The 53367-nt window shown below is 37.2% G+C and overlaps 4 protein-coding genes across 4 annotated transcripts; 3 read left to right on the top strand and 1 right to left on the bottom strand.

Moving 5' to 3' along the window:
• Nucleotides 1–22383: 22383 nt before the first annotated feature.
• On the top strand, nucleotides 22384–24216 carry LOC140888562 (uncharacterized). The gene has a single exon (XM_073296254.1). It carries the CDS (start codon nucleotides 22384–22386, stop codon nucleotides 24214–24216), a length of 1833 nt encoding a protein of 610 aa, XP_073152355.1.
• Nucleotides 24217–24878: 662 nt separating this feature from the next.
• On the top strand, nucleotides 24879–27466 carry LOC140888561 (uncharacterized). Its single transcript, XM_073296253.1, has 3 exons — nucleotides 24879–26689; nucleotides 26828–27029; nucleotides 27191–27466. The coding sequence occupies exons 1-3, from the start codon at nucleotides 24879–24881 to the stop codon at nucleotides 27464–27466; spliced, it is 2289 nt and encodes a 762-aa protein (XP_073152354.1).
• A 9872-nt stretch (nucleotides 27467–37338) lies between these two features.
• LOC140887702 (phosphoribosylamine--glycine ligase) lies at nucleotides 37339–41202 on the top strand. Its single transcript, XM_073295135.1, has 4 exons — nucleotides 37339–37835; nucleotides 38606–38979; nucleotides 39518–40048; nucleotides 40470–41202. The coding sequence occupies exons 1-4, from the start codon at nucleotides 37541–37543 to the stop codon at nucleotides 40884–40886; spliced, it is 1617 nt and encodes a 538-aa protein (XP_073151236.1). The 5' UTR covers nucleotides 37339–37540; the 3' UTR covers nucleotides 40887–41202.
• Nucleotides 41203–41293: 91 nt separating this feature from the next.
• Nucleotides 41294–43822, bottom strand: LOC140887703 (uncharacterized). Its single transcript, XM_073295136.1, has 7 exons — nucleotides 43365–43822; nucleotides 43113–43193; nucleotides 42966–43003; nucleotides 42802–42881; nucleotides 42243–42326; nucleotides 41753–41861; nucleotides 41294–41631 (listed from the first exon to the last, which is right to left on the bottom strand). The coding sequence occupies exons 1-7, from the start codon at nucleotides 43623–43625 to the stop codon at nucleotides 41487–41489; spliced, it is 798 nt and encodes a 265-aa protein (XP_073151237.1). The 5' UTR covers nucleotides 43626–43822; the 3' UTR covers nucleotides 41294–41486.
• Between the last annotated feature and the right edge of the window lie 9545 nt (nucleotides 43823–53367).

Below are 53367 nucleotides of genomic sequence, written 5' to 3'. Positions count from 1 at the left end.
TTGAAAAATTATCAATGCTTCCTACTGGATTGCATTATACACATATAAGGCCAATCGAATCAAATATGATGGTTAATAATTCTTCAATATTAACCAATTGGCATGATCGATTGGGACATCCTGGTTCAATAATGATGCGAAGAATTATTAAAAATATGAATGGTCATCCATTGAAAGACCAAAAGATCTTTCAGAATAATAAGTTTCAATGTAAAGCATGTTCTGTTGAAAAACTTATTATAAGACCATCGCCAGCTAAAATCCAAACAGAATCATCCATATTTCTTGAACGTATTCAGGGTGATATTTGTGGGCCAATTCATTCACCATGTGGACCATTTCAATATTTTATGGTATTGATCGATGCCTCTAGCAGATGGTCACATGTATGCTTATTGTCAACTCGGAATGTGGCATTTGAAAGATTAATGACTCAAATAATAAAATTGCGGAATCAATTTTCCGATTATACAATCAAGAAAATAAGACTTGATGATGCTGGAGAATTTACTTCCCAAACTTTCAATGACTATTGTATGTCAATGGGAATTACTATTGAACATCTTGTTGCTCATGTTCATACACAGAATGGATTAGCTGAATCATTGATTAAACGTCTACAAATGATTGCTAGACCAATGATTATGAGAACAAAACTCCCTATTTCTATATGGGGACATGCAATTTTACATGTTGCGGCATTAATTCGCATCAGACCAAGTGCATATCATAAATTCTCCCCATTGCAGCTTGCATTTGGTAAAGAACCAAATATTTCTCATCTGAGAATTTTTGGATGTATGATGTATGTGCCTATTGCACCACTTCAACGATCAAAAATGGGTTCTCAAAGAAAAATCGGTATTTATATCGGTTATGATAGTCCATCAATCATTCGATATCTTGAGCCTCAGAGAAGCGATATGTTTACAACACGTTTTGCTGACATTTTAATGAAGAAATCTTCCCAATGTTAGGGGGAGAAAAGAAACAAATCAAAAAAGAAATCACATGGTATGTACCATCATTGTTACATTTGGATCCAAGGACCAAACAATGTGAGAAAGATGTACAACAAATTGTGCACTTGCAAAAAATTGCAAATCAAATGCCAGATGCATTTGCAGACACAAAAGGGGTAACAAAATCATATATACATGTTGTAAATGCCCCTGCTCGAATTAAAATTCCAAAGAAACAAATTGAAGACACTCATGATGTCATAAAACGCTTGAAGCGTGAAAGGCCAGTTGATTTCAAGGATAAAAATCCTCGGAAAAGAAAAGGCATAGAGAAGCACGATGATCATAAAATAAAAAATGATGTTCCAGAAGAAACACCTGATGATGAAAATGTTCTGTTAGAACCACAAACTGACGAGAATCGTGAAATCTCTATCAATTATATTAATACTGGAAAAATATGGAATCGAAAAGACATAGAAGATATTGATGAGATATTTTCTTATAATGTGGCTTGTGACATCATAAATGAAAATGAGGATCATGAACCAAAATCTTTTGGTGAATGTAAAACTTGTCATGACTGGGCCAAATGGAAAGATGTCATCCAGGTTGAATTGGATTCGCTGAATAAACGTAATGTTTTTGGACCTATAGTCCTCACACCTGAAGGTGTAAAACCTGTTGGATACAAATGAGTTTTTATTCGAAAGCAAAATGAGAAAAATGAAATAGTCAGATATAAAGCTAGACTTGTTGCACAAGGTTTTTCTCAAAGGCCTGGAATTGATTATGAAGAAACGTATTCTCCTGTTATGGATGCAATTACGTTTCGATATTTGATTAGTTTGACAGTGTCTAAAAATTTGGAAATGTGTCTTATGGATGTTGTTACAGCTTACTTATATGGATCACTTGATAGTGATATATACATAAAAATCCCTGAAGGATTTAAGATGCCTGAAGCACAAAGTTCAAAACCCAGAGAATTTTATTCTATAAAATTGCAAAGATCATTATATGGGTTAAAGCAATCCGGCCGAATGTGGTATAATCGGCTAAGTGAGCACTTGATAAAAAAAGGGATATGTAAATGATCCAATATGCTCTTGTGTTTTCATCAAGAAAACAACATCCGGATGTGTAATTATTGTTGTATATGTTGATGATTTAAACATCATTGGAACGAATAAAGAAATTCAAGAAGTTATGATGTACTTGAAGGAAGAATTCGACATGAAGGATCTTGGAAAAACCAAGTATTGTCTGGGTTTGCAAATCGAACAAAAAGAATGTGGAATTTTTGTTCACCAGGCAAATTATACAGAAAAGATCCTTAAACGTTTTAATATGGATAAATCAAATCCATTAAGTACTCCAATGGTTGTAAGATCATTAAACATAGAAAAGGATCTATTCCGTCCATGTGAAGATGATGAAGTTATTCTTGGTCCAGAAGTACCATATCTATGTGCCATTGGTGCCCTTATGTATCTTGCAAATTGCACTAGACCTGATATATCTTTTGCTGTAAATTTATTGACAAGATTCAGTTCATATCCAACAAAGAGGCATTGGAACGAAATTAAACATATATTCCGTTATCTACGAGGAATGACAGATTTGAGACTTTTGTACTCAAAAAACACCAATCAAAGTATCATTGGTTATGCTGATGCTGGATATTTATCTGATCTACATTAGACACGTTCCCAAACCGGATATGTATTTACTCGTGGAGGCACAGCAATTTCTTGGCGTTCACAGAAACAAACACTCGTAACAACTTCATCAAATCACGCCGAGATTATTGCATTACATGAAGCAAGTCGTAAAGGTGTATGGTTAAAGTCAATGACCAAACATATTCAAATATCGTGTGGATTGACAGTAGACAAGAAGCCTGTGACACTATATAAGATAATGCTGCATGTATTGCTCAAATGAAAGAAGGATACATCAAAAGTGACAGAACCAAACATATCCCCCCAAAATTCTTTGCCTACACTCAAAAGCTTGAGAAGAATAAAGATATTGATATCTGTTACATTCAATCAAGTGAGAACTCATCAGATCTCTTCACAAAGGCACTTCCCACGACGATATTCAGAAAACATATATACAACGTTGGGATGCGCAATCTATGGAATATGTGAAGAATCACTCATGTTAACATGAGGGGGAATTTACGTGGCTGCACTCTTTTTTTCTTACTATGGTTTTTATCCCACTGAGTTTTTCCTAGTAAGATTTTTAACGAGGCAGTATAAAATACGTAATGAAGACAGTCATCATATCACGATCATCATCACAAGGGGGAGTGTTAAAAAATATATTATTATTATTATGTTGAATATTAAATATTGAATGTTGAATGTTGAATATTGAGTTGTAAAATATGAAAAATTAGTGTGTGATGATGTAGATGATGATGTATTAATTTTTGGACTAATCTCAAATGTGGATCTATAAATAGGTCTTCATTTATGATGAAAAATACAATTGAATTGAGAGAAAAATATTATAAAGTGTAGAGTTTGATATATTTTGAGTTTTGGAGTATTTACTTTTTACCGTAAATTTTTACTTTTTCACAACAAAAACAACAATTATTAGTTTTTTTTTGGTGTAGAAATGGTGTTATTTTGTTTTATATATATATATTCCTATATATTATGTAAGAACCCCTTAGTGTTGTCTCTTGGTGTGCCCATTAAAATAATACATAAATTGAAACAAAAAAAAAACACACACACAACCGCTTTCTTCCACTATCTAATTTTTTCCTTCAATTATGTTTTTTTTCTTCTTTTTTCATCTAACTATTTTTTTATTTTCTCACCAGTTTTTGTATTTAATATATAGTATAATAATTTTATTTGTCAGTTTTATTTGAAATATAAATTTATTATTCTATTCCTATATATTATGTAAGAATCCCTTAGTGTGGTCTCTTGGTGTGCCCATTAAAATAATACATAAATTGAAACAAAAAAAACACACACAACCGCTTTCTTCCACTATCTAATTTTTTCCTTCAATTATGATTTTTTTCTTCTTTTTTCATCTAACTATTGTTTTATTTTCTCACCAATTTTTGTATTTAATATATAGTATAATAATTTTATTTGTCAATTTTATTTGAAATATAAATTTATTATAAAAATAAATTATTAGCACGCAATGCGTGCAACAAAATGGCTAGTATATAGAATGTGATTATCGGCCAAAGAAAATATTTTTCTGTGTGCTTTAATTTATACATTTTGTAAATATATAAATACTCATTATTTGCAATATTTTTTTCAATATATATGCTGCAGTTATGTTTTGGTAGGTTAAAATTATTACAGTTAACCACAAGGATCATTCCTACTAAACATAAAAAATAAAAATAAATAAAGAAACTCTTTATATAAATTAAAATTAATTCATAATTTTGTGTTTCTAAAAATCAGATATATTTGTGACGTGTTTTAATCCTGATATTTAAACCTCGTTATTTTTTTAAACAAAAAGATAATTAATTTCTTTATTTTAGAGGAATTTCTTTTTTTTTTTGTAAAGATAATTAATTTCATATAAAGGATTATGCGTCTTTTTATAAATTGAAATGAATTTGTAATTGGCCTACTGAAAAAAGTGCAAATTAGCTTCTAAGGAAAAAAAAAAGTGTAGGTGTATGAGGGGTCATTTGCATTCATTTTTTCTATACTTTGTGTATTTGAGACTCACCTCCTTATCAAGTGTAAAAATTGTAAGTTTGTAACATGCAAAGAAGTGATATTAAAAAACAAAAAGTGTATGAAGGTGAATGCAAATTACCCGATATATGAGACTAGTAGCGAGGTAAAATGTCGAGACCTAATAATATCAAATTCAAGTCTCATTTACGAGACTAATTTAATTATACTAGATTTGAAAATATATATATATATATATCTATATTTTATTTTATTTTATTTTATACTATAAAATCATGAATAGTGAGCAAAGTTTTTGCATTGTGTATTTACTACATTGAGATATATGAAGGTAGTATTTGCAACTGCTAAAAATAAATAATTATTAATTATATATACATGCTAAAATTTAGGAATAAATGTAAAAATATTCTAAGATTAAAATAAAAAATTGTGATTTCATATTTTATTTATATATGATAAAGTTGTGACATTTTTTTTGAAAAATTAAAATTTATTTGGTGACATACAAAAAAGTTAATATTTGAGTTATTTAACTTAAATTAATATTTTATCATATAAAGCAAGATACTATGAGGACAATCATGTCTAACAATAACATAGTAAGTAAGATGGAGTGTTATTAACAATTTTTGGTGTGTAAATAACATTCATATAAATATTTTTTAGAAATAAAATAAAAACTAATATAATATTTTTTGAACTCATTAAACATAACATTTTAATTGGTTTTCCAAATACATTGCATTTATAAAGTTAACATCATATACTATTAGAATATAAGTGCAATCAAGGAATACATTATTTCCATATAGTTTTTTATTATTAAAAATACAATGTGTTCATTCGTCTCTTATTTAATTATAAAATTTCAACTTCAATGAATTGGTTAGACTTATTTCCTATGATATCAAATTGGAGTTTTTTAAAATTTTCTAATAGAAAAATAAAATTTAGTTTCAACATAATTATAAACAAATTTGAAACAATGATACGTAAATATTGAATAGATATTTGATAATAAAAATGCATTATGTATATAATTTTTTGTCGAAACATAATTTTTAGGAAAAATATAAAAACAATGAACATAAAAATGATTAGATATTGGAAAATAAAAATATATATTAACTAAAATTATTAAAAGATAATATATATTTATTTTATTATATTTATATAACAATAAAAGTGTGAATAGAATTAAAAAAAAATTACTGTGAATTTTCTATTTTGCCCCTAAATTGCATATTTCTTCGATTAATTTTATGAAGATTTTCTGCATAATGCTTTGAAAATCTAAAAAATATTTTCATTAAAATTAATAAAATTAAATCATGTATATTAAATATATAATATTATATTATATTATATTGTATATATATATATATATATATCTATAAAAGTGTGAATAGAAAGAAAACAAGTGCATTACAGAAAGTAATTTTTTGTCGATAAATAATTGCTTGAACATTTGATGAACAATGGGTGTAAAAAATTAAAGAAAAATATAATATAAAATTAATGGATAATTTAGAATTTAAACAAAATTAAATATTATAAAGTAAATTCATCAATATAAATAAGTCAAATGTAATTATTGAAAAATAAAGGAAAAATTACAATTTTGATCTGTTAATTTTGACATTGTGATTTTGGATCTATATTTTCATATGAGATAATTGCATACACTAATACACTATTGATAAGAACAAAAAGTATTGTCGTTTTGCACTTCATATCTCAATGTTTTTGTGCTTATTTGGCAATTGAGCATCCTAGTTTTGTGGTTATTCATGAGAATTTTTTTCTCTTTGTCGTGTAGTTAGTAAAGCTCAAAAAGATGGTGAAAACGACGAAAATGTCAACAATTGGATGCCACGTGAGCAAAGCCCGTGAAAAGTGACGGAAGAATCGTTGGAAGAAGAAAAATCTTGAATGGAAACAGAGCATCTCGCGCTCCAGCGTGCCTGAAGAGATAGCCCAAAGTCAGAATGTTTCGCGCTCGAGCGGGCGTGAGAAAAATTATACACCTGTGTCCAAAATACATTATTAGAAGATACATTCTTTCCATTGACGCCAACTCCACAATATTACATCACATGTGAGCTTCAGCCTAAATTAGGAGTCTCTTTCCAAAATAATCAGTTCATGTTGAGTGTTGTTGGAGCGACAAGCTTACATTGTCAATATCACATCATGACGTCAAGCTTGAGGGTGTACAAAATCAAGACTCATACGTAGAGTCGTATGATACTTATTATGGGCGGCAAACGCTCTTTGATGTTTACTTCTGGAAATTCGGGCGATAGACTATAAATTTAGTGCTAGCTGGGAGGCAACCCAGTGTTTTTCTTATACTTTATCTTTTTATTTCTAATTATTTTCTATTTTTATCATGTGTTTTTATTTCTTTGCTTGGTTTTTAGGTTTTCGAATCTCAGCGTTGATTTGGACGTCATAGTTGGAGCAAATTCAAGTGTGAATTGATCTACAATATATCGCTCTCTCCACCATTTCAGGGAAGTGCTTTGCGTTTACGCTTTCTTGATTTAAATTTTATTTCGCATTGCACTGAGGACAATGTAAATTTTAAAGTGTGGGAGGGGTTGTCTTTTGACAGGGTGTCTTTTAAAAAAATAAAAAAGAAAAAAATGAAATACACTTAGAACTTTCAAATTCCTCTAGCAGAAATTTTTTTGTATTCATTGTGAAAATTTGCATATGATTGCATGAAGCCCTGAGTTGTAAACTGAACTTTTTTTGAAAAGATAAAAAAATAAATTTTTGAATTGAGTCTAGGATTGAAAGGGACTTTGAAACAAATTGCATGCACTTAGGTCAATGCATATGAATCAATTGTGAATTAAGGAGAGGTATACACTACATATGAGAGATGTGAGCTTGTCTGACATTATATAAGAGAGATGAAACAATCTAAAACTTGCCTAATTACCCTTCAAGGCAAAAATACGGATGATGGTGGTTTAGGAATAATTTAAGCGATCTTTGGACCGTTTGAGCCTTTCGAGCCAACCGAATACATCATTTTTATCCATAGAGTCCCTTTTGTGCCTAATTTTAAAATCAAGTGGAGTGTGTCAAAGGCATATAACTAGCCCCCACTTGTGCTTTTTCGAAATCCCATATCAACTACCCTAATTTAGTCAACTCATATATAATTCCTACCTAATTTTGAGAGAAGTAATTTTCTTGCGCTTATAAGTTGTTTAAAAACTCCAAAGATTAAAGATAAAATAAATATTCTAATGAAGACGAAGTTTGAGAAAAGAAGAAAAAAAAGAGGAATATGTTTGAATTTGTAATGGTTGAAAAAAGAAATGAAAACAAAGAAAGAAAAGTTAATCGATAAGAAAGATGAGGATTTCAGGGATGTTTGAATGTAAAAGGAATGATGAAATTCAATAAAGGAGGAGATTTATAGTTGGGAGTGCGCTTGGTTGAATAATTATTTACTTCTCTCATTTTGAGTCCCTTATCTTTTATTGAAGTCATGAGCCATAACATAACGTTATAAACTTATAAAGACCTTTTGACCAAGCCAAAATCGTCCAATATTTAGTGGATAAGGGTATGAATGACAAGCCTATGGAACGTTTCACGGGAGTTTGAGTGACAGAGAGATGAGAGATAAACTTGAGCGAAACCTTGAACTGAAACACAATTGAGAATTATGATTTTTGACCAACACACAACACACCTTTCATTGTCTTGATCAATCCTAGTTAAAGTTTTGGGTCTTGAAATTGCACTGAAGGTAAATATCTTGATTTTCGAAGCATTTTTCTATCATTCGAGTTTGATGAGTTTTGGTTGGTAAATTTGGGGTGGATTGTGTCATGTGTAGATTGAGATTTGAATAAATTTTTCTATATTTTGCTCGAGGATGATCAAAAGCTAAAGTGTGGGAGGTTTGATAAGCACAAAAAGTATTGTCGTTTTGCACTTCATATCTCGTTGTTTTTGTGCTTATTTGGCAATTGAGCATCCTAGTTTTGTGGTTATTCACGAGAATTCTTTTTTTGTCGTGTAGTGTTAGTAAAGCTCAAAAAGATGGTAAAAACGACAAAAATGTCAACAATTGTATGCCACGTGAGCAAAGCCCGTGAAAAGTGACGAAAAATCATTGGAAGAAGGAAAATCTTGAATGGAAACAGAGCATCTCGCGCTCTAGCGCGCCTGAAGAGATCGCCCAAAGTCAAAACGTTTCGTGAGAAAAATTATACACGGACCTGTGTTCAGACCCATGTTCAGACCACCTTCCGGATGTGGCATAGGGTCTGGACACTCCGCAGGGAATTCCATACGCACGCGCAGTATTTTGGATTTTTTTTGGAAACCTTGGATTGCATGCGTTTTTATTTCTTTTTGGACTCAAATTAGAGAATTGTTTGAAGGCTTTTGAGGAGATATAAAAGGGAATCACAACCCAACTTAAAAGGGATTCATATTATAACCAAAGATGACGGCTAGGGCTTGAGAGCGGAGAAGAACAACTTCAAGGAGGAATTGCGCCAACCACGCTGAGATTTTTTTATTCCTACCAAGATCTTTATTTTCATGATTTCAAACATTGATTTATTTATTTGTTTTGTTTTTATGGAATAATTTTCTTTTAGATTAAGACCACGATAGGGCCAAACGATATTTGTTTGATATTGTGGTTATTTTAAGTTATTATTTTCCTTTATTTCAATTATTGATTGATGTTGGTTTAATATTTTTTATGAATAGATTGATTATTTAATCACATGTTTGCCGATTAATCACGAATCTAAATAGGATTGATTAAAAATAGCTTCAAAGACATCAATCAACATATGGTTAAACCGACTAAAAATAGTATTCGTGTAGTAGCCCGTAACCAAAATCAGTGATTAAGGAATTAATCATAATGACTTGGGAAGGGTTTGAAAGCTCAGGACAAGATCGAAAGCTCCGAAGGTGAGATCGAAAGCTCCGATCAAATTACGTCAGGCATGACGTGTGGAAGGATCGGAAGCTCCGATCACCCCTATCCTAAGTCAACCAGTGATAGTTTGACACGTGGAAGATAAGGATCTTCGAAAGCTCCGATGACAGGATCGGACGTTCCGATCGTGGTCTATAAATAGAAGGCCGAGGCTTCACTTTCAATTGTCAATTCCGAGAATCCCTCTCTATTCCAAGCATATTTGAGTAGTTCTAGTGTTCATAGGCTCGACCCGGGGGTTGGCGAGGCGTTCGATAGTCGTAGCGGAGTTGTGCCCAAGTTCTGGAGGCATCGACATCAAAGGGCTAACGACGGACGAAGGTATAACTTTTGCTTCCTATAAATATTTAGGAGTATACAATAGCTTAGTTAAGGCTTTTAGAGCACTATAATGATAGTAATATCACTTGGCAGTATAGAGTAGACTATAGGCGTGGACTAGAGTTGGTAGAGCTTGCACTGATTTGAGGTACGAAAGTACTGTTCGATATATCCTGACTGAGTATGCATGTATTATGTGACTGCATGGTTTATATGTCATTGATTTATGCTGCATTCATTTGCATACTGAGCTATCTCCTTCGAGATGTCTGTTAGTAGGGTTTTTCCCTATCCTGTTAGTGGTTGGACTTCCATCGATTTGGGTCCGGCATATCCATTGGTATTATGGTATGGGAGCCACCTTCTGAAGCGACGGCACAGCGTGCTACATACCAGGGCCCGGTCTGTCTCTGTTATCTGATCCTTGACCTCGAGTTATAGGGAGTTCACTTTGCATGCATGTATACTCATACTCTCATACTGAGCATTTTATGCTCACGTCTCGTACTCTGTGTTTTTGAACACCCTATTCCATGGGGCAGGTTTGCGATTGGACGAGGTGGGTGGATCTAAGAGGGGCTAGGCAGTGGTTGGCCAGCTGGAGCTTCGCCTAAGTTTTATTCTGTTGTTATTTGGATTGATACAGCTATTCGATCTGGTTGTATAATATTTGGATATTTACAGATTTCTTTACTGGGGATTGTATAATGTCTATGGTTTTCGCAGTTTTATTCTGATATCTGTTTTGATTAAGTTAATTGCATGCCTAAGTTCTGTTTAGTAGGTGATCCGGGTAAGGGTCACTACATTTATGGTATCAGAGCATGCAAAGTATTCTTGGGATTTAGATTCTACATAAGATAACCGTTAGGTTAATTTTTTAGATGGCAGATCGTGATGACCAGAGTTCTCATGGCAGTATTGGTGGGCGTTGGGGTGATGCCAACCGAGAGCCTCATTGGGAACGCCGCCATCGTCATCAAGATGAGAACCGTTTCAGTGTACGTCGATTCTTGCAGATAGGGCCTAAGCCCTTGGTTGGAGGTGAGTCTCCGGAGGATGCGAAGAACTGGTTAGACCGCATGGAGACAACTTTTCAGACTTTCCAATGCACCGAGGAGCAGAAGATGGAGACCCTTGGTTATCTTCTGGATGAACGTGCGCGCAGGTGGTGGAGGTTTACTTCTGCACCTTTTGTTGCGGCGAGAGGAGTGGCCACCTGGGCCGAGTTCCGCACAGATTTTCAGAAGCTGTATTTTCCTCATGCACTCCATCAGTCGAAGGCGGGCGAGCTACTGAGTCTGCGATAGGGAGCCATGTCTATTGATGAGTATCAGCAGAAGTTCTTTGATCTGCTATCCTATTGCCCCGAGATTGCTGACAGCTCTGGGATGAAGTATAATATGTTCCTTCAGGGCCTTAACCCTGAGATCCACGAGCGTGTGGCGGTCGGCGATAACATGTCCTACGAGGGTTTGGTGAGCCGTTGTCACCAGTCGGAGGACAGCATTCGACGGAATAGGTATTTCTCTCAGTCGAGACCTGCTAGTTCTTTGGGTCCCCGTGCCCAATCTTTCAAGAAGTCTGGATCTACTTCTTCTTCCTCTAGCTCTGCTGGTGTTGTCCGTTTTGGAAAGAAGGACAAGTGTGATCACTTTGGGAAGAACCATCCATCCGACAAGTGCCATAAAGCTTCTGGAGCTTGTTTTCGTTGCGGTGAGGTGGGTCACATCCGGAGGAATTGTCCACTATGTGGGGGAGGCGGTTCTGGTTCTGCTTCAGGATCTGGTTCTCAGGCCACCGTTCAGCAGAGGTCGCAGGGACAGCCTGCTGGGAGTTCTCATTTAAGGCCACGAGCTTCTGTCCAGGTGTTTGCCTTGAGACATGATCAGGCAGTGGAGGAGAATAAGAAAGTCATCGCAGGTACATTTCTGCTTTATGGTATACTTGCTCTTATACTTATTGACACTGGTGCATCTCATTCCTTCATTTCTGCATATTTTGTTAAGAGGCATAAGTTACCATGCATTGCACTAGACATAGTGATGTCTGTTTCTACTCCGACGGGCCAATCTGCTTTGGCTAAGCGTCTAGTGATGGGTTGCCCTTTAGAGTTCGAGGGAAACATTCTGTTAGCGAATATCATGGTTCTTGCGATGGACGACTTTGATTACATTATGGGAATAGATATGTTGACTACCTATCGAGTTTCAGTGGACTGCTATCAGAGATTAGTACGCTTTCATCCGGATGGGAGTGATAGCTGGTTTTTCTATGGAGAGGGAGCACGACCCCCGATGCCTATGATATCAGTTTTGAGAGCCTGTCGAGCTCTAGAGTCTGGCGGGGAAGGCTACCTTATCTATGCAGTTGATTTGTCCACTGAGAGTATTGGGATAGAGAGTATTCCTGTTGTGGATGAATTTCCAGATGTATTTCCTGATGAGATTCCGGGTTTTCCTCCTGTTAGGGAAGTCGAGTTTGGCATAGAGTTGATGTCGGGTACTTTTGGACAAGGGGTACATTCGTCCTAGTGTATCTCCTTGGGGAGCTCCTGTTCTTTTTGTAAAGAAGAAGGATGGGTCTATGCGGCTGTGCATTGACTATCGGCAGCTGAATCGAGTCACTGTGAAGAACAAGTATCCTTTGCCTCGTATTGATGACTTGTTTGATCAGCTGCAGGGAACTTCAGTTTACTACAAGATTGACTTGAGATCTGAGTATCATCAGTTGAGGGTCCGAGATCAGGACGTAGCCAAGACTGCATTCCGTACTCGCTAAGGGCATTACGAGTTTCTAGTGATGCCATTTGGTTTGACTAATGCGCCGGCTATATTCATGGATATGATGAACCGTGTCTTCAGGGAGTATTTGGACAAGTTTTTCGTGGTCTTCATTGACGACATCTTGGTGTATTCACGTAATACAGAAGAGCATGTTTCTCACTTGCGGTTGGTACTGCAGACTCTTCGAGATGAGCAGTTATACGCCAAGCTGAGCAAGTGTGAGTTCTGGATGGATCGAGTGGTCTTTCTTGGCCATATCATATCCAGGGAGGGGATTTATGTTGATCCAAGCAAGATTGAGGCGGTTCTTAATTGGTCGCGTCCGACGACAGTTGCTGAGATCCGTAGTTTTCTGGGTCTAGCAGGGTATTATCGTCGCTTCATTCTAAACTTCTCTCAGTTAGCTCGACCTTTGACGCAACTTACCCGCAAGGGTGTTGATTTCGAGTGGTCCTCCGAGTGTGAGGAGAATTTCTGTGAGCTTCGACGGCGGTTGACATCTGCGCCAGTGTTGGCATTACCGTCAGGATCTAGAGGGTATGTGGTGTACACTGATGCTTCTCTTCAGGGGTTAGGTTGTGTCCTGACTCAGAATGGGCATGTGATCGCATACACTTCTAGACAGCTGAAGCTTCACGAGGACAACTACCCAGTCCATGATTTGGAATTGGCAGCCATTGTGTTCGCTTTGAAGATCTGGCGTCATTATCTGTATGGCGAGAAATTTGAGATCTTCACTGACCATAAGAGTCTCAAGTATTTGTTCACTCAGGCGGAGTTGAACATGAGGCAGAGACGTTGGATGGACTTGCTTAAGAAAGGTATGCAGGGTATCCAGATGTTTGCAATATTATCTGAGCCAGCTTTGTATTCGCGGATTCGAGATGCTCAGATGTGTGATTCGAAGACCCAGCGTTTAGCTCGTCTAGCTAACGAGGGTAGCTCGTCTGGATTTCATTATCAGTCAGATGACTTTCAGTGTTTGTCTGGTAGGCTTGTGATTCCGCAGGATGTAGAGTTGCGAGAGGAGATTTTGTCTCAGGCGTATCGCACTAAGTTGAGTATTCATCCTGGGAGCAACAAGATGTACAAGGATCTACGTACTCATTTCTGGTGGAAGGGAATGAAACGCAGTGTTTATCAGTTTGTTTCGAGATGTTTGGTGTGTCAACAGGTCAAGGCAGAACACCGACGACTTGGAGAATTGCTTCACAGTTTGCCTATTCCTGAATGGAAATGAGAGTTTATCACAATGGACTTTGTGACCCATTTGTCGGTATCCCCGAGGAACTGTGATGCTATATGGGTTGTGGTGGACCGACTCACCAAGTCAGCGTATTTCATTGCCTATAGTCGGGAGTAGAATGTGGATCGTATGACTCGGTTGTACATTCAGGAGATCGTTCGACTTCATGGAGTGCCTGTGAGCATTGTCAGCGATCGGGACCCCAGGTTTACTTCTAGATTCTGGGGGAGTGTTCAGCGTGCGATGGGTACTACTCTCAATTTGAGTACTGCCTATCATCCGGAGACTAATGGTCAGTCAGAGCGCACTATCCATACTTTGGAGGATATGCTTAGAGCGTGCGTCATGGATTTTGGTTCAGCCTGGCAGGATCATTTGCCATTGATCGAGTTCGCGTACAACAACAACTATCATACTAGTATTGGGATGACACCTTTTGAGGCGTTGTACGGATGATGTTGTCGTACTCCACTCTTTTAGAAAGAAGTGGGGAAGAGACAGGCTGAGGGACCAGAGTTTATCCAGCAGGCAGTTGACATTGTTGATCAGATCAAGAAACGGATTAAGACTGCACTGGATCGTCAGGCCAGCTATGCTAACACCAAGCGTAGGCCTTTGCAGTTCGATGTCGGGAAGAAAGTGTTTTTGAGAGTGTCACCTTTTCGCAAAATTCTCAGATTTGGCCTTAAGGACAAGTTGTCTCCTAGGTTTATCGGTCCGTTTGAGATCTTGGAGAGCATTGGCGATTTAGCTTATCGACTAGCTTTGCCATCGCATCTTTCCAGTATTCACGACGTGTTCTACGTATCTCTATTGCGACGATATGTGGCGGATGAGTCTCATATTCTGCAGCGGTCTGAGGTTCAGGTGAGCAAGGATTTGACCTATGTTGAGAAACCTATTCGTATCCTGGATCATAAGGATAAGGTTTTGCGGAACAAAGTCATTCCTCTGGTTTTAGTTCAGTGGCAGCGCCGAGGCACTGAGGAAGCTACTTGGGAGCTTGAGGACAGGATGTGTGAAGACCATCCTAATTTGTTTTGATTTCATTCTTAAGTTGTATTCAGTTGCAAACTCTATAAACGTTTGATTTGAATAAAGAATGTTTCTGATTTCTGTATTACATTCGGTACTTAAGATCTGATTTCGAGGACGAAATATCTTAAGTGAGGGAGAATGTAGTAGCCCGTAACCAAAATCAGTGATTAAGGAATTAATCATAATGACTTGGGAAGGGTTCGGAAGCTCAGGACAAGATCGGAAGCTCCGAAGGTGAGATCGGAAGCTCCGATCGAATTACGTCAGGCATGACGTGTGGCAGGATCGGAAGCTCCGATCACCCCTATCCGAAGTCAACCAGTGATAGTTTTACACATGGCAGATAAGGATCTTCGGAAGCTCCGATGGCAGGATCGGACGTTCCGATCGAGGATCGGAGGTTCCGATCGTGGTCTATAAATAGAAGGCCGAGGCTTCACTTTCAATTGCCAATTCCGAGAATCCCTCTCTATTCCAAGCATATTTGAGTAGTTCTAGTCTTCATAGGCTTGACCCGGGGGTTGGCGAGGCGTTCGATAGTCGTAGCGGAGTTGTGCCCAAGTTCTGGAGGCATCGACATCAAAGGGCTAACGACGGACGAAGGTATAGCTTTTGTTTCCTATAAATATTTAGGAGTATGCAATAGCTTAGTTAAGGCTTTTAGAGCACTATAATGATAGTAGTATCACTTGGCAGTGTAGAGCAGACTATAGGCGTGGACCTAGAGTTGGTAGAGCTTGCACTGATTTGAGGTACGAAAGTACTGTTCGAGATATCCTGACTGAGTATGCATGTATTATGTGACTGCATGGTTTATATGTCATTGATTTATGTTGCATTCATTTGCATACTGATCCATCTCCTTCGAGATGTCTGTTAGTAGGGTTTTTCCCTATCCTGTTAGTGGTTGGACTTCCATCGATTTGGGTCCGGCATATCCACTGGTATTATGGTATGGGAGCCACCTCCTGAAGCGACGGCACAACGTGCTACATACCATGGCCCGGTCTGTCTCTGTTATCTGATCCTTGACCTCGAGTTATAGGGAGTTCACTTTGCATGCATGTATACTCATACTCTCGTACTGAGCGTTTTATGCTCACGTCTCGTACTCTGTGTTTCTGGACACCCTATTCCATGGGGCAGGTTTGCGATTGGACGAGGTGGGTGGATCTAAGAGGGGCTAGGCAGTGGTTGGCCAGCTGGAGCTTCGCCTAGGTTTTATTCTGTTGTTATTTGGATTGATACAGCTATTCGATCTGGTTGTATAATATTTGGGTATTTACAGATTCATTTACTTGGGATTGTATAATGTCTATGGTTTTCGCAGTTTTATTCTGATATCTGTTTTGATTAAGTTAATTGCATGCCTAAGTTTTGTTTAGTAGGTGATCCGGGTAAGAGTCACTACAATTCGGTTTCAGTATGCGGTTTTAGGTGAAAACTGAAATTCCATCACAATTTAATGCATTTAAATCTAATTAAATTTAATTAGGAATAGTTGAACTATTATATTTATATAGGATTATTAATTTTAGAAATAGATTGATAATTAATTTAGGGGATTTCACTGTGATTGTGCAAGAATTTAATAATTGATTGGATTTTAACCTTGCTTACATATTGGAGTTTGGTACCGTTGTGTGTCTTAATCCTTTATTAAATTTGATATTTTCCTTGATAATTAATTTTTATTAGCCTTAATTGAAAATTGTCCTAGTTAACTATTTCTAGATTTATATTTACTATCTCCCATCTTTATTTGTTTTGTCTAGCTTAAGTTAAGTAGTTAAAATTTTAGTAATTAAATATTAGTCTCCGTGGGATCGATACTTGGACTCTAATCTGACTATATTATAATTTGACCTAGTCCGCTTGCTAGATTTATTCCCAACCAAAATTTTCGGTCAACTATCCCTGTGAAATCTCAATATGCTAAAAACCCTATATGAAAAACGAATTATCTATTAACTCCCAGTGTTTTCAAATCTTGAGCACATACATCCCAATGTTTTCAAATTTGAGAATTTATCAACTTATTTGTAAGTATTTTCAGGTGTGTTTGTGCTCAAAATTTAAAAACACAAGGCATGTATAAAGGGTTTTTAGCAATTTCATAATTTCAATTTATTCTTGCATGTTTCGATATTTGACAATTTTAGTTATTTTTCATCAAAAATAATGATGGGCACTATACACGTCAGCGCTGCAAAGGTATCACATCAGCGTCACATCGAAAAAATGACTATATTTGAAAAAAAAACACAAAACAAAACAAATAATAGACTAAAATTGAAATTTAAAAACATAGAGTACTATCGAAAATTGCAACTATAGAAACTTATAGAATCAAAGAAGCAATTTTCTCTGAAATAAATGTCAAATTGTAATCCACATTTATCTAAATAAATTTAAGACTCAAACAAAAGACTTTATCAACTATTAAAAATTTAATAGATCTTAAAAAAATAAAACAAATAGATTATTCAAAATTCTAATCATTACTTATTTTAAGTTTATAAATGTGAGTAAATTTAAATTTATTTTTTATTTTATATTATATCTAATATATGTTTCACGTGCGAGACACATGCTTCTTACTAGTATAAACATAAAAGTAGAAGATACGTATTATTTTGTTCCTAAAAATACAAGTACAATTTGTAGTCTCGAGTCTTGACTCATAATCCAGAAAATGACATCCTATCCTTGAAATATTTGATGAATTATGGATATTTATTTATCGGTAAAAACTCTTGTGAGACGGTCTCACGTGTTAATTTTGTGAGATATATATATTTTATTTAGGTTACTCATAAAAAAATATTATTTTTTATGCCAAAAGTATTACTTTATATTGTAAAATTGATAAGGTTAATATGTCACTTCTCACAAGAGACTTGCGAGAACTTAGTGTTGGAGATAGTACCCTTAAAACATTGTGATCGTAAATGTTTTTATTAATAATAATGACATTTATTATCGAACAATTTTTTTTGCAATTATTGTCTTGAATATCATAGTAAATCCCTAGTTTATTGGATATAACTAGACCTGTCCACGGGCCGGTTCCGGTCCGGTTTCGGGTCGGAACCGCCGGGTCCGGGTTGGTATTTTACCAACCCTTAACCGGCCCGCCCTTGGCCGGTTCCGGTCGGGTTGGTGAACCGGCGGTTCCGGTCCGGGTCAACCCTTGCTTTTTTTAAAAAAAAAAAAAAATTTAAAAATTTTACAATTAAACTTTTAAAAACTCTATCAAATATTTCATTATCTCAATAAAAATATATAAATTTATTAAATAAAAATATATACATTTAAATTTTTAACATCTTCTAATATTATATTTATTTAATAAAAAATATATGACATTTCAACTTTCAACATTTTATATTAAAAACTATGTTTATCTCAATAAAAAATATATTATATTTATTAAATAAAAAATATATTATATTTTTTATATTAAAAATTATATATATTTCAATAAAAAAATTATTACATTTATTCAATAAAAAATATATTATATTTCAACTTTCAACATCTTATATTAAAAACGAGTAAAATTCATTTTGATACACGAACTATTGATAAAATGTCAAATTTATACATAAACTATTGAAAATGGTTTAATTGATACATAATCAACTTATAAAGTCAATTTTACCCTTCACCTACATTATTTTAAAGTCTAATATTTTTGTTAAATTAAAATAAATACAAAAATTATTTTTAAAAATTATTTTATTCATACAATTATAAATATAAATATATATTTATTTAAATTTTATATATAGAAAAGAGATCGTACTCATTGTACGAAATATTATAAATATTAATTAATACAAACATGTACATACCCACATATATATAACAATTGATAAATTATATATTTAAAAATAATATATATTAAAAATATATAATAAAATATATTTTTTTCTGTTTATCTATGTTATTATATTATTATTTATATTAATCAAATTAAAAATTATATATGTGTGTGTCTTTCATTTATAATTTATAAATTTTACGTTGAATGTTTTTTCGTATAATGATATATAATATTCTTTTTATTGTATAGTAGTTAGTAAATATGAATTTATATTTATACTTGTGATTAATATAATAATTTAAAAGACAAAATATGTATATAGTTCAATTAATCAATTTAATAACAATATTCAATTTTAAAAAAATTTAAGTAAAAGGAAAAATTGACTTTTGAGCTTGATTATATACCAATTAAATCATTTTCAATAATTCATGTATCAATTTGACATTTTATCAATAGTTCATGTACCAAAATAATTTTTACTCAATTAAAAACTATACCTATCTCAATAAAAAAATCTATTACATTTTAATTTAAACATCTTGTATACAAATTTATTACATTTAATTATTTTCAATCACAATCTAATATCAAATGATCTAATGGCCTAGTGGCAAGAGTGATACCTCAATACCAATTGGTCTTGGGTTCAAATCCAACATGTGTAGGTTTTAAATATATTATTTAAAATTTTAACAAAATAATAAATATATTATTTAAAAATAGGCTGACCTGCCGGGTTGAGCCGGGTTAACCCGCCGGTTCGGACCCGGGTCAGAACCGCTGGGTCGGCGGGTTTCAAAAGAAAAAACCGTGACCGGACCTGCCAAAAATAGGCCGACCCATAGGGTTGACCCGGGTCAACCCGCCGGTTCCGACCCGGGTCAGAACCGCCGGGTCGGCGGGTTTCAAATGAAAAAACCGTGACCGGACCGGCCACGGTTCTGGGTCAAACCCGTTGACCCGGTTAACCGGCCCGTTGACCACGGGCCGGTTCCGAGTCGGGTCCGGGTTTGACCCGGACCTTGGCCAGGTCTAGATATAACCATAATTTTAGTGTATATTAGAGTTATATATACAAGAGGATTAAAACTATGGATAATAAACTTAAATAAAGTCCGTGATAAAATTAATTAATGTATGGAATTTTTAATTAAAACATCATTAATGCGGCTCATGAACATTATGAATGTGACCATCTTATCTGGACCGTCGATGTGAAGACATCTAGATGGGGGCATTTATATATAATGAAGTTATGTAGGACTTGGACCGATTTAATTATTTATTTCATAATAAATTCTGTTATTAATATGAAATTCTAATTAAATCATAAGATGATCATATATGGACAAAATCTTAATCCTGAGGTGATTATAGACTCCTGTTCATTTCAATGTAATTCTTAATTTGCTTGTTTAAAGTTTGCAATTGTTCATTCTCAACACTTGTATTTTAGATTTATAATTGAAATAAGTGGCTGATAAATGAGAATATTAATTCACAAACATGGAATCCATTCCTTATCGCGGGAAGTAGAAAGACAATTATTATATTTGTTAATTCTAGCACTGAGTGTTGGACCCAACTAATTTATAACTGCGTTATAAATTGAATCACTCACAAGTAAATTAATGGTAAGTGAAGATAAAATAATTGGAGAGGTAAACGAAAAATTTCTAGCTCCAAATTATGAATTGTCTATGGAGGATTAATTCATATGTAATGATTATATCAATTGAATACTCTTCTAGTAGAGTAAAATATTTTATAACTAAGAAAAATGCAATTCCGTATTTTTAATGGAGTGATAACGAAATTAATAAGTTGGATAAATTGATTAAATAGTTTAATTATCTATTTTAACAATGAAAAATTGTTCCATATATTTAAGGGCATGTATATATATATATATATATATATATATGAAATATTTATTTGATTTAAATTATAATTATGAGATAATTATATATTTGAATTATTATGGTAATATCCAAATAAAAATCAATAATATATCTATATAAAGAATTTCCCCCTTAGACACTATATTTTGTTTTGCCAAAATTTCCTTTAAGTGATATATATATTACACTTTTGTTTTCTTTTGCTTTTTTTTTTTATTTCGATATTTCAAATTATAGATTAGTCCTTAAATAATTTTTACAACTATGATATTTCTCCTATTTGAATATAAATCAAATTAATTACAAAAATATTATACAAACACACAACGTGTGCACCAATAAACTAGTATATATTGAGAATATATATATATATATATATATATATATATATATAAAAGATTTGATCTGTTGAGATTCAAATTTGAAATTCTTGAGATTGTTAACGATTTGTGAAATCCTACAATATTAAAAGATAAGAGACTTCAATTTTAAAGTTGATACTTTCTTTTAATATAATTTTTTAAAAATATAATTTTTAAAAAATATATATAATTTTTTTTAATTTAAAAAAATTTTATTTAACAACACCAATCGTTGGTGTTGTTATATATATATATATATATATATATACACGTATGTATGTATATATATCTTTTAAAAAAGATATTGAGATATCTTTTGTATGTTTTGTTTTTAAATCAGAATTTCGAGAATGCTTATCAAGATTTTATCATCTCAATATAGAGGATGTGCTATCCTTAAAAAGTTAAAGTAAAAGCATTGAGAGAAATCGGTGAGTGCCCACGAGGAAAACTAGAGGTTAGTTTTCTAGAATTTTATTTGTAAATTTAAATTTTTCATTAATTTATATTCATGTGAATGTTCCTAAACTTATGAAATAGCTTCCGTTGTCATTCGATTTGAATGAATTTGATACTCCGGAAAATTATTTTAACCCGCACCCGTTCATTATGGGTTTAAGAGGATTGGCCCAATTATTGGATTATTATTATATATATAAGGTCCAGCCCAGTTTTTTATCTGTTAGGGCGTATCAAGACCTGAGCTGCTGTTAATGGGCCGACCCGAGCTGGGGCCTAATGGGCTTGGTATGTTTTCTAGTTCAAGTAAGACTCAAATACATTGAAGATAAGCTTGGTCATTGCACATATATGAATGAGATAGGGATAAACTCAAGGACGGACCAATGAATGAAGAGTCCTACTTCAGGACATGTTATAGTTCGACTAGGTAACTTACTCTATTTTTCCCTATAAATACAGGTACTGTTATGGTTTCATTATTCATCACTCACTATTCACTATTCACTATTCATCACACATTCACTCACTCATATCTCTCAGTTTTCGCATTAATCATACTCTCTGCCTTCAAGCCACTGACTTAGGCATCGGAGGGGTCACGCCGAAAACACCTTCGGCGCCCCTTGACCTAGCTGTTGCTTGTGCAGATCTACGTGGAGCCCGACCCAACCTGCTTCATAAAGGAGTTGGAGGATCCATTCTACCAGACCGAACCCGAGATAAAATTCCGACATCATCAATTGGCGCCGTCTGTGGGAATTTGAAGAAAAAGAGTTTTGATGGCTAATCAGAATGGAAATCACCCAAATTTAGAGGAGTTAGTAACTCAGGCTGTTCAGAGGGCTTTGACGGAAAGGGGTGAAGTCAATCCCCCGCACCCCGATCATAATGCCCACCTCGAGGAGATCAAAAAGTTGAAGGAAGAGATAGAGCAGCTAAGGAAGAAGCAGGTCGGGTACCTAGCTACCACAACTAGAAACATTCCTTTTACTCAGGAGATATTGGATGCCGATCTCCCCAAACAATTCAAATTGCCTCACGTCGGGGAGTATGATGGTAAAGGAGATCCTGAAGACCATTTAGCACGCTTTGAGAATGCAGCTCTGTTGCATAAATATTCTGATCAGATCAAGTGCCGGTCTTTTCTTACTACTCTTATAGGACCATCCCAGCAATGGTTCAATATGCTACGCCCTGGGGAGATCAAGGAGATCAAGGATTTTAGCAAATCCTTTCTGCATCACTTTGCTAGCAGCAAAAAGCATCCTACCACTACTTTCAGCCTCTTTGCAATCAAGCAACGAGAACATGAAAATTTGAGAATATATATCCGCAGGTTTAGTGCCTTGGCTCTCGAGGTACCCATGGCTACCCCAGACCTGCTCATCAGTGCCTTCATGCAAGGACTGGATACGAAGGATTTTCTCAAATCTCTAATAAAGAGGTCGCCGGAGACATACGAGGAATTACTCGCCCGAGCTGAGAAATATGTCAACATGGAAGAAATACAGGTCTCGCGAGCAGCTATGAAGAGGGAACGGCCAAAAAGTCCAAAGAATAATAGGGTTCCGAGCAGTAATTCTGGGATAGGACAATCATTCCGACCCGAACTATTGGGAGAATTCACCTCTTTCACTCCTTTGCGCATGAGCAAAGTCCGAGCTCTTCAAATTTGTGACGATCGGAAACTCACGCAAAGACCTCCATGGACTGAAAAGGGACCTCGAAATAGGGAATCAGATAAGTATTGTCACTTTCACAATGAGTATGGGCATACTAAGGAGAACTATCGTCAATTAGATCAAGAGATTGAAAGGATAATACAGCAACACTCTGAATTAAAAAATATATTGACCCGTCAAGAGGGGTATCGCCCGAACAGGGGACAGGGAGGAAGGTCAAGACAAAGAGCCAGGACTGTTCCTCCTCACGAAGATTTTAATCATCCAAATCAAGACCAGCCCAGGGATGACCGAGCTCATCAAAGATCGGCCCCACCTGCTCGAGGAATTATCAATATGATTTCTGGAGGCCCTACTGATGGAGATTCCAATCGAGCTAGAAAATCTAGCAGCCAAAAATTGATAAATATGGAAATTGACAATCAGACTGTCAACACTGGCCCGACCCTCTCTTTTGGGCCGAAAGATTTAAAAGGGGTTTCTAGCAACCATAATGATGCACTGGTAATAAGGGCCATGGTCGCAAATTACGATGTAGCCCGGATATTTGTGGATTCAGGCAGTTCTGTCAATGTTCTATTCCAAGAAGCTATCAATCAAATGGACCTGGGACAATACAAAATGGAGCCCGTCGTAACATCACTCTTTGGTTTCACGGGTCATGCAATCCGGCCTGTTGGGTTAGTAAATCTACCCCTAACTCTTGGAAAAGGCAACGGTCGCAAGACCAGGATTGTGAGCTTTATTATAGTAGACGCTCCATCTGCCTATAATGCCATACTGGGTAGACCTGCCATGACCACTTTCATGGCTGTTGCGTCAGCTCTGCATCAGAAAATAAAGTTTTTAGTTGGTAATGAGATCGGTGAAGTACAAGGTGATCAAGTTATTGCTCGCAAATGCTATGTGGAGGAGGTCAGAATAGAATAAAAGGTGACCAAGACGGATAGAGTGGACAGACCTGGACTTTCTAGCATGGAAAAAGTCAACCTAATAGAAGACACAGCTGTCACCGCTGAAGAAGAGGTTGAGGAAATCATGATCTCCCCTCCTTCGGGGACAGTAAAAATTGCTAGCACCCTTGAAACACCGTTAAAGCAAACCTTATTGGAATGCTTGGAAAAAAATAAAGATGTTTTTGCATGGTCAGTTTCAGACCTGGTAGGGGTCCATCGAGAAGTAGCAGAGCACAAGCTCAATGTGGTAAAGGGTTGCCATCCTATTATTCAAAGAAAACGGCACTTCGGCCCTGAGAAAGATGCAGTAATAAAGGAACAAGTAGACGAATTAATCAGAGCTGGACACATTGAGGAAATCTATTTCCCGACCTGGTTGTCCAATATAGTTCTTGTGCCAAAGTCCTCTGGTAAATGGCGCATGTGTGTGGATTTTGGGGATCTGAACAAGGCATGCCCAAAGGACTGTTATCCGTTACCCAGAATTGATCAACTTGTCGATTCCACAGCGGGGCACGAGCTGCTCAGCTTAGCTTCTTGGATGCCTATCAAGGATATCATCAAATCCCACTAGCTAAAGAGGACAAGAATAAAGTGATTTTTGTGACGTCAACAAGAACATATTGTTACAGGGTCATGCCATTTGGCCTAAAAAATGCTGGGGCTACATACCAAAGGTTGATGGATAAAATATTCGAGCAACAAATCGGCAAAAATATCGAGGTCTATGTAGATGATATCCTGGTCAAGACCCGAACTACAGACCAGTTCATTACCGACCTAACTCAAACTTTTCAGACTTTGAAGCACTATCAGCTTAAGCTAAACCCTAGCAAGTGTACTTTTGGAGTCCGAGCTGGAAAGTTTCTTGGTTATATGATTACGAGAAGGGGAATTGAAACAAATCCGGAAAAGGTCCAAGATATTATTTCTATGAGCTCGCCCAGGAATATACAGGAGGTACAAAGGTTAACAGGAAGAATCACAGCATTAGCCCGGTTTATAAGCAGGTCTGCAGATAAAAGTCTATCCTTCTTTAAAGTATTAAAAAAGAACAAAACTTTCGAATGGAATGAGGAAAGTGAGAAAGCCTTTCAGGATTTGAAAGCCTATTTAAAACAATTGCCTGTGCTGAATACGCCCACTCAAAGAGAAGAACTGTTCTTATATTTGGCGGTCACACCTCGAGCAACAAGTTCAGTCCTGGTTAGGAAAGAGGGAACAAATCATCAGCCTGTTTACTTTGTGAGTCATGCTTTGAAGGGACCCGAGCTCAATTACTTAACTCAAGAAAAGCTTGCCTTAGCTCTGGTCATCACCGCAAGAAAATTACATCCTTACTTTCTGTCACATCCCATCACCATGCTCACCAATAGCGTTCTGGGAAAAATTGCAACTAATCCAGATGCATCGGGGAGACTTATCAGGTGGATTACAGAGTTGAGTGAGTACGACATCAAATTTGAGCCTCGGACAGCCATAAAAGCTCAAGCCCTAGCAGACTTCTTAGCAGAGATGGTTCAGTTAGAACAAGGGGAGCTTTGGAAGATCTTTGTAGACGGGTCATCATGTCAATCAGGGAGCGGAGCTGGAGTCGTGATTATCTCACCTTGGGGTGAAGAAACAAATATCTCAATTAGATTGGACTTCAAAGCTTCTAACAACGAAGCAGAATATGAGGCATTATTACTTGGACTTAAGGCAGCACGAAATCTGGGTATTTCTCGGGCTACTCTATATTCCGATTCCCAATTAGCTATTCAGCAGAGCAAAGGAAAGTTTGAGATCAAAGATGATAAGATGAGGAAATATTCCAAGGCATTAGACAAAGCCAAGGAAGGATTCACCGAACTGAACTTAGAGCTCATCCCCCGAGCTGAGAACATCAAGGCCGACTATTTGGCTCGCTTAGCCAGTGCCTTGAATGATCGACCTGATCCCATTGTTGCAGGTCGGGCGCTCATATCTCAGTTGGAAACTCTTGATGATATGCTAACTCAAATACCAAAAGGGGATTGGAGATATGATCTACACAAATATCTAACCGCGAAAGAATTACCAATTGATAATAAAAAAGCTAAGGAGATAAAGCGAAGGGAACTTCGTTTCGTCATGATAGATCAAATTCTGTTCAAACGATCCTTCTCTCAACCTTTGTTGAAGTGTTTAGGTCCCGACGAAGCAAATTATGTATTACGGGAAATTCATGAAGGGTCTTGCGGAAGTCATCTAGGTAGTCTTGCCCTGGCTCAGAAAGCCCTTCTTGCTGGTTTCTTTTGGCCTACTACGCGGAAAGATTCTTCAGATCTGGTTCATGCGTGTTATAATGGCCAGAGACATGCTAACTTACAGTGGAGACCTGCAGAATACATGAAGACAGTGGTGCCCGCCTGTCCTTTTGATCAGTGGGGAATGGACATTGTAGGACCATTCCCTGTTAGCACGGGGTAGAGAAAATTTTTGTTGGTCGCGGTCGACTAGTTTTCTAAATGGGTGGAGGCCGAGCCCCTAGCTAAAATTACGGAAAATAAAGTGCTCAATTTTCTATGAAAAAATATAGTGTGCCGCTTCGGGATCCCTCGCAGGTTAGCATCAGACAATGGAAGACAGTTCTGTGGATCCAAAGTCCGAGCATGGTGTCAAGAAATGAAGATCGAACAAGTTTTCACCTCTGTAGCATACACGCAAGGGAATGGACAGGTCAAAGTTACTAACAGAACGATAGTCCAGGCTCTTAAGACACGACTGGATGCAGCCAAGGGCAAGTGGGCGGACAAACTCCCTTCCGTATTGTGGTCTTACCGAACTACAACTCGATCCGGTACGGGTGAAACTCCTTTCAGTATGGTGTATGGGACTGAAGCTGCTCCCGGCAGAAATTGGATAGGAGAGTGCTAGGATAATGGCATATGGGGCAAACAATCAAGAACTGCGAGCAATGGATTTAGACTTACTGGAAGAGCACAGGTCCCGAGCTGCAGTTACGCAAGCGAATGACCCAGGCCTACAACAAAAGAGTATACCCTAAGGTTTTCCAGGAGGGAGACCTGGTTATGCGAAAGATACAACATCCAGGGGAAAGAGGAAAGCTAGTGGCCAAGTATGAAGGCCCATTCAAAGTGATAGGAAAAGCTGGAATAGCTGCATATTACTTGGAAGATGCCCAAGGAAAAAAGGGTAAAAGGCCATGGAATGCTCAGCACTTAGAAAAATACTATCCGTAGTAGCTCAGCTCGGGTCTCGTCATACTTTCTTACTAAGCTAGTTCTTAACCAGCCGTCTTTTTGCGTTACAGTCAGTCCTATTTTGTTTCCATCAGGGCCAGTCTTGTTTTAGTGTCAATTTTTTTTTTTGAATATTGCAAGAGTCAGTTTTGTTTTATGGAACACCCTGTGATTTTTGGTAACATCCTTTATTCAAAGTCCACCTCAGTGGCCCACATCAGTGGAACTCAAAAGCCCAGGCCGCACTACAATAAAAATGCTGAAAGACTACGGTGAAAAAACGTAGTTAATTGGGGGTTTAAAACCGTAGTTAATAGACATGTAGTTAAAAGTGTGGTCATAGACTACGGTTAAAAACTGTAGTCTATAACAACAAAAGACTACGGTTTTTAATCGTAGTCTTTTGTCGTTAAAGACTACGGTTTTTAACCGTGGTCTATGACCGCACTTTTAAGTTTTTAACCGTAGTATTTTGTCGTTAAAGACTACGGTTAAAACCGTAGTCTTTTCTATTACACTTTTAACTACATAGCTTTAACAACGATTTTGAAGACCCCTTTCACAACGGTTTTTCACCCTTGTCTTTTTTATGTATAAAACAAAAAAAAATACAATTTCCAATATTATAAATTCCTCATAATTTGAAATTTAAAAATAAAATTTAATATACAATTTTTCAGTATTGTAAATTACTCAAAATTGAAAATTTTGAATCCTAGTTTCATACACACTAAAAAATAGAGTAAAAAATGGTTATAAATTCCTAATCTTTCTAGCTCTGCTAAAACTAGCTCGAAGCCTGGCTCCCTTGCTTTTGGAGAGACTTCCCCATGATTGGTCAAGACACATGTTTCTTTCCTTGTTATGATCATGATATGTGGCCTCGACCCTGTCAAGTTATCTCCCTTGCTTGTTATGTTATGAATTGACATAGCCCTTTGTTCTCTTCAAGGAATATGTTTCTCTAATCCTGTGTCCAATGATCGACTACAAGACGAACTTCCGTCATCTAAAATATATGCATACCTCTGTTGTAGATCCGTTATCTCATGTAGTAACTCCTTCTCCCTATCGCGAGCAGCCTCTAACAACAAAAATGAAATAATATTAGGATTTATTTTTCCGAAATAGCTTAAAATATAAGTATAGAAAAATGCATATGCCACAGCAGAATAAAATACATTTACATAAGCACACAAAAACCTAACATTTTCTGACCAGCCCCTGCACATAGAAGAAACTATAGAAAGACAAACAACAGATGAGACTAGAACATACTACACGAGAAAACAATATTTAAGCAGCAAATGCTGTCACACAATCCTGTCCGTGGCGGATAAGATAAGACGATGAAGACGATGAATACGGTAAGAATGACATTTCTTACCGTAGAAATAACAACTCATTTCTTGTCAACCAGCCACAAATTCGGAGAAGAAAACCTTCAATATTTTAAATTACACAAAATTCAAAAATAAAATTAAATATTCAATTTTTTTAGTATTACAAAATAACTCAAAATAAAAAATTCAAATTTTGAATGATTTCATGCAAACTATAAAATAGAGGAATTCATTATTTAGTAACCTTCATTACACTTGCAAAATCAGTATCTCTGGCTCCCAATGAGGACTTCGATCTGGATCCATTTTGATGTGGTTTCGCTACCCGTCATTGTATGGCTAACAAATTAACTAGCATTTGTGTTGTTTCTGCTTTGGAGTTCATTCTACATGCATGAAAAATTCAGACCGTGTAATTGGATCATGCCTCCCTGTACATGATCACCAAATAATTCCTTCAGAAACTCAAATGCTCTCAAAATTGTCTCATATGGATAATCGGGGCTACGGAATATCCTTACGACTCAGAATAACCTACAATTTAAAACTACCTAAACACCTTAGAATGATCTAATTAAGAAAGTTCTGAATAAAGGTATTTGTCTGATCGAATACATGAGCTCAAGCAAGCTTATATTATCCCAACTCAGTGCACCGTCGAAAGGGCCTCCCGAAAAAGAACCCGCATGTTTGGGGATACCAAGAGCTATAGCAAGCAGAAGATAAGAAGATTTCCCTATAGCATATACGTCATGAACTCCTCTGTTGCAATCAATAATATATGTGCATGAGCTGCAGAATGTATATACACTTCACCAATACATTTATATTTCAGAAGCTCTCAATCAAATATTACCTCGTCTCATTTATCATTTTCTAATAATGCATCAACCTATTCTATAAAAGTTAAGTTGAGTCACAACCAAATTATGGAGACTCAACCAAAGGAAAAACCAATAAGTCACATATATATATATTTGAAGAAACAAAAATTAGCAATCGCATACCCAAGCAATAGAAGCTTCAAGAATTGTTCCAATTTGTCCAAAACACTGAGAACAGTCACTATAAACAAGAATTAATTAGCTATCACATACCCAAGCAATGAAGCTTTAAGAATTGTTCCATTTTGTCCAAAACGCTGAGAACATACTAACATCCATGTACCTCTCTCTGGAGCAGGAATAAATTCTAAAAACCAAGATGAAAGAACCAGACCGCCTCCTAAACTAATGCCAACTAAACCATAGAGAATGATCTGAAAAATAAGATTTGGGGGAAAATGCACCTACAAAACCAGCTTCAGATGTTGCCTTGTCCACCTGCAAGAAGCCAAGAAGTGTTTCATTGAGAAAATATATATTAGCCAAGTGAGATATAAAAATGGACATTAAAACACTATACACCCAAGTCATTGATTCAAGGTGAAGCGAGAAAGAGAAGGAAAATGAAGTTCGAACTTCGAACTTCTAACAAGAAACTTTCAAACATTTCTCTCATTTAAAATTGACATTAAAACTCGAAAGGTTTCGATAACAAAGAGATCCAAGCATGAAAGCAGAATCCTTGAACTTCAAGGTGTTGTCTTCTACATTTTCTTGGGTATCGAGTTTTGCTGTCCCAAGTAACCTGAAAAACAAAACTTGGCACAAAATAAAGGCAAAAATCAAGAAGCTTAGCACCAATTATTACAGTAATGCATAGCTTGATCCAGGTTAATTGATTTAGAAAGCAAGAAACATCATGTATACCATTAACAAGAATAAATTCAAGAAGTTTCAAATAAATAATAGCCTAAACATAAAATATAACATTAAACTCAAACAAAATGCAGTCAATAACGTGAGATTTAAAATCTTCATAACATGTACAGTTAGTGTTTGGAAAATTGTAGCCAATATAACATATACATCAACAGCTTGTAAATTCCAATAGAGCACTCGATAACAACAATTGGACTTGTGCAACTAATTTAGGATAACTGAAGTTTACTTGTTTTTAGAAACAAGTAATCGACTATATTGCACGCAATAATAGCCATGATAAAGCAAGATTACACAGGTCCAGAAGAAAATGCATTCAGGAAAGTATTTTAATTGATGACAATCATACATGGGATGCGGCAGATTTAATGATGCACTTGTTTGCACTAAAACTTAGGCAATAACTCCTACAAGATACTCAAGTTGAATGATTGGTGGTTAGATCTTTTGGTGTAATGCAATACACACGAAAGCCCAGATGATCGATTGCAAGACCTGTTTTTTTGCAGCCAGTAGAAGAACAGAGATTCACTAATCTACATCTCTAACTCATTAAAAATGCATATGAAATGAGTCGACGTCACAGATTCAATCAGAAACTTGCCTTCTGTTTCAACACAAAAACATCACATTCAACAAACAATCATAAATAGACTCTTGAATCTCAAATATCATGGACATGAAAAGAAAAAAAAACTTTTCAATGTAAAAAGGCTTCCCAGAAATGCCATTTAAGAGTTGAGACAAAGCCCATAAAGAAGCAAAGTAAAACATACGCAGAAAAAAACCCAAAAATGAAATGGAACGTACCCGAAAATTTATATCTCCTCCTCAACGATTCCTCCGCCCGACGAAAAAAAAAACCCAAAAACAAGAAAGATCAGAGGGAACACAAATCAGACAATTTATAACTTGGACAACATAAATGATAGGTCCATAAAGTTGTTTCATGCACAAGTCAAAGCAACAAATCGAGAACCATGCCATAAATTCATATCAGAAGACCCTTTCATAGGCACACCGTCAAAATGTAAAATCTGAACAGAACTAGAACCCAACAATTATAATTGGGTACCAAAGTGAAGAAAAAACATGAAAACTAGATCATTACTTCCCTAAAAATAGAACAGGCGAGAAAATTTAGGGCATATTAGTGGTTAAATACCAAAATCCGTGCGATTTTGCTTCAGCGAGGTGGCCGATTGATACGGCGCCGGTTGCTGATTTTGGTTAAATACCAAAATCCGTGCAATTATGCTTCGTAAATACAGCAACAAAAAATGATTGAGAAAAAAGCTGGACCCGATTAATGCATAGAATCGATTAAAACGAAGGGGGGGAAACTTAGAATCAAAGCGCTGTAATCGATTTAAAAAAAGGACCGAAACTTAGAATCGATTACAGCAAAAGGAGAAAGAAGATGATGAATGCGATTAGGGCGCGAGTATGGCCGTCTTTCACAAAATAAGCCCCCTTATAAAAAAAATAAAAAAAGTCCATAGACTACGGTACCAAAAACCGTAGTCTATTTATTTAAAAAAATGCTCATAGATTACGGTATAAAAAAATCTTAGTCTATTTATTAAAAAAAACGCTCATAGACTACAAAAAACTGTAGTCTATTTATTAAAAAAACACGCTCATAGACTACGGTACAAAAAAACCGTAGTCTATTTATTTAAAAAAACACGCTCATAGACTACGGTACTAAATAACCGTAATCTATTTATTAAAAAAAACGCTCATAGACTACGGTTTTTAAAAACCGATGTTATAGAACACAAACAACAACGATTTTTACAAAACTGTAGACATATATTTTAAAAAACTCCCATTAACTACGGTTTCTGTAAAAACTGTTGTTAATTGTAAAAATACTACGGTTTTATTAAAAACCGTAGCCTTTCTGGTGTAGTCTATTACAAAATTCCTTGTAGTGCCGGTCTGGCACTCAAAGATCACATTAGTAGAACTCAAAGCCCAGGCAGGTCTGGCTCACAAAGTCCACCTCAGTGGCATACATCAGTGGAACTCAAAGCCCAGGCAGGTCTGGCACTCAAGGACCACATTAGTGGAACTCAAAGCCCAGGCAGGTCTGGCACACAAAGTCCACCTCAGTGGCCCACATCAGTGGAACTCAAAGCCCAGGCAGGTCTGGCACTCAAGGACCACATTAGTGGAACTCAAAGCCCAGACAGGTCTGGCACACAAAGTCCACCTCAGTGGCCCACATCAGTGGAACTCAAAGCCCAGGCAGGTCTGGCACTCAAGGACCGGTCTGGCACACAAAATCCACCTCAGTGGCCCACATCAATGGAACTCAAAGCCCAGGCAGGTCTGGCACTCAAGGACCACATTAGTAGAACTCAAAGCCCAGACAGGTCTGGCACACAAAGTCCACCTCAGTGGCCCACATCAGTGGAACTCAAAGCCCAGGCAGTTCTGGCACTCAAGGACCACATTAGTGGAACTCAAAGCCCAGGCAGGTCTGGCACACAAAGTCCACCTCAGTGGCCCACATCAGTGAAACTCAAAGCCCATGCAGGTCTGGAACTCAAGGACCACATTAGTAGAACTCAAAGCCTAGGCAGGTCTGGCACACAAATTCCACCTCATTGGCCCACATCAGTGGAACTCAAAGCCCAGACAGGTCTGGCACTCAAGGACCACATTAGTGGAACTCAAAGCCCAGGCAGGTCTGGCACACAAAGTCCATCTCAGTGGCCCACATCAGTGAAACTCAAAGCCCAGGCAGGTTTGGCACTCAAGGACCACATTAGTGGAACTCAAAGCCCAGGCAGATCTGGCACACAGAGTCCACCTCAGTGGCCCACATCAGTGGAAATCAAAGCCCAGGCAGGTCTGGCACTCAAGGACCACACTAGTGAAACTCAAAGCCCAAGCAGGTCTGGCACTCAAAAAATCACATTGATGGTACTTAAAAAGTTCAAGTTTGGATCGATATTAAAGACTGCAGTAAGGCTAGAATAGTTTTATTTTGGGACTCAATTGGAATTCAGCCAGTCCTGGTATATGTAGGTCGGGCCTTTAACGAGTTGCACTTAATAAATCCTTGATTAAACTTTTAGCTAGTCCGGGTACATATAGGTCGGACTCTCAAATATTTAAATTGGCTTGATTCAATTAGTCCGGTAACATGTAGGTCGGGCTTTAATGACAACATTTATTGTTTATCCAGTCCGGGCACATGTAGTTCGGACTCTCAGTAATTTACTCGGTGAAATTTCGACTCAACTGGAATCCAGCCAGTCCGGGTATGTGTAGGTCGGGCCCTTGAATGATTTATACTTAATAAATTTTGTGGCTGGACTTGCATGCACATTTATAACAGTAAAACCATGTTAGAATATGAGAACTCTTAAAGAAAACCGAATTAGGCAAAAACATTCATGCACGAAACAGTAAACAATGTACTAGCCAGACTTGGGCAATAACCAAAATTACTGACCACGCAGGGTCTACCATTAAGATTATGTTTTTAAACAACACATACAACATGAACAAAAATAATCAAGGAACAGAGGCATCTTGAGGCTTTGAGCTCTGGTCGGGATCTGCTGGCTTCTCTGGCTCGGCCTCCTCCGAATCCTCATCAGGTATGTCATCGAGAGCCTTGGTACAGTCTAGGAAAAGGGCGGGGTGCTCGGCCTCTGAGTACCCATTAGCCCTGAACTGGGCTAAGCACCCCTTGAAACCCTCGTCAAAGAAGGTGGCCGCCTTCTCGGCTACAACATTAGCAAAATCGGTGGAATTCAAGAACTCCTTTTTATCGACCTCCTTCGCAGCCTCAAGATCTTTGGTCAGGGCCCGCGTTTTTCTCTCCAGCTCAATCTTGTCCACCTTTTGTTCAGCAATTCTACTATTGGCAGAATCGAGAGCGGTACGGCAGGACTCAACTTTAGTACTCATCCCAACCCGTTCTTCCTCATATTCCTTCTTCATCTCACGAGATTTCCGTGTGAGCTCAGAAATCCGAGCAACGAAGGCCTCCTGGGTCAGGTTATGTTCCTCCCGGGCTTTAAAAGCTCGGCTGGTGATCTCCCCTCCCCAAGCTAGAGCCTGTGAAAATGTAAGGGGTAAATACTAGCTCGGTAAGTGACAGCTCAGTATACAAAGTAAGATTGAAAAATGCAACATACCTGCAGGGATGCCAGAGCAAAGTTCTGTTCAGCTTCCAAGGCGGGCACCCCTTGAAGGATTTTTAAATCAGAACGGGAAATCAGGTTCTGCATTATACCCAGGCAGCCTTGCGGGTCGGGCTTTGAGAAAAAAGACATATTTGGGACCCCGGGTTGATCAGGCATTCCCTGAGGCTTAGTATCAGGTAGGGGTTCGAACTCTACTATAGGTTCCTTGCCACGAGCTCGGGATGAGGAAACAGCGGGCGGTTGCTGAACTTCGAGAAGACTAGTGTTGTGTTAGTCCTTGGCTATGGAGTTTTTCTTTTTGGATGGCTCAGCAGGAGGGGGCTCAGGATGAGCACCGGCCTCACCTTCTGTTTTCTTCCTTTTCAGATTCTTTAGAGCAGCTCGTAAATTAGCAGGCATGGCTGCAGATCTGATCCTGTCGTCTAAACCAAATAAAAAGCGATAAGTAAAATACACGGGTTTAAATTAGTCTACATAAGGGTAGCACGGGTACAGGGGTACTACCTACATCCCCTTCGATCTCCTCTCCCTTCCCACTGAATCCGTAATGACAGAGCAAATCATCCTTAATCAGGCTTTCAATGTTAAAGGTTTGCGCGGACATTGTGTTGATAAAGTTTGTGAAATCATGAGTGGGTAGAGCTGGGGGTTCAGGGGTGGTGAAATTCATAGCCCAATTAGATCGACATTCCCAGGGCTGGTTGGGTTTAACATAAAAATACCTGTTTGTCCAACCCTTGTGAGAGGTAGGCTTACCCTTCAAAAAGGGATACTCGGGTCGCATGGAAATATAAAAACTCCCTGGGGCGGTTTTCTTAATCTGTAGGAAATAGATGAAATTTCCCAAGTCTAAGGGAATTCTAAAAAAATAGAATAGGACAGCTAATGATAGGATCGAACTAAAGGAGTTCGGGGATAACTGACTCGGACAAATGCAGAAATATTGACACAGTTGTGACACACAGCTCGGGAGTGGAAACCTCAAGCCCATTTTTACCTGATCTAGGCTAAAACTTAGAAAGTCGAGGGGAGGCTTGTGAGCTCGGTCTTTTCGACCTGGGATTAAAAGCTCATAGCCCGCAGGCATACCCAGATCTCTCTCTAATACTAGGACCCGAGTCAGGACTTAGGTGGGAGGCTAATATTTCAAACCATTGTTTACCCTTAGCAGTTAATCGAGCCTCATCCGACCTAAGTCTATGTAATCGTTTCAATTTTTCCTCTCGGGTTTCAGATAAATCCAGGTCTGAGCTTGGGTTGTCAGAGGGATCGGGGTTGTTTTGAGGGGAACTGAGTGCTTCCATAAATTCTACTATTTCCCTAAGGGAAGTTTCATCTGGGGAAGACATTAAGCTAGCCTATGCGAAAGAGAGAAAACTTACAGGTGGAAGGGTTGCAGTGGTGTAGCTCGGTACGAAAGCACACAGGTCGGGAGCAAGTAATTCAGGTCGGGCGAGCTCTCGAAATTTTAACAGCGTAACAGTACAAGAGTGAGGTAAAAAATGAAATTGTTACTGACCTATTTATAGAGGAGGTGAATTGATCTAGACCGTTGATTTTACCCTTGATCTACGACTCGGGACGGGACGAGTCAGGGTTTTCTAAGCTTCGGGAGATGAAGCGTCAGAGGGCATCTCGGCCGTTCGTAAAAAGCACATCACGCGGATCCTGATCTGGACCGTTCAAATAAACACATCCCTCGGATTCAATGTTGGATTGTCTGACTGGAGTATGGGTAGTACGGGGTCCGAACTACATTTCTTGGTCTAAATTCATTCTTCTTTTAGACCAGTTAGGGAGGTACTATTGATACCCCGGGAAATTATTTTAACCCGGACCCGTTCATTATGGGTTTAAGAGGGTTGACCCAATTATTGAATTATTATTATATATATAAGGTCCAGCCCAGTTTCCTACCTGTTAGGGCGTATCAAGACCTGGGCTGCTGTTGATGGGCCGACCCGAGCTGGGGCCTAATGGGCTTGGTATGTTTTCTAGTTTAAGTAAGACTCAAATACATTGAAGATAAGCTTGGTCATTACACAGATATGAATGAGATAGGGATAAACTCAAGGACGGACCAATGAATGAAGAGTCCTACTTCAAGACATGTTATAGTTCGACTAGGTAACTTACTCTATTTTCTCCTATAAATACAGGTACTATTATGGTTTCATTATTCATTACTCACTATTCATTATTCACCACACATTCACTCACTCATATCTCTCAGTTTTCGCATTAGTCATACTCTCTGCCTTCAAGCCACTGACTTAGGCATCGAAGAGGTCATGCCGAAAACACCTTCGGCGCCCCTTGACCTAGCTGTTGCTTGTGCAGATCTACGTGGAGCCCGACCCGACCTGCTTCATAAAGGAGTTGGAGAATCCATTCTACCAGACCGTACCCGAGGTAAAATTCCGACATCATCAGAATTTATAATCATATGTTACATTCGATGATTTCCAACACTTAGAGACCTTACTCTTGTTTATTAATACATTCTACATTATTTAGAAAGCAAGATGATGCGGAGTCCATGGTTTTTTTTTTTTTATGGACCCAAAAGAGGCTGAAATTTCCCCTTAAACAATCAAAGCCCAAGGTTTTGCCTTGAAAAACACCCACCCAGTGTCAGTCTTTTGTTATCTTGGTTTGTTTACATGTGTGTCTTTGCCCCTCGTTTGTCTGAAATTTCTCCAATTTCTTTGAATCCCAACTGGGACTACACTGTTTACAAATCAACATTACGCTTTCATTTTTTTTCTGGTGACAAATTATCGCCAAAAGAAAAAAACCATGGCTTTCAAAGTTTCACTCAGCTCGTCGGCGGCTAGATACGGCAGTCTTTCAGGCTTGGATATCCAGAGTCATCTATTTAATCAGACGCCAAAGTTTATCAGTCCCTTTAGTTCTAATGTCCGGCCGACTGGTGGGAATTTTTTGAAGCATTATTTTGGTAATTCTGTTAAAGCTCTGTGGAGTTCTGGCCTTGGCTTCAACGCTGGAGCCGCCGCAGACGGCGGTTCTCGTTCATCAGCTACGCCTGTGTTTGTTAATCTTGCTTCCAATAATGGGGCCTTCTCTCCTTCTGGTAAAATAATGATTTTTGCCTTCTGTTTTGTATTTTGTATTTACATGGTTCTTTAATAATGCGAGTGAGGAATTTTTTTAATTGCTGTGAGGAGTTATATGTTATTGATCACAGTCTGGATCGAAAATATGAGAAAGAAAAGATTTTTTCATGTTATGCAAATATGATTGTTCTTCCAATAATTAAGTATAACCCCCAACAAAAACAAGATTAGCTCAATAAGTGTGTTATGTGTTTTGAAAAATGAGTGAAATTTTTAATTGGTTGCAATGTATGTGAACATGTATATTGTTTTCGTCGAGTTTGCTACTACATATATTTTCAAATTCCGGAACTACGGGCATAGTTGAGGGGGATAGAATTTCATTTGGTCTCATGGAGTTGGTTAGTTTAATTGAGATATGGTGAGGCATGAGGCCTCTTTTGATTTCTCCATGAAGATAAATATGACTGAGTATTGGATATTTTCCATAAATCTCATATCCAGCACCCGAAGATTCACATTGAACTTTCATGGGAGTTTCTATCTAAGAAGTAATGTGTTGATCTCTAAATTGATTCGTTTCTGCTGATGAACACCAACGGCATTGTAGGGATTATATTAAAAAAGTTACACTTTGGTTTTTATCTGTTGTGAGGAACAAACTGCACTTAGAGTGCTATATGGACATTGTGCGATTTGACCATCTTTGTTGGTGATAAACAAGAATACTGATTTTGTAATACATATTTCTTTTGTTAACACAAGATATTTGCCATTGGCATTGCAGAGGAGAGAGTGGTTGTGTTGGTTATCGGAGGAGGAGGAAGGGAGCACTCACTTTGTTATGCTCTGAAACGTTCTCCGTCCTGCGATGCTGTGTTTTGTGCACCTGGGAATGCCGGAATATCTAATTCCGGCGATGCAACTTGTATAGATGACCTCGATATCTCTTCCAGCTCATCAGTGATTGCATTTTGCCGTGAATGGGGAGTTGGATTGGTTGTGGTGGGACCAGAGGCGCCACTTGTTTCTGGTCTTGCTAATGATCTTGTTAAAGCTGGTATTCCTACCTTCGGCCCCTCTTCGGAGGCTGCTGCCTTGGAAGGCTCAAAAGACTTCATGAAACGTTTGTGTGACAAATATGCAATTCCAACTGCTAAGGTATTAAATCCATAGTTATTAAAAGCTATTAGGCATGCGTTCAGGATGAAGACACACAGCCTTTGCATCTAGAGGCATAACAAGTTGAAGCCCTGTTAACGAGGCGCACCCATTGGGTATAAAACTAGCGTCATGCCGCGCCTTAAAACCCATGGTGCGTTTTAAGCATGGCTCAAATGAAATGAATGTGTACTTTTTTAGAAGCGGTTTGACTCATGGGATGTGACATTATTTCCAAATTCGATTATTGTCAAACTTGAGCCAACCGAGGGATGAAACAACGACGTGGAGTCTGATCCTTCGTACCAAATGATGTTTGACTTACAAGTTATAACTTTAATTTATATACTATCTTTTTTTTTTCCCTCTCTCATTCATCTAAATTTTGAAATATAATTACTCAGTGCGGAAAGCTTTGATAAACCATGCCCTTGACTTGCGCATTGAGCCTAGGCTTGGCCAAATGTGTGCCTTATTTACTATACTTCATATTTTTGCTACCTATTGTACTCTTACCCTATCTGCTCTGATTTTGCAGTATCAAACTTTTACTGATCCATCGGCTGCAAAAGAATATATAAAAAAGGAAGGTGCCCCCATTGTTGTAAAAGCAGACGGCTTAGCAGCAGGAAAAGGAGTTATTATTGCAATGACATTAGAGGAAGCATTTGAAGCCGTCGACTCGATGCTTGTGAAAAATGTTTTCGGTTCTGCTGGTTATCGTGTCATTATTGAAGAGTATCTGGAAGGAGAAGAAGCGTCGTTCTTTGCCATAGTAGATGGAGAGAATGCCATACCTTTAGAATCTGCTCAGGATCATAAACGAGTTGGTGACGGGGACACCGGGCCTAATACTGGTGGAATGGGGGCATACTCTCCAGCCCCCGTCTTAACCAAAGAACTCGAATCTGTTGTTATGAAATCTATAATTCTTCCGACGGTGAAGGGAATGGCTGCAGAAGGCTGCAAATTTGTGGGTGTTCTATATGCAGGGCTTATGATCGAGAAGAAGACTGGATTACCGAAGCTGATCGAATATAATGTTAGGTTTGGAGATCCGGAGTGCCAGGTTAGTCTTGGTTGGTTTCTTTTTGGACGCCCTCAAATTTAAGATACTCCACCTATATGGAAATTATATGAGAAATGGTTTGTGATTTTGGTCCGTCCAATAAGACTAGAAATTATTTGACGATCATGCAAAAAGTTTGTGTGAGTGAATGGCTGACCATGTAGCCTCTATGCATTGGTTTAGGGAGACATGACTGCTTGAGTAGCTTATTAAGGAATTCGAAACCTTTTCCGGTCATCCATTTCATTACATTTTTGCATGATTTAAAAATCTGATAGTTGACGGGACCATTAGAGAACCTTTCTTTATGTAGAGTTTCCAAATTGCCTAAGCTATCTAGCTTTTTTTCCTCTCTGAATGATTCACGCTTCCATAAAAATTACCTAGATTTCTTACTTCTTGCCCTTTCAACGCTTTGCAGGTACTGATGGTTCGGTTAGAGTCCGATCTAATACAAGTTCTACTTGCAGCTTGCAGGGGAAAGCTAAGTGGCTTATCCCTCGAATGGTCTCCCAGCTCAGCCATGGTTGTGGTCATGGCAAGTGAAGGGTATCCTGGAAGCTACAAAAAGGGGACGGTAATCCGAAACCTTGAAGAAGCAGAACAAGTAGCCTCAGCAGTTAAGGTATTCCATGCTGGCACTGCCCTCGACTCCAATGGCAACTTCATCGCCACTGGTGGGCGTGTCCTTGGTGTCACTGCTAAAGGAGTAGATCTTAAAGAGGCACGGGACTTAGTGTACCAAGCTGTGGAGCAAATTAACTGGCCAGAAGGGTTCTACAGGGGAGATATTGGATGGCGAGCTCTTCCTAGAAAACAATATGTGACAGAAAGTTGAAAATTACGTACTTCTCTGTTACAACACAAATTTTGTGGGAGATTAGTCAATACTTCTTTTGCCTCAAAATCGGAAGGTATTGAATATCGATGAGACGAGTCATCCGTCGAAGATCAACGATCATTTTGATCTAAAATGATATGAAGGATCTCCTTCAGTGAGACGCAAGTGATGCTAAATTTTCTTGCGTGACATTCAGAAGCTACACAGACGTGGAATGATTTCTTTTCTTCGGTTACTTTTTGTTTGTAACATTAGATTGTGATAATCTCTCAGTATAAAGAAATGTTTCATTAGAATTTGTTATCGGTTCATTTGCCTAAATAATGACTTGCCTCATGTTATATATTACTTCATCGGAACAGCTCTTCCAATATAATTTGTAGCACACAAATCTAGTGTGCCGCAATGCTAGTACATATATTTCAACCAAGTATTGTTTCAACTGCTTCACATAACCAATATCTCCTATACATTGTATTCTACTTCTTCTATGAGAAATATGCTTTAAACTAGTAACCCTTTTATGCCTTCTCTTGGCATGATTGCTTCTATAGTTCTACTCTCGACAAATCTACAACATCGTCGATTTAGCTACACTTAGAACCAATCGACATGCTTACTCGAGACCTTAGCGTTCTTGTTCTTCGGACTTGTGTAGCGATTATTCTGATACTTCGCTTTAACAATCAGGGAATACAGCAAGTCTGCCTCAGCTGAAGTATCATATGGCATGCCTATTATGCTGCAAATTAGAGTTTAAATGGAATTTACATTAATATGATTAGAAAAAAAAAACTTGCATTAAGGAAAGAACGAGTCATGAACGGATTTTCAGATAGTTGTGACTGAAATAGCTTTCATACCCGGCAAGAAGCTCCTCTAGAATAATTCTCTGAGATGGCGTAACATAATGAATACAACTTCTTGGACACTGACTCACGGCAAGCCGAACTCGATAATTTTCATCGTGGCCTGAAGATTAAAAGGAGAGCAATGGGTTTGAGTACTTGACCACAAGCAAACTTTACCGAGACCATAAACATCAAAGGGGGATGGATTTTCCCTATTTTCCTCCATTGGATATTTAGTCGATCAATAATGGTATGAGAGCCAGGAGTTGCAAGTTCCAAATCTTCGGTGCACGAAATGCAATATATATTATTAAGTTAATTAATTTGAGGTAAAGTTTTGTTGCCTACTACAGACAGCCAGTATGCACATGCTGGATATCAATTCTGGGCACTTGGTCTTTGCTTTACAAATGAGGGAGCATGTCAAAATATAAATATTACAGTGAACCACCGCCCATGAGCTCAAGTTTTTGGAAAAAAGTGGTTTCCAAGAAAAACTAACCTTGAGAAGCAGCAGATGCTGATCCAGATAGTGAAGAAAATTTGAAAGCATGAGGAGCACTATTCACGCAAGAATATGGACAGCCTGCAAATATTGAAATGCAAAAGATACTATCGTTGGTAATGCAATTTACAAGGTACAAGGAATGCCATAATTGAAAAATATAGTACTTGCATTTAAGACCAAGAGGCATTGCACTAATGAAACTGAAATAAAATGAGCCAAGTCTTGTTTTGCACAAAACTAAATCACGAGCTTTAGGATATGCGACATGTTCAACAAATTGCCAAAGAATCAACAGGTGGCTATAAATGATAAAATTGCCGAAGACTTGAATGGATTGAAGAATAAAATCATGGATACAACAATTCCCTTGAGCCATTGTTCTTATGGGAAAATGGTTTACTTAATGGTGTTGTTGATCACTTGCGAGAAGCTTTGGCATCAAAGGTTAAAGGTATACACATAAATGAGTAAAATTGCAAACAAGTCCATTATTTCAGATTCTGGAACATTTGATCATGCTTGAAATTAGAAAGAATAGCATAGGAGTAGTTACCTTTGCCAATGCAAAGAACCTCGTTCACAAAGAGATCAATAGCCTCGGATTCTGGTTGATCGAATGGATCCATACATTCCCTACACATGCCAAACATCAGGTGGAAACAAACAAAACATCGCATGCTCAGTAAGTAAGAAGAAGCATTCAAACATCAAGTTTACCTCTCAATAATTTCTGATTTGCTGTAGTTTGATAGAATCTGCTCGATATAGCAAATAAGTGTCGGTTAACATCAACTTATCAAGAAATATGTGGAAACAGTCTCATACATTAGACAGACGAAGTTAACATGAACAGCAATTTATCACCTCATAAGCTTGAATCACTCGACGAATCATTGCATCCGAATTTTGCCCATCTCTCATTACATCTGGATGAAACTGTTTAACCTACAAACCCCGTTCAATCACAGACCAAAAAAAAAAAAAAACACACACCAACCCATTAAAACAATAATTCAGTAGAAATAACGCGTAATCCCCAGCATCGTTCAAAGCAACCCCCATGATTCCCAAGTTAAATCCTGGAATATATCAATATAATCAGACAAAGATGGTTACTTTGATCCGAAAAGCGGCTTTAAGTTGTGCAGGAGAGCAATGCGGTTGCGTTCCCAGGATAGCATACGCCATAGAAGCCGTGACAGGCTCATCATCATCTGAATCCACGTTCATCCCATTACCGTAACAACACTTGGGTTTGAAGGAGCAAGAAGAAGAAGAAATGGAGGGGCAGAATTTAGAGGCAGAAATGAATGAGCTGTTGATGGAGTTGAAGACTGAGAGCGGCGCTCCTCCAATCGTAAATCGATTCACTTCCATTTACGCCTCAGAACAATGGATTCGGTACCCGCTAAACAAACAGGGATCGGCACATTTTTTATTTATGATTTCTTTTTCTGTCGATTAATCAATCAATCCTTGGAGGCCTAACAGCAACCAATTCACGATGATGGGAGGAGTTATTTTGTCGAGTTTTTTTTTTTTTTTTTTGTGGGCGTTAATAAACAGACGATTTTGTATGTTATTGAAATGAGAGATGGGCAAAATTCGATGGCATTGATCACTAGGAGTGCATCTGATTCGAGCGTTGGATATTTGATGTGTTCTTATTTATCAAATACAATCACTTTGTATCTTTTGATTTGTTTTTAATTTACAAAAATATCACTCAATTTTATAAAATTGATATAACTATTGTATTTGTGAAACTATTTGTTTGCGAAAACACTACATTTTTTACATTTTTTTTTTAAATTTTACAAAATTTTTTGTTTTTGTTTTAGAAGAAATATGTGCATTCCAACTAGAATGGCTTTGAAGAACAGGAGAATCGAGACCCAGATTTGGTGCTCTTTCTGCAATCACGATCCTGAAACAGATTTTCATGTCCTAATCCAATGCCCTTTTGCCAAAAATGTTTGGTGCCTCACCTCCATTGGAAGCTTTGTTGGTACAGCTTCTTCTTTCAAAGATTGGTGGATTGCCTTAACATCAAATCACTCTCCTATTGACATTGACAGAGCTGCCATGATATTGTGGAACATTTGGATTGCTAGGAATGAATTGATTTGGAACGGAATCACAAGACCAGCAAATTTTATTTTCCAATCAGCTTTCAGATTCTCATAACCAATGGCTGATAGCTAATTCAAGGAATAAAAGCTCTCCTCATTCAGCCCATCAGTCCACGCATGTTTGGACCTTCCCTCTAGAAAATTTTGTAAAATGCAATATCGACGCTCTCTTTTCAAGGATCCACCTCGCATGGTTATGGTTGTATTATTCGCGACGCCTCCGGAGCTATTATCAATGCTAAATATGGATGCTTCCAAGGCAATTTCCTTTCGTCTACAGCTGAAGCCTTAGGAGTTCGCGAGGCTCTAAGCTGGATAAAGGAGCTAAAGCTCATCAACGTTATCATCGAATCAGATGTGCTCCTAGTAATCAATGTCATCCATTCTTCTGTGATGGATGTTTCAAGCCTAGGCCTTTTGGCGGAAGATTGTAGATTCCTTTTATCAGAACTACCATCTTGTATTTTATCTTTTGTTTTAGATCAGTGAATCAGATGACTCATTCACTAGCTAGGTCGGCTGGTTCTTCGACTGATCGTGACCGACGGGCTCTTAACTTGTCGTCCTTTGTATTTTCCTCAGTTTGATTTTATAAATTTGCCTTCGAAAAAAAAATATATGTGCACTTACACAACACCTACACCAAAACATTAAGTATATATAAACATTGAAATGTTACGAGTTTCTTTCTTTCTCAAAATCAAAATAAATTAAAAACACTTGTTTGTTATCGCATTTTTTTCCGGTACATCTAATACATTTTGATTTCTTTCAATAAGTTTTTTTATGGAAACAATAGTATTTGTGAATATCTATCTTTTTTTTTTTTTTAACAATGACAATAATTTTTTTATTTTTTATTTTTTTAAAAAAACACATCTTTAATGATGCACATCAATTTTCTACATGACTTGATCATTTTCATCATTTTTTTCCCCTCACAATTCCGCTGTTATTCCTTTTGATCCTAGTTGGCCACGACATCCAACAACGAGAAAATGAATGGACCCACAGGGGCATAGGCGAGTTGGTAAGGCCTAAGATGACGTGCGAAGAAATTCCCCAATGTTGCGGGTTCGATCCTCGTGTGGAGCATATTCCTCATTGAAATATTTGGGGGTATGCTCTGGGGGTTGGACCATGTTGTTCCCTCCCTCAGGTCTCTGCCTACTCGTGCACATCCCTCGATTTAACCCCGCATGAGCCAATGGGCCTCTGACTCATGTGGGATGAGGTCTCCTTCGTGATCAACCCTTTTTTTGAGAAAATGAATGGAACAACCTCGAGCACACACCAAACCGCCCAACACAGAGAGAACAAACAATAGAGGGAAATGTGTGGAGATCAAAAAATAACTCAAATGAATGAAAAACAATTATTAAAAACTAGTGGACGGAGAACACACAACGTAATATATGAAGCATCCGGATCGGTGTGTAGCATAATCGTGAGAAAATTGATAACCTATTTAATCTCCACCGAAGTATTTCCCATTAACAACATGATATAAATTTTGAAATAATTTTCACATAAGCTAACATTACAACAAAAGCGCACATAAAATCAAATTATATTCAATACAAATCTACATAAATTTTTTAAAAAAAAAGAAACAAAACAACGACATCATCGTACAATAAAAAAAACGAAGTAATTAAAAAATGGATACGAGTCATACCATATAAATAAATTCACCTTAGAAGAAAAATACTGTAACACCCGGTATTTTTTTTAATACGTAAATCCGCATGCATAATTAGGATATTTAATTATTTAAATTTTAGATTTATGGGTTAAATAATTATGTGAATTATTTGTGCATGATTTAATTTATTTTTAAGCATTTAACCCATAATTAGTGATTTTTATGATTTTTAGTATTTTAATTAATTGTTTTGATCGCGTAGACAGGACTGTGGACGGACGAGATGACAACTTTCCACCCAAATTATTTTATGAGTATTTTTAGAGCCCAAAAATATTATTTTGAGATATTATTCCCCAAAATTATCAGTATTTAATTTTAATTATTTTAGGAGTCCGTTTTTACCCTATTTAAGCCAAAATATGGACTTTTTAATACCTTTAAAATTCCTATTTTTACTAATTTCGAGATTTAAATTTTACCATCAGTTTTATTATGTTTTTAAGAGTTTTTAAGTTATATTTTACTTATTTTAAATTCCCTTTTTATTCCCTAATTAAATATATATCATATTATATCAATTCCTAAACCTATTCTACACTCTTCCTCACGTAAATCACACACAGCCGCCACCCTCACTTCTCAGCCTCTTCACCATCGGCCATCACCATCCAAGAGCCTTAGCCGTGGGTTTTTCTAGCTCGAAGTCATCCCGTCGTCGCCCCGTCGTGCACGTTTTAGCTCTATCAAATCGGTGTTAAGGCATGATTTTCTTCTCTTTTCAATCCTATATCAGTGTATGTATGTGTGTGGGTGTGTAGCATCGAGATCTATCATTTTTGACAGCAAGTTTTCAAATTCTTTCTCTTATGCACTCGGTTTTGGCTTTGTGATGTTCATGCTCACGTTTTTACTATCCATGGCTTGAAGGGGGCTGCTGGCTAGGTCCTACGGGGTCCCTAGAGTGTCTAGATGGGTCGGCTTTGGCTGGGTTGGGGCTAGGAGTCACGGCCGATCGAGTTTCAGCAGGGAAGCCATGGGCACGCAGGTTAGGGTTGTCTTGGAAGAGGGTTCGGTGTTGGGGAAGGAGGCAGCATGGGGTTCGGGCCAGGGCATGGTTCGAACCGGCAGGACCCTGGGGAGGTCCTGCCGGCGGGGCTCCGGCCACGGTGGTCGGAGCTGGGCTGCAGCAGGCCGTGAAGGCCTGCTGCTCGTGCGGCCGCGGCAAGGGGGAAGAGGGAAGAATAGGGTTTCGGGTTTTTGGGTTGTTGGTGGATCCGGGTCGGGTCATGTGGTCCGGGTCGGGTCTAAAATAATATGGGTTAAGTTAGTTGGGTCCGGGTCCGGGTTATTTTAATTGAGCTCGGGTATTTTTATTTTTAAGTTTTTAAGTTAATTAGGAGTTAAATGGGCTAATTAAATTCCCAAAAATTTAATTAGTACCATTTAATTTGTTTGGGCTCCATTAAATTATTTTGGGTTAATTTAATTATTTTTGGGCTTTTATTAATTTTTATTTAAATTTTTTAAGTTGGTCAGAAATTTTTATGGGCTTGGGAGCCCATGAAAGTTATTGGGCCTGTTATTGGGCTTTTGGGCCCATTGGGCCAGGGACAGTGTTATTGGGCCTAAGTTAGTCTTAATGGGCTTTGGTTGATTTATTGGGCCTAGAAAAGTTGTTAATGGGCTTAAGTACACTAATGGGCCAAGTCTTAAGTTAATGGGCTTGTATGTCTAGGGCCAGCAGTTGAATCAAACCATGAGAAATTTCATGTGTCCTGAGTTTATATTTAATTATTTTATGCATGAAAAGTTATTTGAATATTTATATGATATTAGAAAATAAATTAAATATAAATGAAGGACACACAATTTATTTAAAGTACATGCATTCATGAAATCAATTTTTATGCTATGATTGAAGTTCTATGGTTGAGCAAATAAAATATTTTAGGTGGAAATTGAAGTAGTGTGGCCATTTATGTATGGGCAGTTTCTGCCATTTATGTATGGGTGGTTCGCCACCAGCCTCGTACGATGGTTTCTTAGACTGATCAGTCGCACTATAAGTATGGGTCACACTTACGGATAGGACCATTCGATGTTAAGAAAATAAGTGCTCAACAACTCAAGTATGTATGATATTATGTATGTTATGTATAATTCAGTGATTTCTTTAAGCAACATTTATGTTATTATTTTTGAGGCATGCTCATGCATTTATAGGTTAAGTATTATGTATGAAAGTGTATTAAATTATTTTAAACCCTTGTTAGTATGCATGTTGGGCCTCTAGGCTCACTACACTGATATGGTGCAGGTGAGTACGTAGAGGAGCAGGTTACCCCTACCGGTGGTGAGGACGTATGAGCGGAGCTGCAGTGGCCCCGTGACCGTAGTCTGCATCGTGCTAGTGTTCTATGCATGAATATTTTAAACACTATTTTATTTGAAGATTTTATTCCAGTGTTGAGATTTAAGTATTATTTTTATGCAACTTTTTAGTGTATGCACTGTTGATTAAATTGTTTTGAATTATTTTAAGTATTGCATGATTCAGACGTTTTAGTAATTATTTTTATGTTGCATAATTATTTATTAAATTTTAAATCTCTTTTATGGTTGTACATATATGTATGGGCATATATGTATATATATATATATAAATATTTTACTTAGTATTTATTTTAAAATTAAAAGAAAAAGAAAAATTTTTAAATTTTCCGCATTTTAGAAATTTATAAGTCTAGGATGTTTCAAATACACGCTCCAAATTATATCCCATATATACATGTTGAAGGAGAGAAGCACTAAACTTCAATAACATTATTTCATCAACCAAGGAGAATGTATCTCAAGCATTCGTGAAGGCATAAGAAGTCCATCAACCAAGGAGAGTGTATCCTAAGCATTCGTGAAGGCATAAGAGAACCAGAGATAAATTTTGTACCAAAAGCACAAGCACCGTCAAATTTGAGCCCTATAAAGTTAAAGAGTAAGGGCATCCCCAATGAGCTGCCATTGGGATGACATGGCATAAAGGAAGGACTGACTCTCAAGAGCGCCCTTTGCACTAATTTTTTTTTAAAATTTTTTTTAATTTATTATTTAATAATATATCTATACAATCTTATAATACTTGAGATATTAAAAAAACTGTTTTGGTGTGGGATAGACACCAAATTATCTTTTCCATTTTACCCTTGCATTAGTGATTACGGTAAGGTTTCCTTTGGTGGTCAATCGGTAATCTCCTGACCACAACTTCCCCAGAACTGCTTCCATTAAAATCTAATTCCGACTCACGTTTGTTCTCCCCATCATCAATTTGAAACTTCCACAAAAACTGGTTCCCACTCATGTTTGTTCCCCCATCATTTCCATCAATTTAAAATATCATGCAGTTAATTTATTTTTCAGGTTCCTTCCCATCTCCAGCAACATTTTCATCAAGAGCCAGGTTTGTTTCGTTCCCCTCCTGTCATTTATTTTAAAAATGCATTTATTTCTCAACACAAAATTTTTGGTGCAGTGATTCTGATTTAGTGGGTGGGCCGTAGATATGGTGAAAAGGGAGGTCATATTGGAAAATTTTGGGACTGCTAAATCTATGCACACACGTTTACTATCTCTAAACTTTACGTGTATTTTTTATCAATCTGACTACTTGTTATGTTATCCCACATTGAAATATTAAACTAATAAAGAGTTAGTTATAAATTCATGAGGCAATCCCACCCAATAGGCAAGCCTTTTGGGATGGACACCTCATGGGTTTATAACCTAACATTTGGTGCTCTCGTTGAGAACCGACATAGCGAAAGGGGCGACCTAGGAAAGGGCTACCATCGGATCAGTGTCGATAATTGGAAAAATTATAGGCCGGATTAAGGTGCATGAATGCATGCACTGAATACTGAAAGGTGAGTGAAGGCCGCCTAGAGTAGGCCGCCGCGGACGTTGGCTTCTCAAGGGGTAGGCAATGTTATGTTATCCCACATGAAATATTAAACTAATAAAAAGTTAGTTATAAACTCATGAGGCAACCCCACCCAATAGGCAAGCCTTTTGGGATGGACACCTCATGGGTTTATAACCTAACATTTAATGTTATGATATCCCACATTGAAATATTAAACTAATAAAGAGTTGTTATAAACTCATGAGGCAACCCCACCCAATAGGCAAGCCTTTTGGGATGGACACCTCATTAGTTTATAACCTAACATTTGGTGCTCTCGTTGAGAGTCGACATAGCGGAAGGGGCGACCTAGGAAAGGGCTACCACATCCTGGAACCGATCAAGTAACACCGAAAGTTACCCGTGACTAAGGGACCTCTGCCTCCGTAATGGACAATAAGTGTAGACATCCCACTATACTCTGGGATTTAGCCAAACGCTTCAATTGATGTAACTGGACTTCTGCACATTGGATCAGAGGTTCCCCTTGAAGTCGGATCATCCTCCCTTCCCACGAAAACTCCATATAAAGTTGATGATAATCAATAACAATGGGACCAAGCAACTCCAACCATTGAACCCCTAACACAATGTCCACCCCTTGAAGAGGTAAAATATAGAAATCAATGGAAAATTGTTGATCACCCAGCTATATTACAACATTCGGACAATATCCCCCACAAACCATCGATTGACCATTGCCCACCAATACTTTGAAATGAGGAGACGGTGTAATTGGCAATCCCACAAATTTAGCAACACGTTCTTGGAGAAAATTATGAGTACTGCCACTGTCTATCAAAGTTTGAAAACGATGACCTGCAATATGAGCCTGAATCCGCAAAGTGCGAGGAGTTAATTGGCCTGCCATAGCATGCAAGCTAATTTCCGGGGTAAACTCAGTAATATCCGCCTCTATAAGGGGTTGAATATGTTCCTCTTCCTCGTGAACCTCATCATCTACCACAAACAGAGATAAACGCCCTTTGCACCTATGGACAAACGAGTATTTCTCGTCACAGTTATAACACAAACCTTTCTCTCGTCTGGCAGCCATTTCAGTAGCAGAAAGCTTTTTGATAAAAACAGCAGGTTTGTATGGAGGTGGCTTAGTATGATGATCCGTAGAGGGTGTAGGCAATAAGGGAGGTAATTGGGAACCCCGGAACGACCATCCTGGTCTGTCAGATTTGAACCCCTCGTCTCGAGGCTTATAGCTCCCTTTATGATCCAAGTTCTTATCATCGAACAATCGAGCCAGCCCCATCGCTTGTACCAATGAAGTTGGACGATAAACTTGGATATCTTTCCGCAGCTCTGTTTTCAACCCCGATACGAAACAACTGGTCAATACATGTTCTGGAACTCCCGGACTTTTGTTGGCTAAATGCTCAAATTGGTGTAAATAATCAGCAAGTGAGTGCTGATGTACCAATTTGGTTAATTTTCCAAAATTATCTTCATACTTCGATGGTCCAAAACGTTTTTCAATGGCCAATAGAAATTCTGACCAACTCGGAAGCAAGTTATTCTTATTCATTCAATCAAACCAATCCAGAGCATCTCCATCCAAATGAAACGATGCAATTAATAGGCGCTGAGAATCGGAAGTGTTATAGTAGTCAAAATAACGTTGAATTCGAGCGATCCATGCTGCCACATTTTCCCCAGCAAATCGCGGAACCTCTAGCCGCATTGTTTTCACCTGAGGTCCATCTGAGGTCCGTCGTATAAAGGCGGCGGCCCAATTGGTGGAGATTTAGGGCTCCGAGGTGGTTGCGGCCTGTGCTCTGACAAAATCGGCGGACTCCGACGGATGAATTGTTCAACTTTCGCATCGAGTGTATGGAGGGCAACAGAAATGTCATTCATCGAGGCGGTGAGAAACTCTATGTTACTATTCTGCGTATCGATCAATATGGAATGATTCTCCTGTAGGGCAGTGATTCGTGATAGAACCTCATCAAATTTCGCAAGACGATTGCCTTCCGCCATTGCGATTTGCAGATGAACAACAACGAGGGCACCAAAATGTTAGGTTATAAACCCATGAGGTGTCCATCCCAAAAGGCTTGCCTATTGGGTGGGGTTGCCTCATGAGTTTATAACTAACTCTTTATTAGTTTAATATTTCAATGTGAGATAACATAACACTACTGTATTTACTTTTATTTAAATTTTTTTGGCTTCATAAGTTAGTATCAAATTGAAACGATGCCGGTAGATTTGAATAGAAATTTTGAGTAGATATTTTGTTGATAGATTGTTATAATTTTTTGCTCTAATGTTGTTACGCACTCGGTTCATATTCATTAATAGTACATGATATATCTTATTTAATTATTTCAAATCTTTCAATATTTCATTCCGTATGACTTATTCTTCTTTTTGAATATCTCTCATGTTTAAATTTATACTGTGTTCAATAACTGATTTAAAATATTTGTTAGATCAAATTGCAGGAATATGGAAGTACTTGGAAGGACATGCGAAGTGTCTGGACAAGAAAATAACCTAAATATATATAAACTTTGATTTTTTTTTTACCAAAGTGAAGACAAAATTGATAGAGTCCTATAGTCTAGGAAAAATTAATGTTTCATTTGTTTTTGGAATTAAGTACATCTTTATAATTGTTAATAATCATTGAATATTTTTTTCTTAATAGTGAAAAATTGAATTCTTATTATAATTTCTGCTTAGTTCTCTCTTGGTAAGAATGAAAAAATGATTTAGGGAAAAATATTTCATCTCTAATTTTGGAGTGCGATTATTTCTATATACTTAAATTAAAATTAAAATGGTATGTGATTTCAAAAAAAATTGTAAATGATATGTGTATCTTTCTACTATTAATAACATGCAAATTTTATAAAGTAAGAAGCAAAAAACAGTAATTATTATTTAACGTTTAATTTATAATTCAAAATTTACCATGTTAGTTAATCAATATCGCATTGAATCATGACTTTTATTTCTCATATACAACATGTGTACATAGATCATTTTAAACTATGACTTTATTTCTCACACGCAACGCGTGTGCATAGATTACTAGTATGTATTCTGTCACCGTTAGGGTATATTATATATTAAGTATATATACTTTATGTTGATCGTTACTTTTAATGTTGAATATTTTAACTATTTTATATTTAATAATATGAATTATTTGTAATAAATAAGATATATACAAATTTCCGTTATAAATTTATATTTATTTTTTATGAAATACATTTATTAAATATCAATAAAAATTATATTTATTTTCTTTGTTAATAAAAAATACATCATTTTTTTATTAATAAAATTAAACATTTATATAAATTATGTATATGTAAATATATAAAATAAATTAATAGTTGAAATATTTTAATTGAG

This window comes from Henckelia pumila, chromosome 3 (genome assembly GCF_033568475.1).
Source record: "Henckelia pumila isolate YLH828 chromosome 3, ASM3356847v2, whole genome shotgun sequence".
Taxonomy (NCBI): domain Eukaryota; kingdom Viridiplantae; phylum Streptophyta; class Magnoliopsida; order Lamiales; family Gesneriaceae; genus Henckelia; species Henckelia pumila.
Note: the sequence above shows the minus strand (reverse complement) of the source record. Positions and strands in the feature narration are given on the sequence as shown.

What these genes read in the sequence shown, in the direction of transcription:
- LOC140888561 (XM_073296253.1), top strand. Translation starts at nt 24,879, where the DNA reads ATGCCATTTGGCCTAAAAAATGCTGGGGCTACATACCAAAGGTTGATG. An exon ending in CCATTCCCTGTTAGCACGGG is followed by an intron (nt 26,690 to 26,827) that starts GTAGAGAAAATT and finishes GATCCCTCGCAG; the next exon opens with GTTAGCATCAGACAATGGAA. An exon ending in GGGCGGACAAACTCCCTTCC is followed by an intron (nt 27,030 to 27,190) that starts GTATTGTGGTCT and finishes CAATGGATTTAG; the next exon opens with ACTTACTGGAAGAGCACAGG.
- LOC140888562 (XM_073296254.1), top strand. Translation starts at nt 22,384, where the DNA reads ATGGCTAATCAGAATGGAAATCACCCAAATTTAGAGGAGTTAGTAACT.
- LOC140887702 (XM_073295135.1), top strand. Translation starts at nt 37,541, where the DNA reads ATGGCTTTCAAAGTTTCACTCAGCTCGTCGGCGGCTAGATACGGCAGT. An exon ending in TGGGGCCTTCTCTCCTTCTG is followed by an intron (nt 37,836 to 38,605) that starts GTAAAATAATGA and finishes TTGGCATTGCAG; the next exon opens with AGGAGAGAGTGGTTGTGTTG. An exon ending in TTGGAGATCCGGAGTGCCAG is followed by an intron (nt 40,049 to 40,469) that starts GTTAGTCTTGGT and finishes AACGCTTTGCAG; the next exon opens with GTACTGATGGTTCGGTTAGA.
- LOC140887703 (XM_073295136.1), bottom strand. Translation starts at nt 43,625, where the DNA reads ATGGAAGTGAATCGATTTACGATTGGAGGAGCGCCGCTCTCAGTCTTC. An exon ending in AAGCCGCTTTTCGGATCAAA is followed by an intron (nt 43,194 to 43,364) that starts GTAACCATCTTT and finishes CGGGGTTTGTAG; the next exon opens with GTTAAACAGTTTCATCCAGA. An exon ending in AAATCAGAAATTATTGAGAG is followed by an intron (nt 42,882 to 42,965) that starts GTAAACTTGATG and finishes TGGCATGTGTAG; the next exon opens with GGAATGTATGGATCCATTCG.